Raw genomic sequence first — 60,948 nt, 5'->3', positions numbered from 1 at the left:
GCATCCAACAGCACAGGCAAGTGGCCAAAACATCCCAGCTGCTCCCCCCACCCTTCACATATAAAGGCTGTGAGTCACCCATTCACATTAAGTGCAACACAAACATCACTCAAGAACCACAGCAACACAATCCTCAGGCCCCTGCCAGAAATCCTCAGCAGGGTACCACAATCCAAGGAAATGATGTATTTAACCTCCTATTTAAGTAAAAGGCAGAAAATTAATCAAGTCACTCAAATTCTGGTGTTTCCCAGCTTTCTTCATTTGTCACTTCAGTCATGTTGTTCCATGCAGGTTTCAGGGGGGACTTGTACAGCCCAGCAGTGCTCCAGCAAGAACAAGAGAAATTTCCAGGCTTAGCAGAGCAGGGAGGGAATTCTCCTCTGCCTCCCTTGTCCAGCTTTGTGGCCACCAGGAGCCTCAGGTCTCTCTACCTGCTCTTGCCCAGACTCCTACAGCAACCCCAGTGAGTCAGGCAGGTCCCTTTGGCCACCAGAGCAAGGGCTCTCTAGGGCAAAACAGCTTTTGAGCCAGGTGCTGGCACAGCCAAAATTGTTCAGGAGCCTCATCCAGAAATTTTCAGCCCAAACCTTCCTGCAGTGAGGAGATGAGTGTTTTTTCTGCCTGGCTTCACCCCTTGCTCTGGGTAGACATTAGAGGGTGACAAATCCCCACTGTCCTTTTGGAAAATCCCCATCGACCTGCTCACTGCCTTCAGCTGCCCTGTTTGATGGTGCTCCAAGCACTGTGCTGCTGCTGGGTTCCAGGCACACATCCCGGGGGAACAGCCCATTTCCAAGGTCCAAACAGACCTTGGCTGTGGGCTCAGAGAGGGCACTGCACCCAAACATCTCGACACAGCAAAGGGGAACCCAGCTCTCCTCCCTCCCAGGGCAGGCAGAAGGCTGGAGTTTGTAAAGTGGCGTCCAGCTGTCATCGCTGGCATTTGTCAAATGAAGTGACCACTCTCGGGACAGGTACTATTTCAAAAGTGGACATCACTTTAAAAACGTGCTAATGTACAAGGCTGTCAGGTCCTGGCCTCAGGAGCAAGATCAGCTCTCTGATGTTCGGGGTAGAGATAAGGCGACGGCGCGATGGCCGAGCGGCCGCAGCCCGGGCTGTTTCTGGGAGTCACTCAGCAAAGTGCACACGATCCTGGGTCCTCCAGAAACGTTTGACCAACGGCCTCCTCCTCAGGTTGCTGCTACAAGCAGCTCCCTGTGCTGGGAGGTGAGCTCCAGCCTGCTCAGCTGGTCCCCAGCATCTCCCAGAGCCGTCCCCTCCGTCGGCAGGGTGAGCAGCACGGGGTGGAAACTGAGGAGCAGAGGCAGCAAACCCTCAGTCAAATGCAGAGAGTTAAAGTGCAGAGCAAAAACCTTTGGGGAAAACCTGCACAAGGAGCTTTGTTGGACCTGTGGGCTTGAATCACAGAGAAACGTCGTGTATTTCACAGGGGGGTTTATGGAAATAGTTAATATTTATTGTGATACAGAAGCAAAAGTTTCAACTGGATAGACTGGGAGAGAGGAGATGGCAAAACAGAATTGCAAGGGGTTTTTTTTGTTTGTTTGTTTGTTTTTTTAATGGACCTTTCAATACATTTGAAGTAACTTGCCAAGAAATCTGCAGCAGGGGACTTATTTTTATAGAACAGGCAGCATTTTTCCCTCCTGTTGCTCACTCCAAGTGTTCTGCTCACCAAGGACTGCTCCATCCAAACCATTTGAGGGCTTTCCCCAAAACCAATAGGGCTCTGAAGGCTGGGAGGGAATGCACAAGCCTTAAGCCTGGTGTTCATCACCCCTTCTCCCCAGCAGGGCTTGGACACCCCTCAATCAGAGCATGACCTACACCAGGCTCATGTGAGAGCCCTCACCTCTCCTTAGTTAACTCCAGTCCAGCAGAGAAGTGGCCTTATTTCTCCAGTAAGACCACCTGGAAGCTGTTTATCCACCTCATTTTAGGACAAAGAGAGAATAAATTCCCCAGACCAAGAACTCGACACCTCCATGTCCCCTTCCTACTTTCACTTCTGGAAACAGCCAAGCCCCGAGCTTGAGGCTCTGGAGATTTTTAAAGATCATCCACCTGATGTTGTGTGTTAGCTCCAAAACTGCCCCCACTGGAAGAAGAGCCTTTAAAAAGAACAAAATAGTCTCTGTCTGATGCAGGTACTCAATGGAATTATTTTTAGAGGACAGGGAATGACTTAACCCTGTCCCTTGGTCCACACCAGAGCATTTGCCTGCAGCCACATCTGCACAGCAGGATGGCCCCCCAAACTCTGCTCCCCAAACACCAGCAGCACTTGGGGCAGAACATTTTCCACCTCCAAAATAACACAAACAAGCAAACATCACCTTCCCACCCTTCTCCCTAGTTAAAAAAATTCCACCTACCCCAGGGAAATCCTCATTTTGCCACCTCCCAAACACCACCAGCATCACAGCAGGTCTTCCTGTGCCGGGGCTTATGTAGGATTTACCACCCCAGGGAGGGAAAGTCCTGCCCTTTCTCTAATTATTGGCAGGTTGTCCAGCTAATTAACCTTCTCTCCTTCCCTCCTGGGTGTTTACCAGCTGTGCTGATCAGGACATCCCATTCTTTTTTAAAATCAGAGTGAAGGTTGTCTTACTTGTTCCTCTGCTGTGTGGAGCCCTACACTTGGTCTGTGGTGCCTGGTTGGAAATAAAATCATATTTAAAAAGTATTTTCCTTAAATGATGTAGTATTTATCATCTCTAATACAGAATAATACATGGCAGCAGCACAGACAAATGAAACCCAAAGAACAAAAAGATGTTACAGAAACACAAGGGCCCCTTACTGATCAATGACTGTTGGTTGTTCTTTGCAAATGATCATTTTAGGGAAATCTAGAGGGGAAAAAAAAATCTATTTAAATCAGAACATTGTTTTGAAAGTGTAAAAATTCCTATCCATGCATGAGGAAATATATCTATTTGTTTATAACAGAAACACAATTGTTTATTCCTTATTAATAAAAGGAGATGATTACGGGAGAACAGAGTTTCTTATTGAGTACAGAAAAAACCTGAATTAATAAACGCCCCAGAAAGGCTGGCTGAGCCCTTCACCAGGGTGTCAGGCCAGGGAGGGGTCTGTGCTTCTGCAAGGAAAACTGCAGGACAAATGAAAAGCTGAAGCCCTGCAAATTCCAAGCAGAACCGAGCCCCGGGTGTTTAAGGGAGGGAGATTAACGCTGGCACAGCTCCCCGTGGGAAGTGATGGATTTGCCATCTCTGGATGTCTTCAAACCACATCTGGATGATCCCTGGGAGCTGCCTGTCCTGCAGCCCAGCCCAGGGGCTGGGGGTGACCTCCCCTGGCGCTGTGTTTGCTACTGTTCATCCTGCAGCCCCCCAAAGCCCCTCTGGGATGTGGGGCAGCTCCTGATTTGTTCCATACACAAAGGTAAAATTAGTGACACAAAATGGGCACCAAAATGGGTTAGGAGAAGAAACACAGGCTTGGAAAGACCCAATTTTCCCTCCCAGCTCTGCCTCTGACCCGCTCTGAGACTTTATCAGGGTTATTTCTTCTCTCTGTGCTTTTTGCTGCCAGTTCTTCATCCTTGCTGGGAGTGTTGAGGGCAGGAACGCCCTGCATGGTGGGTTGCACCATGCTCAGCGTGATGGATGGGGCTGATTTTAGGGATTTAAGACACTGTTTATACAGAACTTTTCAAGGGTTGTGCACATTTTAGTGAGGATAAGAAGTCTGGAGGTATTTCCTTGCCAGCAGGTTCTCACGAGCTTGTTGACTGTACAAAACCCCTTAAAATTCTTACATGCAAAAACTGAGTTTCACTTGGAACAAAAAAAGGAAATTACATCAAGAAAATGATTAGAGGACAGAGGATTTTGAAGAAGGAAGTGGATCAGTGAACAGGTTACAGGAGAAACCAGGACTCTCTATCAATGTAAACAGCTTCAAATATGACTCATCAATTTTTAAGTTAAGGAAAAGAATAAGTTCACTCAGGGCCAAGGAGCCCAGAGGTGGAAGCTGCCATTATTTAGACATCTCCAGGGGATGGAAAATAAGAATGATCAACCAGAACAGCACTGCAGGCATAAAGAAATAGAGAGGAAGGGAAAATCTACTCAAGGAGCTGGGCTGGATCTGTGAGCTTGAATCAGACAGAAATATCACGTATTTCACAGGGATTTTTATGGAAATTGTTAATATTAAATGTGATATAGAAGTAAGAGTTTGAGCCAGCTGGGCTGGGAGACAGGAGATGTCAAAGCAGAATTATGAGGCTTTTTTTTAATGGACTTTTTAAGAATTTAATGGTCAAGCTACTGTGTGAATTTTGGCTTCAAGTCATAGGAAACAGTTGATGCATCAAGCCAGGGGTCTGTCCACTGCCAGCAGAGGAGTGGGACAGGGGAGAACAGCTGGAGCAGGAGGGATGGCTCCAGGAGGGTTGTTACACACCATCTTCTGGTATCTTCTTCCAGCTTGAGCAACAAAATTCTGTAGGCTTTGTAGGTGCAGAGAAAGGCTGGTGGTTTACAAAAGGCCCCTGGTGTGGTTTTGATGGATTTTTATGGTGTTATCGAGCATGGAGAGACAAAAAAGGCAGGTTTTTAAAAAGACATCACCTGGGCACTGACAGTTCCCTGAGTCACTCACTTGGGCTGACTTTTGCCATGGCTTGGGCTTTTCTAGGACCTGAATATCAAAGCTGAGCTAAGCTGCAGACAAACAAACGTTTTGGTGTTACTCTTCTCTCCTCTCCTTGCAAGGGTCACCCCAGAGGCTCAGCAAGCCCAGAGGAGGAGGAGGAAACCCACCACAGCTCCCTGTTCATCCCCCTCAACGGGCTGTTCCCCCTCCTTTGCCACTGTCCCAACTCAGACCACTTCCACCACACTCTGCTCTGCTTCCAAAAATCCACCTTCATTATTTTTTTTCTGTTGGCAACGCTGCAGGGAAATATCAGAGGCACCCATGTGGCCTCCCCTGGCTCAGCGAGGAGGTACTGGCTGTGGAAGAAACACCCAATTATTTAGCAGCTGTCAAGGTTAAGCTAAATAACCCCGGGATGGGGCAGGCTGGGCTTTGTGTGTGTGTGTGTGTGTGCGTGGGGAGGCAGGGAAGCATCTTCCCCAGGCAGCCGAGGAAAGCACAACCCGCGAAGCAAATATATTGCCCGAGGCTGCCCGGCGGGACACCGGGTTTCCAGGAATGAAAAGAAGCCGGGGATGTCCTGGCAGACGCCGGGGCAGGGCTACGGGCAGACGAGCTCTGCCCATTCATCAGCGCCCGTCAGGCTCCGTGGGATAAATCAAACGGCGAGAGAGAGGGGAAGGGGGGAAAAAAGTGTCCGAGGGGGAGCTGGGGAGGGGAGGAGGGAGCTACGAGTAAGGGGGGGGAGAAGAGGGAACGAAAAGGCAGCACGAGGGAGAGGAAAAACTAGATCAAAGGCAGAAATTCATCAGAGATAACGGAATTATTTATTTTTCCTGCTGCTAGTGGGGATTTTTTTTTTTTCCCCTTTGAGGCCCCCCAGGCCTTCTGGGCTCCTACGTCTCCAGCCAGTCTGTTATTCTCAGGCGTCCCATCACCCCACCCCAGCCACAAAGCAACATGTTCACTTCATCACACGGCTCTGCTCTGCACAGCGAGACCTTTTGATCTCCGTCTCTCCAGTGTTTATATGTGACAGTGCAAGAAATGTATTTACAGTACACGAGGCTCTGTTAGACACTGCCTGCCTTCATTTGAACATTAATATTGGGAGCAGGGGAGGGGTGGGGGGAGCAGCTCTCCTTTAATTCACCCATCATTTATTAAAGTGTTTATTTGGAAATCCGCAGGCCCATTTATCTGGTTATTACTCAGAGCAGGATCAAATAATAACTCAGGTTCTCTGTGTCACACAAGACAAACCAAATATACTCTGGATGAGGTCTTTCCATGGCCTGTGTATCCATCCTCATGCCTGGTGCTTGGCCGGCTGTAGGGCCCTGGGTGGGCTCCCCAGACCTGCAATCCAGCTTTTTATCCCTTATTTCACAGGCTCAGATCCAGCCTGGGCCAGTTGCTACCGCTGGAGGTGCCCTCAAAAGCCCCCCAATAGCAGGGGGGACCTGGCTGGTCAAGGATATTTCACCAGAGCTTTTCAGCAGCTCTGACTCAAGCTCTGCTTTTAAAACTGCCTTCCACCTTTGCCACCTTTCCCAGAAGTAGGTGGATGTGTGCAGGAGCACCAAGCCCTGGAGGACCACACCAGCACAGACAGTTCTCTATCTCTTGCTGGTAGCAGTCAGAGAAAGTGGAGTCACCACAAAGCTCCTCTTCTCAGACTCTGACCCCAGGAGAACACCCTTAACTCTGGGATGGTCTGGGATAAACAGCTGGTATTTCTGGAGATGAAGGCAGTCAATGGCTTCCTACTTCTCTGTCTGCCCCACCATCTCCTTCCAACCTTCACTCCCCACCTCACACCTTCTACTCTGCTTTGGGTTGCCCAACACAACCACTTGATGAACGATGAGGTTTATGGAAGTGCTGATTTCGAGCTCTCAACTGCTCTAGGCCACATTCAGATGGTGTAAGAGCCCCTGACACATGTTTCTGGTGACCAGCTGTTGGTCTTCAGAGGCTGAGAAAACACTGAAGCCACTTTCAAGTGGAGCTTGGTGTTAAACAAGTTCTGAGCAAACAGCCTTTGGCACTGAAACGACGAAGGGAAGATGGATGTGGCCCATTTCACAAGGTAATGCTGGGCTGAAGACCCAGCAGAGCTGGTCAGGAGACCCAGCAGAGCTGGTAACACTTCCCAGACTGATCCAGAAGAGAGGCTGGAAGCACCAGTTTGCAAAATGCTTGGGAAAACATTGTGCTTGAGGAAAAGAACAGTTGCAGATGCTGGCTGGTGCAAGGAAAAGTAAATTCAGTAGATGAGATTGGACACACGTGGGCTCTGTTCTCTGGGCACTTCATTGCCCTCCCACTCTTGACTACAAGGGTTGAACAACCATCAAATCCCAGTTCTTCTTCAGTGTTTGACATCATGTTTTCCATCAGTAGCTGCTTGCAAATTTTGGTTTAAGACTGTGGTGTGTTCCAGCTGATGTTGCAACAGAGATCACACCAAGCCCAGCTTGCTTGGGATCACCAGGTAAGTGCCAAGATTATCCACAGTTGGACATGATGGTCTTAGAGGTCTTTTCCAACCTTATGAAGGAATGAAGCACCAAGCCTGGAGACAGAATGATAGAAAATATACTTGATCAGCTCACTGGGAAGTAACATGAGCTCCTCCCAGGCTCCCCTACAGCACAGGCAGAAGTGTTGTAAAGCTGCAAAGGTAACTTGTGCTCTGAGAGCTTCTGTGACCCACTCACCTCCTGGCACACAGCTCCACCACAGCTCTGCTGCCCCATGCAGCCTCTCTGGGGTCTTTGGGGGTGTTATAGGTGTTTTGTCCCATCCCTGGAACTGTTCAAGGCCAGGTTGGATGGGGCTCTGAGCAACCTGGTCTAGTGGAAGGTGCCCCTGCCCACAGAAGGAGAGGGTGTAATGAGATGGACTTTAAGGTCCTTTCCAACCCAAACCATTCAAAAATTCTGTGATTTAACCATGAGATGACTCTGACTTGGTGGGTTCTATGTGCTCCCAGTGGCAGCACCTTAACACACTGGATGCATGGACATCCACAGGACCCACACCACCCACTCACCAGCAGCATCACCCCATCTCCACCTCCCAAAGCCTGCAGGGAGTTGGGCTCACCCCAGCCTGGACTGGGATGTTTTAGAATAAGTTGGGGCAGAAACTGGCACTGTCACCTACAGCATGACAAGCCCTGCTGGACTCAGAGCAGGAACTGCCCTTAGGAAACACCCTGGCCACGGGCAGCACCTGCCACTGACCCCGAGACAGCACAGCGCTCCTCAGGCAGCCACAGACGTTCATTTTTAATGCCTGCTCTCTCTACACGTGGATTTAAGGTGCACATGATAAGGTGTCATAAAAATATCTGACAACAGAGGAAACACTGAGCTGCTGCACCCGTTTTCCTTCGACACTATTTGTAGAGTTGTCTCGCTTAAAGCCTGGGATCCTGTAACAGAAGCCTCCGGTGGCAGGAGCACAGAGCCCTGTCACCCCCTGGGCTTCAGAGGGTGATCACCCCTGGTCTGGGTGATCAGGCCCAGAAGACACACCCTGGTTCCCACTTGGGTGCTAAGTCAGGCTGGGATCACGCTGCTAAAAACGGCATTGGGATGAAATGATCTTTTTGGTGAAATTACACAAAGCGGGGGGAAATTTTGCTTAAAAGGAAAAGGCATATTCACGTTTTCAGAGGAAATCGCTGTTTTTCTGCTCAGCAGATCTGTCTGGAAGGGGAGTTGTTTTAGCTGTTTATATGACATGCATGGAGGGAAAAGGCAGTTCCAGTTCCAAGCATTTGCTACGTGAATATATCTACATTATACATACGTGCAATGTTTTGACTATGTATAAAATCATTCCCCTTTCCTGCCTTACCCTTTTTTTAAAAAAAATAAATTGCATTTTGGCCTTCCAACTTCATTTACAATCATTTCATTTCTCCCAACCTACTCTTTCCAGGGACAACCATTCATTTTTGTAGTCCTCACTGCTGAAATCCCGCAGTGCTTTTAATCCTTCCTGATACAGAGCCCTCAAAAATAAAACTCAGCAATTAACCACTTGAAAAATGTGTATTTTAATTTTTTTATAATTTTTTTTTTTTAATTTTACCTTCCCTTTCACTGCTAACTCTGCAAGAAGGGGTGAGTCACAGCTTTGAAATCTGCACTGGATGCCAGCTGAAAACAGAGGCTTTACACGATCAAATTGACAGATGATTCCAAGGCAGCCCTGCTACGCACAGACCCATCCATATTCTAAGTTAAAAGAAATATTGCATTTTTAAGGGTAAAGAAACATATTTAAGAGATAAAGGAAAAGAAAAGTTTGCTGGTCATCAATTATCATAATAAAACAGAGGGGGGGGGGGGAGAAATTCACTTTAAAGACATGTTAAAGCCCCCTAATCTTCAAAGAGATAAAGGCTGCCCCTGAGCGAGCCACTTCGCCAGGAGGCGGCTGCGGCCCCGGCCTCGGGGGAGGCTGATCCAGCCCAAAAATAAGCCCAGGATAAACTTGAACTGAGTGTGGTCGGGTTCAGAGGGTGATAGGGAAGGAGGAAAAGGGGCACAGAAGGACACGGTGAGGGCAGTGGTGGGTGGTGGGAGAGCCCCACGTTTCAGGGTGGCACCACCGGACACAAAGGGAACCCTGCGTGTTGTTCTCCCTCCAAGCCCTGCTCCTCCTGCCAGGCAAGCAGATGCACAGTTTCAGCTCAAAGCAGCTTAGAAGATGGCAAAAAGTCCTGACTGGCAAAGCTCAGCTGCATTTGGAGCTGCAGGGACAGAGCTCATCCCCAGCCCTCTGCAGTGGTCACCACCCGAGTCTGGATCCACCCCTTGGGGCATTTTGCTGTCTGGGGATGACAGGCAAGGGATGGAGGAGAGAGGTGAACTGAGATGGGACATTCCTTATGCTTCTGGGTACAAAATGGGCATGCAAAGGCCAGAGTCATGTCATGGGTTGGGAGAGAACCTTCTTAGATCTTGTGATCGCTGCTGCAAAAGTCCGAGCTTGGACTCTTCACATGTGATCACTTGCAGAAGATGCAGCAGGGTGGAAAATTGTGTACAGATCTCCTCCCTCTGTACATTTTGTAGTTGGAATTCAGACAGAGGATGCCTTGAGATCAGCACTTTAAGCAGCCCTCCACAAAGCCTTCAAGCTGCCCAAGCAACACGTGCCAACAGGGAGGCTCCATCTGCAAATTGCATTTCATAGCTCACCAGACTTCTGTGCAACTCTTGAGTAATTTCCATGATGAAACCTCTCTCTTTTGACAATTTTAGAATGTAAAGTTCGAAAATAAAAACAAAAAACCCCAAAGAGATGAACAATGACAAGGCCAGGCGGGCTGGGATCCTCTACTGGATTCCTGCCCTTGGGGAGAAGAAAATCAACTGTTGAAGCAAAACTGAGACCATGAGCACTGCCAAGTTTTGGCCACTGGTAAAGCTGTGGGATCATTAAGATTTGGGTGTGTCTGGTTGGTGTTTGCTGGTAAAGGATTGTGACAGAAAGGTCCTAAATCTTGGTGAAAAGAGGGTCCCACTCTGAGTGAAGTAGCAGGAGTCACCAGAGGGCAAAAAGGACCACCAGGAAATGAAAACCTGGATTCAGCAAAGGGAGGCAATGCCCCTCAGAGGGGCTGCCTGGAGTGCTCAAGAAAAAAGGGAATTTGCTGCAGTTTGTCTGGATTCTGGATAATGCATTATAACTGCATTATTGGATTATTAATACTAACATAGATATGCTTCCCATCCATCCATTAAGCTGGACTGTGTCCCATTAACCAACCACTCATCAGGTTTTCCAGTCAGAGGAAAACTGGACTGGCTCCATCATGAACCATCCAAATCCACATTAAAGCTTGGAGAAAATCACAGCAAAGTTCACTCCAGTTCCTGCAGCCCTGGCAGATTCAGAGCACGAAGCCCATTTTACACAGATGAGCTCAACTAAGAGTATTGGAGAAAAGCTGGGAAAAAAAACCCACCAAGGACCGATGACGGGTAACCTGCCACAAGGTGTGGAGTCATCCCAAAGCATCCAAGTGAGGTATAAGTGAGCTAGTCAGAGCCTGGAAAGAGCTGGATACTTGCAGGCTTGGCTAACTCACTTTGCTCCTCAAGCATGTGGTGTGGAGGCCAACCCCAAGGAGAAGACTTCAGGTGTCCAAGCTTTGGAGAGACCCTCCAGCACCGAGGTCTTGTCCTGCCCCAAAACATGTCCATGCCTCTTATCTAAGCCCTGCTGTTCATTCAGCTTGTGCTGTGCCAGCCTCTCACCCTCGAGGCTCTAAAAAGTTGTTTCTCAACCTCGGAGCCCACTGGTGTGGAGAGTTTATCAGCAAGTTCAACACCAGGCTTTTCCTACAGCTCGCCAGCCAAAACTAACACAAACAGCCAGCTCCTCGTTCATTATTCTAATTCCGCCATAAAACACGCCAGAGCCAGTTCTGACTGGGGTTTTTGGTGATTTACTGCCTTTTCAGCAGGCAGTGTCCAATGAATTGGGTCAGATTTATGCTGGAGGAGCAGCTGGAAGGAGCTCCCCCAGCACAGCCTCTCTCGCTGTGCCTGGAGCAGCAGGAGCACTGCTCGGCTGCCCAAAAGGGACATTCCCAAAACTTCCTTATTTCCCACCACACAGGAGGGGCTGCCTCCAAAGTCTTTCTGTGAGCGCTGAAAAGAGAAAGGCAAAGGCAGAGCTGAGGGAGTTTGGGCCGTTGCTTGACTTGGGCTCAAGAGTCTGAGGGAGCAATTCCCACTGGCAGCTCATCTCATCCCTGGAAACATTCAAGCCAGGTTGGATGGGGCTCTGAGCAACAGGTCTAGTTGAAGGTGTCCTGCCTATGGCAGGGGGTTGGACTAGATAACCTTAAAGTGTCCCTTCTAACCCAAATTATTCCATCTGAGACACCACTCACAGAACAAGAGGCCCTGGCAGGGTCACACCACTGAGGACACACCAACAAGCAGCACATGGGGGGTCCTGGCACTGCATCAGGGGTCTTGCAAGGGTGGGCAAGGAGGTCCAACACCCCTGGTGTCAGTGGCTGCCATGCCTTGTGCTTCTGGCTGCTGCAGAAAGCTGAAGCCAACACTCAGCCCGGGCACACCTGCACAAAGCCCTTGCTCCTCCTGCATCCCCATTTTCTCTCACTGCTGATGAAGGAAACCATCCCCAGCTTCAGCTTTGGCAGGCACCACACACAGCTATGGGAAGTTTCATCTGACCAAGAAACTCCAACACATGCTTTATCAAAAAAAACTCCCAGCCAGCTCTGCTTTCAGTTGCTCTAAAATCCCCTTGCAAGATCTGCTCCAGTGAGCAGGACAGCAGTCCTGTCTGTAGAACATATCACAACCTGCTTTGCCTCCAGCTGTCCCCACCAGAATTCCCCTGAGGAATGCTGCTGGCTTTGGATGCTCCTGGCTGGGCTAATCCTGATCAAATTATAAAACCTGTGCCATTATTTAATTTCTTCTTTATCAGGTTGAAAAAGTTTCCCAGGGAGGCTGGTGCATGGAAAGAGGAGGAGTTCTGCTAAAACATTCACCTTCTGGCATCCCACAGCAGGTATTTTGGGGTTCCTTGAGGAATGCTTTTTATCCTTGAGATGTTCCTATTTTAACCACAGCCAAGCTCACATGTAAAGACTCCAGAGCAGAGTTTCCCAAGTTAATGAATCCAGCAGCTTTGCAAGGGTACCAATCAGCTCTTCTGCTTTCTAGTCTGCAAGAGGAAAGGATGAAACAGGCCAAAAAAAACCCCTCTTGCAGTTACAAACATCAGCCAGGGCTTCACTAATGCCAGGAGGGAAGTGTCTAGAAATGGACACGCAGATATCCATCTTCCTCTGGGAGCCTTGGGAGAGGTGGAATGCTTTTCCTTGCTGTCAGGCTGATGCACTCTTATGATCTTGGTCTGATGTTCCATAGCTCACTCCTGTCTCTGCAGGGATGCACTGAGGATGCAGGATGGGCATCTTCAAAACCCCGGGGTCAAGATGCAAAGGAGACAGAGGAGGGAGTGCCATGATCTCCTGTCATTCCCATCACCAGATCCTGAAGGACTTCCTTTGAATCCCTTCTCCTTGCCCAGCAGCAGTGGCTGGGAGATGTCCTGGGGGCACAGACCAAGAGCAAACAGACTCTGAAGGAGTCCAGGAGGTCCTGGCTGCAGCAGCTCGAGGTTCAGAGCACAGTGCAGTGATGCCTCGTTGCTCCATCAGCCACAAACAGCTCTGACACCAGCCAGATGCTTTTCCTTCCTCGAGCTGAGACAGCTGAGTGAGCCACATCCCTGGGGAGCTTGGAAATTGGATAAACCCCTCCTCAAGCTGCTGGGGATGAAGCTATTCAAGCAATGCTGCTAAGCAGGGCAACAATGCAACTCCCATCCAGGGCATCCCTCAAAGGCTTTCAAGCCACGCTGTGCATCCCAGCCTGCCTTCCTCCCCTGCCAAGCACCTGAGGCCTTTGCACCATGCTGTGCTGGAGACCATCTGGGAAGGCTTGTTGCTGCCTTGTTTTCTCCTGGAGGCACTGGAAGAAGCAGTGCTGCAGATGTGTGCAGGGGAGCCAACCTGGGTTTCACATCAGGGTTCCGAGAGGAGGGATTTTTGGTCCTTCACTTGCTTTGGCCCAGGGGAAAACCTATTTCCCTTCCTTCCATGGGCCCTTTAACAGCACAGACACTTCCATGTTTCAGTCTGGGTCTTTTTTGTTCCTGCTGCACAGAACAAAAGCAGTCTGGTCTATGGTTGGCTGCATAACATTAAGACAAGGAATTTGTGTCCTTCTCACCTCACTGGGTTACTGGAAGTTGTAGCTTTCTCCAAGTGCCTCCAGGCTGCTTGGGAGGAGATGCAAAGAAGAGAAAGAAAACAAAACCTTATCTACATGAAAACATTGCTCTGGCTTGGCTGAAATAGAGAGTAAAACCAGCTCAAGGCTCGGAGTGATGAGCTCCTTAGGATTTAGCTGTGTCAAAGAGGCCACCCTTTCTCCCCCTTCTTGCAGGTACTACATGTCTGCATGGTGGCTCTCCAGGGCTCTCCAGTTGTCCAAGCTACTTTCACATCAGCCAGCAAGAGCAGGAGAAAAGCCTGGGAAGCCCCTTCCTTCATCCTGCAGTGCTAAGCACCGCTGCTTCCCTGCAGCCAGCCAGGGAGGACCACCACTCACTGAATGCCAGCACCCCCAAATCTTACCCTGGCATCAAACAGCTTTAGGGTACCTTGCCCAGAAAGCCACACTTTTCACTAAGAAAAATATTGGGGGGTGATTCCCTGCACATCTGTAGCAACAGTGGGCCACATTAGACCAGGATTTGCATTTTTCTATGGGTTAAGCGGGAGGACACATCTCTCTGCCAGGAAGGGACTGGTCTGCATTGCTTGTACCACACAAAAAACCAGTCACTTGCCCTCAGCCCCTTCAGGATGAGACAAGCCCTGGGTTTTCTCTGCCTTCTTCCTTATCTGAGCTGAGAGTTGCCAGCAGCTCAGCACTGAGCTCCCCCGGGAGCTCGGGGAGAGCTGCAAGCCCCGTCTGCAAACGTCATCCCAGCTCCAGCAGCACAGCAGGTCTGTGTTATACCAGCCACAGCAGCTCTGCCAGAGGAATCAGCTTCTTCAGCCAGCTCTGCTGATCAAACCCCCTCCGTTCCCTGGCTTTTGCTGCCGATGCACCGGGGGAAAGGTATCACAGTGCGTTCATTAACCAGGTGACACTCAAACCCAGCAGCCTCCCCCACCTTCCTCGAGGCACAACCACTGCGAATTAAATTACATGGCGGGGCAGGATTTAGTGGGCTGCTGGGAGTGCACTTGGCGCCCAGATTCCCATATCTGGAAGAGGCCTGTCCTTTGTGTATTGTGTTATGAGACAGAGGCGGAAGAAAACACCTGGAACGCTGAGGCCGGGGTGGGGGGAAGAGACGTTGCCATGGCTGGTTATAAGATTTGGACCAGAATTTGTCTTTGGAGATTCTGGCCCCTTCCAGTGGGACTTGAGCACCATGACTAGGAGAAGTAACCTGATGCCCAGAGATCTGGATCAGGGCTTGCTGTGGATGGTCAGAAATCCTGGACCATCCTCCACTAAGCACCCATGGAGCAGATCTCTGCTATGTCTGCTGCGGGACTGCTGCGTCCTGGAGGCACTGACCCGCTCCGTGTGTCAGGCAGAGTCAGTCTCTGCCTGGGATGTGTTGGATTTGCTGTGTACACACAGACAGGACCACCTCCCTTCCCATGTGTTGACAGGACTGTATTCAAGCACCTAAAGATATGTAAAAATGCTCCTGGTGGGATGGAGTGTGGGGCCGAGCCCCGCTGAACTCACAGGCTTGCACCTTGCAGAGCTGCTTCCTCCACCTCTCAGCCACTACTTCATCCTCCAAAATCCATGGCACCCTTTTTGGCTGGGATAGGAAACTCCAGCAATGATCTATAACGAGCCCTCAGCTCTTCCCTACCCTCGGAACACTGCACAAATACCTTTTGCAGCCAAGAAGATGGATGGGACAGCCAAGGGCAGAGAGGGAGGGGAGGAAACGCAGATAAAGCCTCTCCCCCGGCTCTTCATGGGAAATCCCCCATCACAGGCGTGAAGAGAGAGGTGAGAGGTTTGTCAGACACCAGTAATGGTCTCCCCACCCTCCCTCCTGAGTCTGCTGCATCACAAATGATGAAGCAGAAAGCTGGAGGGCGGGTTGGAGTTACAGTGCAAAGACACCGAGTGCCAGCGCAGGGTCCCCCCGGTCCTCTCCTTGCCCCCTTACAGCATCACTGCCTGGTACCCCGACCTGGGAGCTCCTCAGAATGAGCTGCAGAGCACACACTTCACTGTGTGAGACACGGCACCTCCCTTCCTACCGGCAGGAAGGGAAAACCCCATAAATAAATGGCAGGAGGAAAGATATTACAGGTCCTCCAGCAAGCGCCTGGAAGCCGCCTCGGAGGCGAGGAGGGGGGAGGAAGGGAGGCTGACTGACAGCCTGATTTAAGACCTGCCTGAAAAGCAAACAAAAGCAATTGAAAACTGCATCATCTAGGAAAACTTAGTAGGTTGTATTTTCACAAGTGAGGACTGATGGTAAGACCAGCTTAATCCCCCAGCGGACTTTCCACACCTCCGCAGGCCGGCTGGCTGGCGGGGCCAGCTGTTTTGTCTTGCAGCTGATTGCTGAAACAACATTGTCGGGCTGGAGGGATTGAAACAGGATGGGCTGGAGGGAGCAACACACAACAGAGGCCTTAAAAGAAGTGTGCTTGACTCCCCAACCCCCCTTCTCCCCAAAGGAGCTGGGAGCACCTCCGGAACTGGCAAGGATGCTCAAGCCTGGGCAGAGTCTCTGCTCACAGGCAAGCAGGAAGAAATCCCTAGAGAAGTCTTCCTCAGTGTTTGCAGCTAGTTTGGGGTGAACAGGAAACACAACCAGGAGGTAAAGACATAACTTATGGCCTTATCTTTCCTTCTCAGGGACTGACCTGGGGACCCAACGAGCTGAACATGAGCTACAGCACAGTGCTGTGGCCACACCGGGCTGACTGACGGCAGACACGGCGCTCGACGCAGGCAAGTGTTAACAGATTACCTCATGGGCAGGCAGACAAAAAAACCCCAGCCCAAGACATTCTAAAGATAATATTTCCATTTGGTTTTGGCTCGAAGAGAACCGCAGAGTTCCCTCCTGCTAATTGCAGAATCCTGATAAATTCCAGAAGAGGAGAGTGAAAAATACCACTTTGCCCCAACCAGGGGATGTTCTGAGCTCCTGACTCCTTTCTATCCCCACCCTGAAATGATGAACCAGGATGACATTTCCTTTCCCAACATCAGACTTGTTAACAGAGCAAAAACCCACACATTTAAGCAGCTCAACACATCTCCTATAGGGATGAGACATGCAAGCAGCAGATGTACAACCCCCTGTTACTGAATCTGAACCTTTTTGTCTGCAAGTGGTTTAAAATCCCTGCCTGATGGTTAGAGAACAAAAGGCAAAGTAAACCCACTCTTCCATCCATTCCTTTCCAAGCCATCTATTTTATCCTACAAGCTGTGAGACTAGATATATATGCATGAGAATAGATATATAATTAAATGAAGATGGAAGGTGGTTCACCTGGGATATTTGAACATTTAGGGCTGACAGCCTAACAAGTTCCTGCAGGGTAATAAGCCTAAGCCTGGCATCTGGGAGCTCAGGGGATGTCCACACAATTAAAAGCAGCTGAGGCATCTCTTGGTAGCTGAGTCTGAATGACCATGGTGTGAAGTTCCCTCCATCACAGGAATCATTTCAATAATGCTGCATGTTTGCAACAGGTAAGGAACGTGTGTGGTTATGCCTGCTGGGCTGAGGGGTGGCAACTCCACCAGGAGCAAGGACTGATCCCTTCCATGATGCTCTGGAGGATGGGGCAGGTCTGTCTGTCCACACAGGTCTGTGCTGCTGCTGCCTCCTGTTATCAGGAGAGCCTGGTGCTCTCCAGATCTGAGGGCTCTGATAAGACTCAGCATCCCAGGTACTGCCACGACATCTGGAATCCAGACCGCAGAGAATTCGCTCCTTTCCTTCTCTGAGAGAGAAGATGGATGGACCTGCCTGGCTGACCCCGGATTGCTCAAAGGGACAGATGATATATCAAGGTCTCTCCCTCTGCCAGCCTCTAGGCAGTGATGTGGACCTGGTCTCGAGGAAATCTGTCCTCTGCTCGGTCCCCAGCAAGTGGCAGCACTGGCAGGACAGCATCCTCTGCTTCCTGCCCTCACAGCTTCATTTCCCTCCATGGTTATTTCTTAAATTACTGGGTTTGCTGACAATCAAGTGAGTGAAGTTGCTATTTAAGAGCAAATATTTTGATTCAAATGGTTTTTCCCTTATAAAAATGTGACATTAAAGCCCAGGCCACCACATATTCTGTTGTTTCTAAAGCAGAAAGCTTTCTGAAATTCAGTTTCGTGGTGATGTTTGATCTCTTTAATTCATCTCCATTTTTGCAAAGACAGTTACCCAACCAAGCAGCTCTGCCCTCCTTAGCCAAGCCAAAGCCATCTCTTCCTCCCATGCTCAAGTCTCTGTGCAACCAGCAGTGAAAAGGGTTGGGAAGTTTTGATTTTTGGGGAATTAAACGAGGAACAAGGCGAACATGTCACAAACCACCAAGAAAGACAAGTGACAAAGAGGACACCAACAAAGATTTGGTCTCAAATCTGAGTCACTCTCAACTCTGAGTTCCAAAACCCTGCCCAGGTCTTCTCCCAGATACCCACAAGCCCTGCTGAATCCATCAAGCCTGAGCCATCAAATATTTGGCTTTTCCTATCCTGACAAGGGAAAAAAAATCATCTAAATATTTATTCCACCTCCACAAACTGGATTTTATTTCCATTGTTAAAGGTCTGTCCCTGAAACCAGCACCTCTAACTGGAGCACCACCTGTAACTCCTCCTTAACCCAAACTAAATAAATCAACTCATCACTATTTCAACAAGTTAAAAATTTCTCAAAGACTTTGTAACTTCAGTAAAATCAGTAAAGTGTAAAGAATAAGTCAGGGAAGTGGAAGGAGCAAGGAAGAACTTCCAGTACCTGTTTGCCACGGTTCTGAATTCATCCCAGGCACAAGTGAATGCTCTCAGGGTGTGATGAACTCTGGGCTTTGGGTCTCTGTGACATCTGTAATGCCTGGAAAGAGAAAAAGGGAGCTATTTCAGACACCTCATGCTAATTGTAAAAGCTTCAGTCATGTCATTATAAGTAGGACCTGTTTGGGAATTTTAAGGCTGAGGGAGCTAAATAAATGCTCACCTTCCATGGGTTTGGGTGACTCTGCTGCAGACAGGGAGCAATTTGGGGGGATGCTGTAATTGCAGGAGGGAGAGACCCCACTGGGAGGGCAGGAACACCTGTAAACACGAGGTGAGGAGGGGAGAAGGGCCAGGGAAGGAGCACAGGGGGTTACAGCATCGCTCCCAAAATGCAGCTGGATTGCCTTTTCCTGGGAAAGGATGGGAGCTGAGGTCCCAAGTGCCATGGCTGCAAGGGGAATTCCCTGGGGAACCTGTAGCACCCAGGACTGGGCTGAAGGGCCATAAAGAAGCTTTGTTGTGTCAAGGGGAGACCTGCAGCTCCCCAGTCCCTGGCACATCTGACCCAAACTGTCTCCTGCTCCCAAACCCCTTGTGCTGCCCATTCAGCATAGTCCCAGAGGTTTTCCTTGACCAGAGATGAATTTAAACCCTTTCCCAGCCTTTTCTCATCTCTAAGCAAGCTCAAAAACTAGACTTAGAGCAAGTGCATCACAGCTCAGCCTTCCAAACCCTCCTCTGCTTCATCCTGAGCCCGAAAACCCCCAATGCCCCATTGTGGGTCCTGCTGGCTGGGATCAACTCCAAAGTTGATGCACCTCCTCTGGGATGCAGACAGCTCTAACAGGTGACCCCAGCAACCTCCCCAGCTCCAGCCCCAACTTCCCAGTGGATGGGGAAATGTCAAAGAAGCACAAAGCCCCAGAGCCATGGGCTTTGCTGCACTTTAGCTGTGAAGGGAGGGAAGAGCAAAGCAACTGCCTCGAGAAGCAATTGCTCCCACAACCCTCACCTTAGACACCTGCCTGGAAAATGGAGAAGAGGAGGGGAAGGGAGGAAGAAAAAACAAAGGGAAAAGCCAGCCCAAAGGCCCCACATCTAATTGATTTCCTGGTGGAGATGGCTGGTTTATCACTCGTTATTTATCGAGTGTACCTGCCCCAGAGAGCTGCAGCCTTTCTGCTCCCGGGGGTTCCTCCCTGTCTCCCCCCTCTCAGCCTGCAGTGAGGAGGATGACCCAGCCACTTCCATTTGTCCCCCCAGCCCTGATGGAGATGGATGAGTGGGTTAATGCTGCCTTTCCCCGTGTGGTGCTGCCCCGCTCCAGAGCTAAACACCAAAACAGGCTGGTTTTTCCCCAAGTGTGAGCTTTCCCCCTGCTATATCAGCTACACACTGAAAACCAAAAACTTCTCATCCAGAAGCCTAAAACTCTATTAATTTTCGGCTTTCCAGTTAGAGGGAAAAGGCAGAAATTTCCCCTGTGATGAAAACAGGGAAAGGGAATTGTTTTTCCCCCAGCAGCTTTAGCTGCAACACATTTGTCCGTGTTTTCCTGATGTTGTAATTCCCCAAAGCTTTTATTTTGCTGTCCCTTGTCTCCCAGTGCCACCAAGGGGACAGAATAGCCATCAGGTCCCCAGCCTCTGGCAGCAGCACCTCTGACTCAGCATTTTGAGAAAGGAATTATCCACACAGCCACTGACTCTCCCATTTTCTTCCAGCACGCATCCTGCTTCCCTAGATTCGTGCTAGGAAACCCAGAGCACCAATTTTAAGCTGAGATGGTCCTCAAGGACCACCATCCCATGAAAAGGGTGTATTTGAGCTGAACTCATCCTGTAGCTGCTCCTGAAGTCATTCAGACAGGCCCCAGGCTCATGAAACCACATCCCCACAGCAGAGGAGTGCAAAAAGCATCCTCTGTGTGATCCATGGGGCAGGAATTCGTTTCCTTCCCCATCCCCTTTCACAGGGATGTTATAAGCTGTTCCAGCACACAAAAAGCCAGCAAGAAAATTCACTGCAATCCACTTTCACACCCTGGGATCAGCGTTACACGGCTCAGTGCCCTCTCCCCACCATCCCTCTCCACCTCCAGAGCCCCAGCAATTCCCCTGGCACCCCAGTAAATGGATTTCCTGGTCGTGTCCCACTGCCCAGCCTGGCTCAGCACAGGGAGCTCTGGCATCCAGCCACAATGCAAAGGGTTCAGCAAACCCCCCCTTTGTTTGGGCTCACAGGCCATCTCCCCCTCCAAGGCAGCATTTCTGGGGGCAGAGTGGGGAAGAGCCGCCTGCAGCACTTCAAAAGAAGAGTTCACGCATGGGTAAAGGGCCTTTAAAATGGGATTAAAAATTCACATTTTTGTCCCGCATTTTTTTGACGTTTCTAATCAAACCTATCCTGAGACAGACAGGAGGATTGGGTTAGCTCCCTATTTTGCAGTGATAAGACATGGGGAGCCTTTGGTGGGTGTTTCTAACAAGCGATTTTTTTTTTTTATAATTTCTAAAAAAACAACCAAAAAAAAAAATCCCTTATCTGAAGTCAAAACCATCCCATTGAAAACTCAGAGCTCAAAGCTTTTCATTAGATGTACACAAGCATCATTTTCCCCACAAAGTTTTTCATTAGATATACACAAGCATCATTTTCCCCACAAAGCTTTTCATTAGATATACACAAGCATCATTTTCCCCACAAAACTTTTCATTAGATATACACAAGCATCATTTTCTCCACAGCGTTTCACTCTCTGCCTTTTCACCACGTTCCCCTGAAGGGAACCAGCAGTTTTCCCACCGACGACATTTTTTTTCCTGGCCACCAAAGTTCCTAAACCAAAACCTGGGCGGGTCTAGCACCCCAAAAAAAAAAAAACATTTTAGGAGATATGGCTACGATGACCATGAGCCCCACGGGGTCCTCTCTGCCTCCTCACCCCAGGGAAGCAAAATCCTGCCCCTCGAGGTCGTTCTTGCCAGCGTGGTGTCCCGGGGGATTTTGTGCTCAGCAGCAGGTAAGTGGCCTTTGATCCCACGCACCACCCGGGGGCAGAAGGGCCGATGGATAAGACCCCAGGGAGACAGAATCCGCAGCCATCCCTCCTTCCCTAATTCCCTTCTGAAGTGCTGGAGCCACTGTCACCTCTCATTTAAAAGAAGCGAATGCCCTTGTTTTAAATTTCCAACCAGAGCGAACTGGATAATAACATTAACCCCGGCAGGGGGTGGCAGGAGAAGGCACCTCCTCGCTTCAAATGTTTGGACAAAAAATTTGCTCTCATTAGGGCAGAAGCCCAGGAGATGTCGCCTTTGTGGGGCGGCGACGGGGCTTTGTTGCCTTTGAATGTCTCCTCCGAGAGCGCCCGGGGCTGTAATTGGGGCCGGGGGAAGAGAGGCAGAGACAAAAAGAGGGAGGAAAGCTTGAAATCTCCTCTGTAACGCCGTGTCCTGCTGCAAAACGTGCTCCTGGAGAGCTGGCTCCCTGAAATCGGGAGCGTGGGGATGCTCTCGGTGGGAAAGGCAGGGTCACATCCTGGTGGTGCCCTCTGCTCTGGGAGAAGGGTTTGAGGTCACACCAGGAAAGCCTTGTGAGCCACCAAGGGGGGAAAAGACTAATTCAGCTGAAAAGTTCGGAGATGGAAGGGGAGACCCACAGGAGAGACCCAGAGGTGTCCATGGGTCCTTCCTACCAAGAATTGGGAAGAAAAGGGGAGGACAAAACAGCGCCCAAGCCGACCACACTATGTTCCTATTTCTGCTTGGACAAATAAACATTATTCCCATCCTTTTCAGGAGGTTTCCCACATTTTCCTCTGGGTTCCTCCCTAGTATGCAGCTGACAAAGATGCTGCAGAGCCAGGCAGGAACAGGGCTCTGATGCTGAGGGATTCTCAGGGACACCAAGAGGGAAGAAAACACTTCTTTTTCCACAGCAGCAGCAATTTTTCCCCCCGGGGAAGGAGCTTAACTTGCAATTTACCTACTGCCAAGTTCAGGGATCACAGCATCTCTCTGAAGTCACAGCAAGGTCCAGATCAGGACTGGGCAAAGCTGAAAGCAGGGATGTGATGGGAAACATGGGAGAGCCAACACTCCTAAAATGCAGGTTAAGATGGTCTCCAGGTAGTGCACAGGGTGTGGAGAACTGATAACAAGGGTCGACTTAGAGAAGCTGTGGCTGCCCCAGCCCTGGAAGTGTCCAAGGCCAGGTTGGATGGGGTTTGGAGCAACCTGGGATAGTGGAAGTTGTTCCTGCCCATGGCAGGGGATGGAACAAGATGACCCAAACAATTCTGGGATTTTATGACTGACTAAACTTTGCCCACTAACTGATCCCATGAACAAAACATCTTTTAGACAGACACCACTGCTAAAGGCAGCGTCCCACATCTCCCTCCTGCTTCTGCCATGCTCTGAAAAGGAGCACTGAGAAGCAAGAGCTGGTGTGAAAGGAGCAAAGAACAGGCACAAAACGGCCAAAATCGAGGACAAAGTGATGGCAACACCAACCAACAGAGAAAAAAACAGTCCCCACACACTTTTCCTCCACCAGGACGCACATTGTCAGCCAACGAGATGTAAGTTTGGTTCAGCCTCAGTTAAGGGGGGGGGGAATTAAAAGAAAGTGTTCAATTAATTCCTCATTTATGGCCAAGTAGCCAGTATATTGCCTCTCTCTTTCCCCAAATCACCCACTGTCAGTATGTTCAGAAACAAGTTGGAAATTAATGTCCTTGCTGCGTGTGGCTGTCAGAGGAGATAAGGGATTTCTTTGGAGGCTCACTTTTTCATTAGTGTGTTTTAATTACTGCTGGGTGAAACCATAGAGCTGCTCTGGATATGCACCTTTTTGGAAGCTGTTGAGTCAGATCCATCTAAGCACAGCACTGGGCTGATGAAGATTTGGGAATGGGCAGGATCCCACCCATCACTGCAGTGGCAACACAGCTCAGACTGGAAAGCTAGCAGTGGGACTGGTGCCTTGGAAAAGGACAAAAAAACCCCAGAAATATAAGATTTCACCTTGGAAAAGGACAAAAAAAAAAGCAGAAATACATTAATTCACCTGAGATTTTGGAGACCTCTTCATGTTAGCTCCTCCAAGGAGAGAAACTTCCAGAAGGTGGGACACCTTATCCTGCTCCAGATACCTAAACCCTCAGAACTCATCTCACAAAACTCCACCCAAGTTTTAGGTCCAAGGACCTTCTGTACCAAAGTCAATGCTGCTGTGATTGACTGTAAGACTGGGAGAGGTATCTGCAGTCAGGCACTGGAGAGGATATTCCATCAATATCTTGGTTATTAAAAGCTTCTTCTCCACGTAAAGAAATAAAGAGGTGCCATTCTATAAGGTTATTTCTTTGGTTTCCTTATAACTTGGGAGAAAAAAATAAAAAAGAAGTTAATCATGTTCCAAATATTCCCTTTCAGCTTGAACTAGTTTTTAATGTTACTACACACAAAAAGACAGGTTAGTCAGTCACTCTTGAGTCTTCCCAAGAACCACAGAGATTCCCCCCCAGGTAAAACCAGGCACTTGGAAAACACAGAAGAAACACATGTTTTAACTCTCAGAAAAAGGAGAAAATCCAACCACAACCCCCTGCAGATCTGTCGAGGGCGGCTTGATGGGACAGACCCTGACTGTGATGGGACAAAGCACAGCTGTCACGTCGTTCTCAGGGAGCTTCTCCTGACATCAGGATCAAGGAGAGCCCGAGGAAACTGGGCATGACCTTCCCTCAACCCTGAGCTTTCTCCCCTCGCCCATCCCCGCTCCCAGTTTGACAGCAAATATAGAGAAAATTGAGCACTGGTGAACATGGAGTGCAACGTGGGGGCTGCAGGACCTTGGCAGGGTGATTGGACCGGGAAAGGGCAAAATTAGTCTGGAAAGGGCAAAATTCAACCAGGAAAAGGCAAAATTCAACTGGGAAATGGTAAAATTCAACTGGGAAATAGTAAAATTCAACTAGGAAAGGGCAAAATTCGACCGGGAAATGGTAAAATTCAGCTGGGAAAGGGCAAGATTCGACCGGGAAAGGGCAAGATTCGACCGGGAAAGGGCAAAATTCGACCGGGAAAGGGCAAAATTCGACCGGGAAAGGGCAAAATTCGACCGGGAAAGGGCAAAATTCGACCGGGAAAGGGCAAAATTCGACCGGGAAAGGGCAAAATTCGACCGGGAAAGGGCAAAATTCGACCGGGAAAGGGCAAAATTCGACCGGGAAAGGGCAAAATTCAACCGGGAAAGGGCAAAATTCAACCGGGAAAGGGCAAAATTCAACCGGGAAAGGGCAAAATTCAACAGGGAAAGGGCAAAATTCAACAGGGAAAGGGCAAAATTCAACAGGGAAAGGGCAAAATTCAACTAGGAAAGGGCAAAATTCAACTAGGAAAGGGCAAAATTCAACTGGGAAAGGGCAAAATTCGACCGGGAAAGGGCAAACTCCACCCAGGAAATGGTAAATTTCAACTAGGAAATGGAAAATGAAACCAGAAAATGGCAAAGTTCAACCAGGAAAGGGCAAAATTCAACTAGGAAAGGGCAAAATTCAACTAGGAAATGGAAAATGAAACCAGAAAATGGCAAAATTCAACCAGGAAAGGGCAAAATTCAACCAGGAAAGGGCAAAATTCAACAGGAAATGGAAAATTAAACTGGAAAATGGCAAAATTCAACCAGGAAGTGGCAATGCTTTGAAGGAACAAGCCAAACTGCAAGCAAGGACCAACTTTAGTGCATAAACCCCTCGGGTTTTTTGGGGTGCTGTACCTCCAAGTGGGTTTAATGGAGAGGTGACTTCCCCCAGTCCCTCTCCCAGTCCATCAAGGCCATCACAGGGTTTGTTTGGTCCTGGAGGAGCTGTGGGAAGGACAAAGTTGGCCCCTTGGCTTCCCCTTCAGCTCTCCCTCCCAGGCTCTCTCCCTCCAACTTGGCTTCCTTGACAGCGAAATGAGGAGAATGAATGATTTTGCCTTTCTTTCCGAGGGATTGGGATAATTTGATTTAAGAAAATTACCAAGAAAGAAAAAAAAGAGAGCATTTTTAGGAGTTCCAAGTGGAACTAGAAAACCACGGATCAAAAGAGTTGGTCAAAATGTTCTAAGATGGTTGTCCTTCCAAACCCACATTTGGATTAAATCAGGACATTTTTCAAGAACTTGTTGATTTCTATGAAATTTTTGAAGAGGGACAAAGCACTTGCCTCAGCTTTCCAGAGGTAGTGCTGGAATATTTAGTTTCATTTTGGATATTATTTTGTTGGAGCACGAATTTTTATTTCAGGCATTATTCTGTTGGAGCGTTTTCTCTAAAATATATTAAAATATATCACGACACATCATGATATATTAAATGCCATAATGCATTTTTATGATGTTAAATTTCAAATATGTATACAAAAGGCCAAACAAAATATTTTCTCATATTAAAATGTCGTGTTTTTATTGAAACAAATGATTTAAAAAAAAATAAATCCCGCAATCAGGAAGCATTTCAGACTTCCTACACACTTATTGCTTTTGTCCAGTTTTACTGCATGAAAAATGCTGGTTTCTAATTGCTTTGCAGAATGGGAAAATTTCATTTTGCTGTTTTCAAACTCAAAATTGCAGTTCTCCATCAGCTCTCAAGGCACTGGAATTCCTCAGGCTGTATTTTTCCCACGGAATGAAAGGAGGAGGAAAAGACACCCGTTCCCACCAACATTTTTGAGTCATCAGTTAAACCAACTGAGGCAGCTGAAAAGGTTTCACTTCTGGCAAACCGAGAAAACTAAGCCAGTGACAAATATTTTTGCCTAAAAAGCCAAGAAATCTGCCAACACACATTGGATCCCGTGGAACATCCAAGCCTTTTTACCTTTCTGGGATGGTGGACAGTACACCTTGGTCCTCAGTCAGAGATGAATCTAACAGGCAACTCCTGTTGTTACTGTGGGAAGTAAAAAGAGTAAAAGTTTTCTTTCTGGAGCATTTTCCTTAAGCTTGGGAAAAATAAGAAGGGGAAGAAGAGGAAAGAAATACCTTTGTGCTGTAGTTTCTCGGCACCTTCTTCTGTTAAGGACCTTTTCTGTGGGGAGCAGAAGGCAGGTGAGAGTCCTCAGGGCATCACAGATGGATGGAACTGTCTGCCCAGCTGCAGAAATCCTGCCTGGGGGCTTGGAGAGTGTGGATTTACAGCTTGTACATGGGGGAAAACCACGTATTAACATCATACTTTTGATGGTGAAAGCCCTCCCACAAACCTCTGGCTGCCAGATCCTAGTGCTGGTTTCAATCCCTTATCTAATGCAAATGAAGCTGAGAGAAGAGATTGAGAAAAAAAACCACAATCATGTAACAACTGTTCCCTTGTCCTAGAGAGTGCTCTGCTCGTGGATAAGGTTTCACAGAAGTGAGAGGCAAACTGTGCCCTAAACATCCCCAAAATGCACAGAATTTCTTCTGAACAGAGAAAATATCAGCTCAGAAAGAACCTTGGGAGGTCTCTAGTTCAACCCACTGCTCAAGCAAGGCCTACACTGAATTCAAACTGGGTCACTCAGGGCTTTGTCCAGTTGGTCCTTGAACATCTCCAAGGATGGAGATCCCACGACCTCCCTGGAGCCTCTACCCAGCCAAAAAATACAAAAAGCCTTGTCCATTTTCCTCTCATTATCACATTAGTAGACGGGCTTCCTTCATGACTAATATTTGTGTGTGTGTGTGTTCTTTGGTCTGGTTGAGATTGCCAGATCCCAGGAGCACCAAGTCCTCCCTGACACCACTTTCTACATCTTTCATGCCCATTCCCACCAAGCAGGACTAATGCTGGCATCACCACTCTGCTTCTGCTTCTCATCACGCCTCTCTTGTTCTCTGGGACAGACCTCTGGTGCTCATCCAGCACCAAGAACCTCCAGAAATTGTGACATCCTAATGTTATTGTTAAAAAGAAAAATTATATATATATATAAAGACATGCATAAAAGGTGAGATAGTCATATCCCTGTGCTTTCAGGCAAGTCCCCTAATTGTTGTTCCTGATCTTCTCTGGAAAAAATCTTGCTACTACCTGGAAAAGGAGACCAAGCTGATGCAGTGAGTGGAGGCCAGGAGGAGAACCAGGGAAAGATCCAGTGCCAGCTTCTCAGCCACTCCATTCTGAGATTCCAAATGTCTCTCAGGCTCCACTGCCCAGTTAAGTTGAGCCTAGTTAAAACAGGAGAGATATTATCAGCCCAAACAAGCTGTTAAATGCAGGGAACAGAAAAAGAATCACTATATGATCAAAATATCCTGAGCTGGAAGGGACTCACTGTGACCATCAAAGTCCAGCTCATCCAATAGGAAGCTTTCCATTGAGTGAGTTTAAAGTGGAGACCTCTTCCATGTTTCCAAGGACATAAAACAAGGACAAGCAGCCCCAGGTGACGAGCTGGGTGTGAGCAGAGTGCAGGTGAACCCCTCGCACCACCAAGGAAAAGCTGCTTCTCCCAGAGTCCTGGCTGCAGGAATAGCAGCATCCAGGGCCAGGCTGTCAGCAACACGTGTGGGGGTGGGTGAGTGGGTGTTTACAGTGGCTATAAATGATCCTCACAGTTTTGGGCTGGAGGCTGGGTTGCCTGACAGTCCCACCATACCCACGGCTCGGGCGCACACGCTCCTGAATGTTTTCATTATTTTTTCATTTGTAATTTTATTTCGTAATGGTAACAAGACACCCCGGGGCAATGTGTTTCCAGGGGATTATTGCTTTTTTTTTTTTTTTTTTTGCTTTATGACACATGCCATAATCACCCAGAAACGTACAGCCTGTCACATCTCATTACTGAGGCGTGGCTGAGACATCCACGAACGAGGCGCGATGGATAGAGCGGGGCCATAAAATTATATGGACATTTGGTGGCAGAAGTTAGTCTGTGCAAGCAGTTCCCTGAGAATGGCTTGCAGCTGGGCTAGCTCAGCTTGGAGCCATCCTCAGCTTCAGAGCTCTCACAAGTTGTTTTTGCTCCTACTCTGCCCACAGAGCCGTTGCAGAGGGTTCACAAACCAACTCTGCTTCCCCCTTCAGCTTGGCAAGGTTCACCCCACCTGCAGACACTGTCAAGAAACACCTTCCAGGCAAGCTCAGCCCTGGGGTGACTCACAAGAGTCCCCTGAGGACTTGCAAAAAGCAAGTCCAAAGTCAGGCTCCTTCTACCTTTTACTACCCCACTGCCTATAAATAACCACTCACAAGGTTTCCTGGAGACCCGTGATGGGCATGGGGGAAAAGGAGAGAGCACAGAACTTGGGGCACGAGCTGCTTTCTTCCCAGGAATGCTGTCATTCTGGATTTATTTTATAGTTTCAGTCAGTCTGGGCACCTGGCACAGGAAGCCAAATGTCTGAAAACAGGGGTCAAGTGTAGACACCCTGGCTTTTGGTGACTGCCAGGGGACAGGAGAGAGGGAGGTGACCCGCAGGTGTGCTCTGCAGGTAATGTTCTCCTTGGCCAGCAAGGCTGGGGAGGTGGGCAGGGCCCACATTCAGAACCCCAGGATGCTCTAAGCAGAGCTGCTGCACCACAGCCAAGAAGGTTGGTGCTTACAAGCTCCTCTCTGGTGCTCCCAGGGACTCGAACAGGAGGCCATTCATGGGCATCCAGTGATTCCCAGCAGCTGCACTGGCTCTGGCTCCCAGCACCGCCCTGCCCTCGGCGTGTTGGGAAGTTCTGTCACCCCCAGGGCTGAGGCAATGGACAGGCTGGAAGGCCTCCTCTCCACAGAGCTGGAGGCTGAGGTTAGGGCTGGAGAACATCAGCCCTCAGCTCAGCGCAGGGTGAAACCCAAGATGAAGAGAACTTTTGTCCAGCTCCAACACACAAACACTCCTCAGATCAGGGGTTCCTGACCTACCACCCGGGAGAAGAACCAGGATCAAGCTGAAGACTAACTATGGAGAGACAGCAGGCTAGAGGGGCCTTCATTATGAGGGGCCCAAACGCTTTCCTGGTTGGACTTCAAGATCATGGAATCACAGAAAGGCTTGAGTCAAAAGGGATCTTAAAGAAAATATCATTCCAACATGCCTTCATGGGCAGGGACACCTTACACTAGCCCAGGTTGCTCTAATCCCTGTCCAACCTGGCCTTGGGCACTTCCAGGGATGGGGCAGCCACAGCTTCTCTGGGCAACCTGTGCCAGGGCCTCCCCACCCTCACAGGGCAGAATTTCTACCCAACATCCAATCTAAATCTCTCCTCTTTCAGTTTAAAACCATTCCCCCTTGTCCTATCACTGTCTGCCCATGTAAAAAGCCACTCTCCCACTTTTTTACAATCCCCCTTTAAGTACTGGAAGGTTGTAATAAGTTCTCCCTGGAGCCTTCTCTTCTCCAGACTGAACAACCCCAGCTCTCTCAGCCTGTCTCTGTAGCAGAGATTCTCCAGCTCTCTGGGCATCTTTGTGACCTCTGGACCTGCTCCAACAGGTCCACACCTTCTCTGTGCTGAGGACTCCAGACCTGGAAACAGTCCTCCAGGTGAGGTTACACAAGGGCAGAATAGAGGGGAAGAATCACCTCCCTCGAGGTGATTCCTGAGGGTCTTTTCCAACCTAAAGGACTCTTAAGATGCTGGTGGATTTAGAGACAGAATAAGCAAGCAGGAGAAACCCCTCACATGTATCTGACTAAAGGAGTTATGAGATGCTGTAGAAGACACTCCTAAGCCTTTTCTGTACGACTGCAAGTGCCTTTCTCTGCCTGGGAACACTCACAAAAAGGCTCTGAGAGCTGGACCACCAGGACGAGCCTTGCCCTGAGGTAAATGGAGATTTTTGCCTGGCAGGCTCGTGGCAGCACAAACCTCGCACTGGGCTCTGAATGACAGGTCTGTACTAGCCTGGGTGGCACAACCACCAGCTGGTCTTCCAGCCCAGTCTCTCCTGGAGATCTCCCAGGACCACAGGAGGCTCAGTCCCTGCTCAGTTAGGCGAGGATGGAGATGGGTTTTTTTGTTTGGCTGCAGGGAGCCTGCCCTTAACCACAAAGCCAACAAGAATCCCCGACCCGGCCCTTCAGAAACACAGGCACGAAATAAATTCACAACAAGGCTTTTCATCTCCAGGGAAGTTCATCTTACCTGAGTCCTGGAACAATGTCACAGGGATAGAGCCTTTCTTTCTCCTGGTGATGGGGTTTGCAGCAGGTTTTTCCATGTTCTGTGCCTTTAAGCTTTTTATAATTCTGCCTCCCTTTCTGAACAGCAACCTTTTTGTTCTCCACTCTGCTGCAGCTCACAGATATGTGCACCATGCCCTCTTTCACAGAGAGGTATTTTTTTTTAATCCTTCTTGCTGTTCTCCACAATCTAAAGTTAAAAACATTCAGGTTAAAAATACATGGCTGAGGTGGGTTTTTTTCCAGGACACCCTCCTCCCCCACTCAGAAACCAAAGGTGTTTTCTCAGTTGAGCAGGATCAGCCTCCTGCAGGTGGAAAAGGCAATTTATGAAGACATAAACTACAATTATGCACAGTCAAATGCTACTCTTGGATAGATGGGGCAAATCCCCTTTGCCTACACCACTCCTGTTATACCTGCTCACACTCAAGCTTCCTTTTATTCTTCAGAGCAGCTTCACATAAATCTCAGCCATCCCAGTAACTTCTGAAAGTTTTTTTTCCCTCCTTGCCAAGTTTCCTCCTGGCTCTAGGAGGGCAAACAGCAGCCACACAGCCTCTTTTGTGCTCCAGGGCTTGGCCAATGCCCCTCCCCGAGGCTGGTGGGCAGGAGAGGTGCCCTCAGCCACGCTCGGAGGGCTGGCACAGCATCACAGCGGGCTTTGAGCAGCAGCAGCTGCTGGGTGTCCATGGCAAGGGCACCTCCCAGCCCCAGAGGAGGAGGGGGTCTGCAGGGCAGGGCCTTGGGCAGCCAGGGGGGGACCTGGAAGCTCCTGTGGGGATGCTGCTTGCAGGTGGGAGCCAGGGAACAGGAGATCAGCCTGGCAGGGGGAAGCTGGGAAAAGCACAAAATACAGCACCAAATGTCACTGAGTTCACAGGGGCGAAAATCAGACCCTACAAATGGGACTTTCTCCCCCTGACCCTTCCTAGGAAGGAAAAATTCAGAAGCAGGCAGAGGGTGTGGACAGGACTCAGCTGGAGATGTCCCTGTCCCATCTTCTCAGCACATAACCAATTCCTTTACCATCATTCCCTCTGCTCTGCCCGTGGAAGGGGACACCTGAGTGGCCCCTGCAAAAATCATTTAAGGGCTGCTCTTGTGCTCTGTTCCATTCCTAAAGGGCAGCTCTTGGGCTCAGGCAAGGCTTACCATGGTGAACAACACAGAATCCCCTGTGCTGGCAGGGCCTGGGCACATCTGGGGGCTCTTGGGCCAGTGGTTCTGGAGGGTGACAGCCACTGGAGTCTGTCCTGAGCCAGGAAACTCTTCTGGGGGTTCACAGAGTGAGTTGGTGAGATCCTGTAGTCACCCAGGCACAGGTTCAGCTGATGGAGAAAACAAAAATCCTTCAGGTGAAAACAATAAACCCTTTGCAATGGCTTCACTTCCTCTTGCTCTCTCTCAGCTACTTTTCCTCCCCATTATTGTACTGGTTCTTTTTATTTTTTTTCCCCACATGGTCTTCTGACTTTTCTATTCGACTTTTTCCATCTCCCTTTCTTTTTTTTCCTCCTTTTTATGCACTTGTGTTGTTTTTTTCTGTGCAAGCCACAGCCCACATTTCAATTGCACCTTACCTGGCACGTGTGTCTACACTTTGTGGACAGTATCACAGTCTAGGTTGTGATTTACATGCATTGGTGATGTGCTCCCATTTCTTCTCTCCCTTTTTTTTGGAGAAAAAATAAATTTATATCTAGTTTTTCTTAGTGGCACCTTCATATTAAAAGATTCCACACAGCTTAAAGTGTTACCTAATGTGTTTTCTTTCTCCTATATTAAACAGTGGCCACTGCAAAGGGACACACAGGGAAAATGGTACCAGCAGTGCTGCCCATCCCTGTCCTACATGAGCCAGTGCTGGAGGAGGAGCCCAAGATCAAAAACCTCTCCAGACAAGGCTGACAACACATTTCATCCTCTCTGCAGCACCTTCTCCCCCTGCCCAGCCCTTTGGGACCACCACAGATCACACCAAGGAGGTGGCATTCCAGGAAGGAAGCCTTCACTTATACTTCCATCATGTTTCCAGCCCTGACAGGAATGTATTTATTTAGAAATGAGAAATGAGACTGTGATCTCATGTCTGGGGTGAAGCAGGTCCTGACAAGTCACGTAAAACTGTTCCTGTTACTGCAGGGACCAGAATAGCAACACCCAGCCCTGGGCTCTGCTAGTGCATGGATTAGCTTCAGAACAACACTTTGGGAACATACCCTGGGAAGAGCAGGGTATTTTTCGTTCCCAAAAGGTCCTTATGTATTAAGATAAAGGGGGGGGGGAGTGAAGAGGAAGATGGGCAAAACATGCTGTGCACAGTTCTTCCAGCACCCTTGAACATTCCTGGTGATTTTCCAGCCCCTTGCCTCTCTCCATGGAAGGAAGGCCCTGCATCAGTCCCAGGAGTTTCACAAAATCTCTCTCTTTTACAAACATCTCTCCATACCTTGAATTTACCTCCCAGTTTCCTCTGGTTCTTGTGTTGGGAGACTCTCACGCAGAGGTGCTGGATCCCAGCTCCCAGGGAGTCTCCCCCTCTCCCTCTTGGCCACACTGGCAGGAGCAACAGCAGGTTTCTTGGATGTGCACCCCCAAAACACAGAGCTTCTCATCTTCAGTGGGTTAAAAAGTCACTCTCTCCTCCCAGGTAACAAGTGACAGGACACGAGGAAACAACCTCAAGCTGTGCCAGGGGAGATTTAAATTGGATATTAGGAAATATTTCTTCACCAAAAGGGTCGTCAAGCACTGGAACAGGCTGCCCAGGGCAGTGGTGGAGTCACCATTCCTGGAGGGATTTAATAGACATGTAGATGTGGCACTCAGGGACAAATACACTAAACCATCAAAGGGTTTAGTGGTGCCCTTGGCAGTGCTGGGGGAATGGTTGGACCCAACGATCTTAAAGATTTTTTTCCCCACCTGAATGACTCTGTGAAAATACATTTAAAATAAAGCCAGGGAGTATCCTGAAACAAACTCCCTGTTCCCATTTATCCTCCTAAACCTCGAGCCTGACATCCCTTGCCTGGGGAAAACCTTCTCCCAGGCGGTGTAGGGGCTGCAGCCCGGTGTGCTGCACACCAAACCCTGATGGAAAAAAAAAAACCCAAATCCCCAAAAGCGGCTGTTCCTGGCACAGCCCGGGCGCGGGGGGACGGGGACCGGGCGCTGCCCGAGCAGCCCCTGGGCGAGGTTGGGCTGAGCCGGGCGGGGGTCCCGGGTGCGGGGCGAGGGTGGGACGGGAGCGGGACCCCGCAGCCCCGGGGCCGGGGGCCACTAGAGGGCAATCGCGGCGTGTCCCACGCCCCGAGCGGGCCGGGACCGGGGGGATGCCGGGGGACAGCGAGGGATGCGCAGGGACCGCTCGGTGCCCGCAGGGACACGTCAGGGCGCCTCTGTATCCTGAAGACTTTAAAAAAAAAAAAAAAAGTATTTTTTAACTGTTCTGCTCTGCTCGAGCGCTGCAGGCGGGTAAAGAGGACATACCTTCAGGATCTGTGCGGCATCCAGGGCATTGCAGACGCTCCCGGGCTGTTGCAGGTCAGCACCACCACTGCAAGACAAAGCAGAGGGGCAGAGCCCCAGGTGAGCTGCTTTTTATGCCCTGCTGATTAGGCTAATTCAAGGAAAACCTGCTCCTGCCTAAGGTAGGCAGGTGTCAGCTGTTGGTTTCCATCGTGATAGAAACACTGAAGCCACTCTTTCTGGTGAGGTTGGTCTCTTCTCCCAAGGGACAAACGACAGGACAAGAGGAAACAGCCTCCAGCTGCACTAGGAGAGGTTTAGATTGGATATCAGGAAATATTTCTTCACCAAAGGGCTGTCCAGCCCTGGCACAGGCTGCCCAGGGCAGTGGTGGAGTCACCAATCCCAGAGGGATTTAAAAGACCTGTGGATGTGGCACTTGGGGACATGGGTTAGTGGTGGCCTTGGCAGTGCTGTGTTAACAGTTGGACTCGGTGATCTCAGAAGGCTTTTCCAGCCTAAATGATCCTATGATCTGCCTCTAATTTTCACGGGGATGCATTTCCTTGTTCCCACGACATACCCCATCACCCCTCCATGGGATACTCCCTTTGCCCCAGACCTGGATGCCGCTGGTCCCAAGGACAACCCTTTGCTCCCAGCAATCCTTTGGGAAGGGATCTGCCCTGCTGCTTCCCTCCAGCACCCCCTCGGCGACACGGAGGGGCTCCCGGGGGCAGCCCCCCAGCCCTGCCAGCTGTGTGCTTGGCCGGTCCCCAGCTCCATCCCCTTCTCCCGGGTGCCACCAGCCCCTCCGTTTATCAGGCTGGAGCGGTGGGAGATAGGCAGGGAGGCCGATAAGCCCTCAAGTGGCAGCGTGCTGTAAACATTCCCACTGGTGCTGTTAGATTAGAGCGCTGGGAAAATGCCTCCAGCCCCCCGGCCCACCAGCACAGCGGGCCGGGGCCGGGGGGCTGCACAGCTGTTGAAAAGCACAGAAGGAGGAGCTGTGTAAGGGCTGAAGTGCTTCATGGCAGGCTGCAGGGCTGGATGCTGCCTCCCAGGGTACCAGGGCTTGGCAGGAGCCTTCCCAGAATTCCTAGGAGAGATGTTTTGGCATCCAACACCGCAGCCAGTCTCAATCTGCATCCACAGGCGGTTTTTTCCCCAGCTGGGAAGAAAACTCACTTCTCCCTCTCTCCATCTCCCAGGCTACTGGTGGACAGAGGTCTCAGCTGGCTGGAAGCTCTGACTGTGTGTTTTAGGTCTTGTGCAGGAGTTCTGCTCTGCACACAGACCTCTCTTCACACATACCTGGAGGACTGGCACAGAGGGAAAGGCTGTGCTTCTCCTTTCATCATCACCTGCACCCATTTTAAACCCATTTTCTACCAGTAAAAACAACTGATCACAAGCAGCTTTAGCAGATTGCACCCTGCTTACTCTAATTTGAAGTGGAGTGAGGAGGGAAAACTCTTCAAGCAACGTGGGGCTCTTTCCTTGCAGCACCTCCTGTGTATGAGCTCAGCTGGAGCTGAGACCCTGCCACCCCCCTAAATTTGTCTAGATTTGGGTCTGGAAATGCTGGTGGTCATCAGGGTTCCTGGTATTGGGTTTGTCAAAATGAGATTTATCAGCAGAAACGTCCTCAGCCAGGGCACACCATCAGCAGTGCCACTGCTGGACAGGCACAGGAGTGCCCAAACTGAAAATCCCCCTCCAGCTGGCACCCCAAGACCAGGCAACTTGCAGGTATCAAAGCCAGGTGGTTGCAGGGTTCACAGAAACCTGACACAACTCCTAAATGCCCCAAAACAAAGCCTTGGTGGGCGTTGGATGGAAGACATTACCTGGCACCAGAACAGCACTGTCCTCTCCCAAACACCCAGGGAGTGGAGGCTGGTCCATGGATCACAGGGAACCTGCCCTGGCTGTATTTTCCTCTTCAAAGTGAAAAGTTTTGAATGTTTCCTCTGATTTCTCTTCCTCCTTGTCAGGGGTTGAATCCAGCTGCCCTGAAGGACAGTGTTGGGATGGATGGAAGCAATGCTACTGCAAATGGGAGCAGAGCAGATCCAGCCCTTGCAGGCAGGGACAGAGCTACAGCAGCACACAGGACGTACAGGGTGTTATGTGTCACCAGAGGTGCGCTGTGCTGGCAGGGCAGTGGTACCTGGAGGAAGAGCACAGCCTCCCCTGCCAGCAGTGGGCAGGGGGGCACAGCCTCGGGATGCCCTTCCCAAGCAGACAGAAAACAGAAAGCTGAGAAACAGCTCCAGGTGGAGCTGGAAGGACAAAAAGCCAAATTCAAATCTACCCGTGGAGGCAGCAGCACAAAAGGCAGGAGAAAAGGGTGCTCCCAAAGCAGCAGGGGAAGGAGAGGGGATGTACCCCTGCAGAGCCCATGGTACCTGTGGCCTCTGTGGGATCCCCAGGTATCCTCAAGCACTGGGTCTGACATCCCTGTGCTGGGGAAGGGAGGTGGGAAAACACCTCCTGCTCTCCCTCCCATCCTCATGCACCTTCCCAGGGACCGATCCTGACACAGTGTCACCTTTTCTTGTGCAGCAAACCAGCCTGAGGAGGTGACAACGTGGCCAGGTGACAACTGTGGGATACAGGAGCAGCACTGGCTCTGCTGGCAAGAGTCACTTGGAAGGAGGGGACAAGGTCTCAGAATTCCCATGGGAATGGGCACTGTTCACCCTGTCTGGCAGCAAGCAGCATCCCTCTCTCCTCCCCCCGTTGCTGTGCATCCCTCCTGACCCGCCGAGGATCAGCATCACCCTGGACCTCCCTCTCCAAGGGGTGAACAAGGAGCAGATCTGTCTCACCAAAGTTCTCTATCCCCTTATTCCTTTTACTCTTTAGCCTGAGAAGGACCCTGAAACTCTCCTTGTCTCAGGAATATCCTCCAGCAGTGGGTCAGGGCTCAGCAGGGCAGTCGCAGCTGCCTTTCCGAGCCGCTCGGAGGCAACCTCACCTCCCATTCCCATTCCCAGCATCTCCTTGGCCTTCAGGCAGCTCTCAAAGCTCCCAGACAGGCAGCACTGAGCCATGGGAACCTCCCACTCCCACTTTCTCCCTAATATTTCCACAGTGAGTAAATCTCCATCCTTTTAGGGCTCTCAAATCTATTATTTTTACATTTGCAGTGGATTCCCTGGCCCTGTTATTAATGAAAACCTCCAGGAAAGCTCCTCAAATACAGCTTTGACTTTCTGCCCAGGACCTGTGGACAAGGGGAAAAAAAAAATAAGGCAACATTAATAAAGCAGGAGGTTTCTATTAAGTCTGAGGGACTGGACTCTCTGGCTTTCTTGGATGCTGAAATCCTCTAGTGCAGGATAAATCTTATACACTTCATTTTCCCAATCTCTCCTTCAATATATTTTAAGAGAACGCTGCAAGTATCAGGGTAAATAATGTCCTAACTGCAAACGTGGGGTCTGCAGTGGTGTGGGGTCAGGCTGTGGGCTGTGGCATCCTCCACAGTGGGCTGCCTGTGGTCTCAGCCCTCTCTCCCTGATCGGGGGGTTGAGCTCAGAGAGGTTTTAATTAGCTGTGAATACAAATAACAAGCGATCCCACCGAGGCCGGGGGAGGAAGCGGGGGAGCGAACACGGGGACGTGCATGAGGTCACCAAATATGCAAATCCACGAGCTCTGCGAGCAGCACCACCTTGGTGTGAGCAAAGCTCCCCCAGCCCTCCTCTCTTCCAGGCTGTGAGGGAATTCTCCATTTGCTGGGCTCTGCTGTTGCCTTTGCACAGCACCTGCTCCTCGGACCTCTCTGCTCCTCCTGAAGACGCCGGGTTTCCTCGGAGAAAGCTTTTGCTGCAGAAGGAAAGGGAGCAAGTCCAGGGGGTCCTGCGAGCCCAGGGTCAGGCTGGGAGATGACTTCCCTCCGCTTTTATGCCTTTTAGTGCCCTGCAGAGCACACTGAGCGGGAGCTAAACCCAGCAGCTGCAGCACAGGCAGGGCAGGGAGAGCCTTTGTGGCTTCTCCTGGCACCAAGAGCTCCCACGAAGCCACCGGGTCACATTTTACCTGGATCCTGGCACCTCCCTCCCCTTGGATTGCTGTGCATTGCTGGGGATGGGACTGCTCTGCTTGCAGAAGACATGAGGAACAGACTGTTGCCTCAGGCCACTTCAGAGAGTAAATACAAAGGACTTGGCTCGCTAGAAAGACGTGACCTTCCTCGGAAGCAGGAGCTTGCATGTCCTGCAGAGTCGCTGGTGCTGATGGGTTTAACCCAGCTGGACTCTTGGGTGTTGCTATAACACAAATGCTGATGCTTTTGATAGTGCCAGAGTAGTAGAACTGTGTTATTCCTGCCTGGAAAATGCCAGGCCAGTCCCAATTTGCAGAGGCAGCAGAGTTCAGCCAGCACGAGGCAGGAGCCTTGAACTCGCAGCATCCCTGTGCTGACACACCCCCCCCAGCCAAAGGCCCTGCAGTGAGTGGTAACTGAGAGCAGGGGATGGCACAGAGTCAAATCAATAAGATCCAGTGTAGTTTATAAGGCAGATCTGGGGCTTGAGAAACCAGCTGTGAAAGGCTCTGGCCCAAAGTCGGGAATGCAGGGCTGGAAAGCACCATTTGGATGAAAACACCAATCCACTGGCAGTTCTGAGTAGCCAAAACAGGGATAGTTTGGACTATCTATCCAGTTCAGAGGCCACCTAGTCTGCAAGCACAGCCCAACCCTCTCAGCAAAATCAAAGTACATAATTCACAAACCAGCTTTAAACCTCTCTTGGAAAGCCAGAGCAGCCCTGCCCTGTGACAGGCTGCATTTGTCCTACAGAACACCCAGGAATCAAGGTGTAATTGCACCATTTTTAGATACAGAAGTTAGGAAGACCACCTTCTCTAGCTGAAGTTTCCTCTAGTGGAAAGATGCATCCAGGAACAGCACTGGGATGGGCAGTTGTAACTCTTGGATGGAGATGAGGCATTCTAGGGCTGGAGCAGCATGGATCCAATCCGTCCCTAGGACTGCTAAAATTGCAGTAGGTTCTGGCTGTTCCCATCTGGATGGTAGGAAAAAAATTCTCCCCTGGGAGGGTGGGGAGGCCCTGGCACAGGTTGCCCAGAGAAGCTGTGGCTGCCCCATCCCTGGAAGTGTCCAAGGCCAGATTGGATGGGGCTTGGAGCAACCTGGGCTAGTGCAAGGTGTCCCTGCCCAAAGGGATTGAAACTAGAAGATCTTTAAGGTCCCTTCCAAGCCAAACCATTCCACGATGCTGTGAACAACTCACATCCTCGGTAGGTGAGGCTTGAAAGAGGTCCCTGAAGAGATGACGGAGCTTCAGTGCTGGGAAATCATCACCCCACATCCCTGAGGTGGCTCAGCCAGGTAGGACCAACAGCGTGGAGAGGCATTTCCTCTCTGTGGGAAGCTCTGGGAGGAGCTGGGTACTGGATCACTCTGGCTCCATCCCCCCCCCCATGGTTTTACAGGTCCCAGCAGCGCTCACACTCAGGGCGAGCACGTGAGTTTAGGGGAGGGGGCAGAGAGAACAACTCCCTGCCAGTGGCCAAGGGTAATAAACACACTCACTAACCACTTTTCAGAATACACACATAATAATGTGTGGTATTTATACTTTTACCAGCCCAGTGGGACCTTGGCAAGTAAATCAGATTTTCCCACCCTGACCCAAATAAATGTTCAGCAGTAGAAATAACAGATTGCCTTTGCCTGAAATCACCATGTGCTCATTCCAGGGGGATGTCAGCTGAGCAATCCTCCCTCCTCTGGACCACTTACACCTTGCAAAGCTTCCCCTCTTCTTCCCAAGCTCTATAAGGACCCACTCACGTTGGGCCTGATTCAAATTCCACCAAAGCTGGTGGAAAGTCTTCAACTGGCTCAAGCAGATTTTCAACAATCCCTTGGACATTAAAATACTGAAAAGGATGGGTAGGAAGAGTCCAAACTATTCTGATCCTCCTTAGAAAAATCCTCGACCACATTTCAGACCCAATCCCTGAAATGTCCCTCCATTAGAAGTGGACACAGGAGAGTGATCCCCAGGAAACAAATCCTCACCCCCCACACTAACCCCCAACCTCTTCCTCCCACGGCAGGGTACCCTTAAGGCTGCATTCTCATCAAGACTTTCCCTCTTGCTCCTTCCCATGTCGTCTGGAGCCACCAAGCCACAAAGTCACAGCAGAACTATTTCTCACCTTTTCCTATTACCACAACCAAGCTTCTCCCTGGTGCTTCTGGAGCAGACATTTCTATTCTCTACAGGGTATGGGCTTGGTAGGATGACAAATGGCAACTGTAGGTGGTCTAAGAGGTCCCACATAAAAGTTTCCTCCTGTTGTTGCCTCCCAAAACCTGTCCCATACCTGAGATAGGCATCCTTTAAAACCCTCAGGAGCTCTGCAGGCTTCAAGGCCCTTGGCCTGGCCAGAGCCTAAGGATGAAACAACTAAAATGGTTTCCTCTGCGATGTGTGGAGACCTCAGATGGTCCATCTCAGGCTGGTGGTCCCCTGCCACTCCCAGCCTGAAGGATCATCATCTCAGTTCAGGGTCCATAACGCTGACAACAGGAACAGCTGTCGGCCCCTCCCGGGCCCTGGATCAATACTTGTCCCAATCTCGGCGTTCGATGCCATCAATTATTTATCTCTAATTGGATTGGATTCTTCCTTGGTCCCACTGAATCAATTAATGAGCATTTGCCATCAGAGTTCTTGGTGTCCTCCAGAGAGACTTGTCACAGCAGCACCAGGGGAAACTGGAGCGGGAAAGGTTGGGAGGAGCAGAAAGGAAATCTCGTGGGGGCTCTTTCTTTGCAGGACAGGCTCAGTGGAAATGGCTGCCAGGCATCTGTTTTGGAAGAGGAGTTCCATAAAACCTGTGTTCTCATTACAAGACCTCTGCTTGAAAACCAAAGCTCCTTGAGATCCATGTGAGATGTGGAGAAGACTGAAGTCACAGAATCAGAATCACAGAATGATTTGAGTTGAAAGGGGCCTTAAAGATCACCTCATTGCACCCCCTGCCATGGGCAGGGACACCTTCCACTAGCCCAGGTTGCTCCAGGCCCCATCCAACCTGGCCTTGAGCACTTCCAGGGATGGGGCAGCCACAGTTTCTCTGGCAACCTGTGCCAGGGCCTCACCACCCTCACAGGGAAGAATTTCTTCCTAAAATCTAATCTAAACCCCTTTCACTTTAAAGCCATTCCCCCTTGTCCTGTCACTCTTGTAAGAATTCCCTCTCCACGTCTCTCATAGGCTCCCTCCAGGTACTGTTAGTCAGCACTGTCCACTCTGCATCTCCATCACTTTCCTCTTCTGCCTGTAAATAATTCCCCACCCCACCCCTGCTGTTATCATCTCCTACTGCTTTCCAAGGCTCCTTTCCAAGGGCAGCAGCCATCCCTCCTGTAACCCTCCCAGTGGGCTCGGGGTGGAGGATCACTGCGAGGACACGCAGTCGGGGAGCAGCGACCCACTGCACACCAGCAGCTGCCTTTGATAATGAAGGATCTCCGAGAATTTCAACGTTCTCATTCTAAGCTCTGACAATATTTAAGCATGTGTTAACAGTTTAAAGAAGCAACCCACTAGAGGAAGTCTCATTTGTCAGGAGCAGTTGCTCTAAATTTCATCATAACTGAATCAAGGCAACCCAGAATGGAGCCGGTTAGAGCGAAGACAGGAGCACTGATGGATGGTTCACACCAGCTGCTAAAATGGTCCTCTGAAAGCTCCTCGAGCTGAGGTTCTGCAGACCAGAGCCAGTGACTCCTGAGGAGAAGCAGGGCAGCTTGAGGAAGGCTGAACTGCGTTTCTGAGCTGCTGTGCAGAGCCACACATCAACACAAAGCCTGACAGCGACGCTCCTCATCCCCCAAATCATCCTCAGGAAATCAAACCGTGGGCTGCCACGGACTGTGATGGCTGCAGAGGCTCAGATATCACCTTCAGAAATGCAGCACAGCTTCTGGACCTGCATACTTCAGATAGAAGAAAATCCTCCACCGTTGCAGGTCCAGGAGATCTCCACAGTTCAGAGCCTGCTCTGCATTTTTAGCAACAAGACCATGAAATACCCTTGGAGCCCCTCTGTTCCTGATGCCTTGTACTATGGATAACTTAAATCCTAAAAAAAAAATAAATTTTTTAAATTGTAAAAGTCAGACCAGTGGTCCTAAAGAATTGTTTAATGCTGCTGTACCTGCTAAACAGGAGAATCAGCAAATACACCACAATGAGTTATTCCTACATGCTGAAAACAAGAAGGGCCATGGAGCTTAGCTACTAACCAGGCCAGGCAGGGAACTAAGTCAGCAAGTCACTCCTGGAGTTATTCACAAGTTTAGTTCATCTGTCAGAGGAAAATGAGAAAGTTGAGGCTCTTTTGGGGCAGCCAGCTCCCAGTGAGAGGCAGGAGAAATGGCAGAAAGTTCCTTCACCAGTCTGGGTTTGCCATAAATCAAAGTATTTCGGTATGACTGCATTGAGACTGGCCAGCTTGGAAATATTTTAGAACTTCATGATATAGGACATGGGATCTTCCTCCTATGGCATGGCAAGTGCAGCAGGGACAGGGATTAAACTTGATGTTCCATGTAAAGAGCTGTGTCCATGATAGGAAGAGATGGCTGGGAATAGAGAAGACACTCACCTGAGACCGTCACAGGGTTGAGCAGAGCTGGGACCTGCTGCTCTCAGTGCCCCAGTTCCTCACTGGCTCAAGCCTGCACTGTGTGTTTAGGGTTTCCACGGAGCTTCAGCGCCGAGCAACACCCAGGAGGGCACAGACATTATTCTCCCTGTGGGGGAGTGTTTCCTCTGTCCCATCATAAAGCTTTTAAGCACCCTCAGCAGCCTTCTCCACGCTGATTTTCAGCAGATGTTGTGCTAATGAATAACACTGTAATCTCAGTGCCTTAATATAGTGCTGGGGTGTGATAAGTCTGAAATTGCTGTCATCATCGGGGCGAGGACGCTCTGGTCATTGTTCAGAACTGTCCTCTCATGATGATTACATGAAGGGGAATGTAGTTTCTTCCACCTACTCCCACTCTGCTTCCAAATTTAAAGCTGTTCAGGCATCAGATACTTCTGTTTTTCTAAGGGTTTAATAAGAGGCCAGGATGCAGATGTTCTGATAAAGCCGTGACAAATTGCAAGGGGAGAAGTCATATTAAACCTGACTGGTTACAGGATGAGGGGCAGAAAAGGGCCCCAGTAGTTCTGCTGAACCAGCTGCTACCTCCAGTGTGGGCAGAGAAGATGGCTCACAACTCCAAGCTGAAAGCCAGAGGTTAAACACTGGATTTGAGGGGCAAACACACGGGTGAGGGGATGGCTCGGTTCCCACGTTGGCATCTGGGGATCTAATCAGCAGAGAGATTAGAACCAGAGTAGGGAAAACCCCGGGAGAACCTGCCTAGTGTGGAGGGTGGCTGAGCAGGGTGGGCATCCCAATGGGGCTGTGCAGCTTCCCCCTTTGGAAGGGTTGGGAACAGATGCTCTGGGCAGCTCTCACTGTTGATGGTGCCAGGATGGTTTGGCAGCTCCCTGGACATCTCCCACCAGGCCCAGCTGAAGATTGTAAACCACATCCTGCTTTTAAAGGGTCTAATAAGCATCTCCACATGGCCCATAGAATCATTTAGGTTACAAAAGCCCCCTAAGACCATCAAGCCTAAGACCATCTCCCCCAGGCCTGCCAGGGCCACCACTGACCCATGTCCCCAAGTGCCACATCTACACGGCTTTTAAACTCCTTCAAGGACGTGGCAGCTGTGCCAGGGCTTGACAACCCTTTTGGTGAAGAAATTTTTCCTCATATCCAATCTAAACGTGCTCAGGAAGGAAACTGTGGTGCACAAGAGGAATTGAAATGTTAGAGTAAAAGAGAGTTCAAGTGTGGAGAGGGGGAAAATGATGAGACACAAGAGGAAGTTCTTTCCTAGGGTAGAGGATAAGGGAGGGGAAGGCAGCCTGGGAGCAACAAAACTTGCAGCAACTCTGCTTTGGAAGAGGAGCAGACAACCTGGGGGCAGAGCAGGAGAGAGGGCAGGGGTGAAGTGCCATGTGTGAAATCATTGAAGCAAAAGGAAACATCACAACACCAGCCTTTGCTCCACTGGGAAAGGGATGACTACGGGCAGCTGCATCTATCAGTCAATTTAATTCCAAGGTCTAGAGAAGCCTGTAGGTTAGGAGGGACCTCTGGAGGTCTCTAGTGCCTGGCAGCTTGTCCTGGCAGCTTCCAACATCCCCAACTCATCCTCCCAGAGGGCCCTGGGGGGAGGCACATCCACCTGCAAGTAGTTCTAGGGTACATTCTCCCTCTTCTGCATCTTCATTTGTACATCACTGCACTGAGTCCTGAGCCCAAATTAGTTCTTCTTCCAAATTCCAGAGTCATCACAGTTATTCTGGAAACCAGATCTTAAAATTTTGCTGTCCAGGCTGGCTTTGGAAGAGGCTCCCCAGGGCAGAGGCTGCCAGACTTCAAGAAGTATGTGGACAATGCTCTCAGGCACATGGTGGGATTGTTGGGGTGTCCTGTGCAGGGCCAGGAGTTGGACTTCAATGATCCTTGTCGGTCCTCCTTCCAACTCAGGATATTCTGTGATTCCCAGCTGCCAGCTTTGCCATTCTGCACTGGCAGAGGCAGGATGGCAGAGGAGGCAGCAAACACAGCTCAGAAATGCCTCTATTACCTGGGGACAACGGAGAAGTGGAGATTCATCTCACTCACACAGTCCTGGGGACTGGGGAAATGCTGGCTGTGCTCCTTTTCTTCCGGCCCCTGCTGGACAGCTAAATCCCATTGTAAGCTGATGAAATATCGCCTGCTCTTTATTCACATATCTGATGTATTTGCTGACGGCCAGAACCAGCATCTCTGTGGCTCCTCTTTCCAACCCCGTGGTCTTTGGATCTAAGAGCAGCCCTGATGGAGCAGATGAAAAAATGGTAACTCAATCTAACTCACTCGGTGTAAAATGTAATAAAAAGGGGGCCCAGAGCCCAAGGCTGAGGCTGTAAATTTTCCACCAGCACCGTGCCTGTCGTCCAGCTCAGACATTTCTCCTGCTTCTCTTCCCTGCCCTGCCTGGTCCTGGGACTCTGTGCTGTCACTTTGCCCTTGCTGATCCAGGCATTTCAAAGGAGCTGATCTAATGGGCTTAAATTCCACATATACTCTGGCAAGGGCACGGTGGCTTAAGGGAAAGGCAGAAAAATAGGACAGCCTTTGCTTTTGCCAAAGCCCAGGTGACTGGAGTTTGGGATGTTTGATGCAGAGAACAGGGGAGAGGTGGAGGGAAGAGCCTGGCAGCCCTCATCCCTGGCTTGTGAACAGCATGGGGAACACTACCACAAGAAGGTAATTATTTCAACTTAACTAATGGCTTCATTAGGGAACAAAGAGCCAGATGTATCACACACTGCCCCAACTTCTGCCTCGCCCCCAGGTCTGCTCTCCAGCAGCCTGTAAACAAAGGGATGGGAATTCCCAGCCTTACCTGCTGCCAGCTCCACAGCTCTCATGCTCTTCTTTTGTTAGCCATTTTCATCTCCCTTGTCCAGAAACAAATCAATACCACATCAGTTCACACCTTGTCCCCACTGTGTGTTGTCCTCAGAAATCGCCGGTGGTCAGTGGGGAGGGAGCACAGGCTGGTGCATGGAGTGCTCAGTCAGGGCATGGGATATGACAGCTCGATTCCCTGGGCTCCCACAAACAACTGCTGTGACCTTCTGGCAGGTTGGAAGGGCCAGAGCTGCTCCAGCAGCTCCAGGATGTTGATGGCATCAGTGGTGTGACACCCCAGACCCTTGGCAAGGGGCTCAGTGCCATTGGGATGGGAGAAAAAGGGTCCTCCAGGAACTCAGCAGTGTGGAATAGAGACTGCAGCTCCAGGTGGGGTGTGGGCTTTGCAGAACACTCCCCCCAAATGAGTTTCTGCAGCAAAGGCATCCATCTCCAACTGGAAAAAAAAGAATCCAGTGGAACCCCCCACGATTTTTATCCAGGACAGAATTTTTTTGCGTGTTTGAAATCTTCCTGGTAGATGAACACAGGAGAAGAGGGATGACTCTGCCCAGTTTAGTCATTTTAGTTACACAGCAGAGGAGTTAAGGCTGGGGGACCCTGGATAGATGGAGAGGGGAGAGACAGAGAATCCATTTTGGAGCTCCACTGTGAGCGCTCCTTTCTCAGCTACCTGATGTTCCCTTCTAATCCTTGTGCTGCCTGAAATTCCATAGGCAGAGCATTCCAGCCAGAACCCCCCCTCCCAGGGCAGAGACAGGGAACCCATCCTGCATCCCTGGGAGCTGGAAGAGACAGAACCAACACCAACCTTACAGAGAAGGGGGGCACCTCTCCCTCCCCTCCATCCAGGGCTGGCTGCAGAGCCCAGTCCCTGTGAACAGCCAGCCCAGAATCCTGCCTTAGGTTCCCCAAATCCCACAAATCACTGGCTGCAAAAGGTGCTCAGAGCCAGGAGCTGCCCCATCTCCAGCCCAGCAAGCACCAGCAGTGAGGAATGCAAGGAAACACATCATTCCCTCCCTTTATAGGACCCCTTCACCCCATCTGAGCTCTCCTGCAGCCGTGGCAGAGATCCAGGGCTGGGATCTCCACATCTGCCTGCAGCATCCTCCCATTGTTAGCTGTGCCCAGGCACAGCTGTAATTAGGGAGGGAGCTGGGAGATTGAATGTCCCAAATCACATCATCTCCATTGCTCTGTATTAAAACATCCCATGACTCTTGCAGCAATAAAGAGGCAGACAAATAGCTGTTTTAAAATGTGATCCCCACAAGCTGTTTTGAGACGGAATTATCTCAGCGGAGCGTTAGGTAGAGTTACCCCTGTCACTCCTCCTCTGCCTCCCTCCCTGGAAAAGCCCTGAGCCAGCACCTCCTGATTTATGGGGCTCAAAGACAGAGATCAGAGTCATTAGGGGAGCTGTTTTTAAAACTCTTGGTTTATAGAGACACCGATGGCAAAGTGGGTTCAGCCCCAAATTTGACCCTCAGAGCCAGAAAAATGGGTACAACGTGTCTTCCAGAGCCTAAATATCTGTTAGACCTGGAGGAACACAGGTTAAACATGAAGTGGGATAAAGAGGTAACTGCAGGCACTGGTGAGGGAACACATTCCCCATAAATAAACCCCTGCCCTCAGGTATTAGCCCAGCTCTGACTTCCTAAAGATGATGCTGCACTGTGCACCAAAGAGCTGGAAAAAATAGGAGTTTGACTTGATAGCTGTTGTTCCTCAGTCAAGTCCTTGAAGCCTCAATTAATCAATTTAAATGAGGATTATTTCTGAAATGTTTAAACCTTCATGTTGTAACATCATAATGTCGAGTAGCCCTTTTGTAGCCAAGAGCTGAACACCATTCTGGTTCAAAACCAATGTATACAAAGCATAAAAAAATCAAAGCATTTTCCTCACCATCTCTCTTATTCTTCCCACCACATAGAAACTCATCTCTAGAGTTAAAACACTGCCCTGTGTGCACTGGTGAAGAGTGAGTATACTCACAGGATACTGATCTTCAGGACTTTAATTTCATGGCATTAAATTCTATTTAAAAGGCACTTTTGGGGTTTTCAGTTGGCCATATGACTTCACACTGTTTGAAACACATGAACTCACCCTGAGCTCTCTGTCTGGACTTGAGGATCATCCCATGTAGGAAGCTGTGGCTGACCTGGAGCTCCTCTCCCTTCATCCCTCCAGGATGCAGAGCTTCATCTCACACCAAGGTGTCCAGCTCTTCCAAGGTAGATTCCCACACATGAACCTAAAGGGTATTAGGAAAATAACATCCTACAGCACATTCTTCAAAGAATTCCACTTATTTCTCAGCACACCCTTTTTCCTCTCTTTTCCTGCTGCCTCACAGCACTATACTCAGGCAGGGGCTTTCAAACTGCACATGCTCCAAATGTTTTCCTGGGTTTTTTCAATGGAAACAAAGAAAACAAAGACAACGGAAATTAAATGGAAATGAAGGAAACAAACCTTCCTCTTCCTTCTAAAACACCTCCCTCTAAAATCCCACCGAGGTTTATTCATGGGGATTGAAGGTTTCCCTGCAGCAGCAGGAGATGCTGGGGCAGGAATGAACCCCCACGTGCTTCCTTCCCTCCCTGCCCACAATCCAGGCCACCAGCAGCGACGAGGCCGATGTTTTTGGGACTCCTTCCACCGCCCTTGGCCATTCCCAACATCCAAGGAGCGGGGCAGTGGGTGCAGAGCGCGCCGGGCCCGCGCCGGCCCGGCCTCTGGAAGCCCATTACTGTTTTATGGAGGTCACCCTCACCTAATTATGCCACTGTTCCTCCCAGCCCCGGCCTGACCCCGCCTGATCCTGAAACGGATTAACATGTCTTGGGCACTTGAGCGTGTGGTGTGTGTCTGCTCCGGGAGGGCAGCGGCTCGAGGGCTGCCCCGTATCTCAATGTTATTTTGACCCCGGCCGTTTTTTCCCGTGCCGAGCCCTCGGCAGACCTGTTGAATGGGGCTTTCATTTCGCTGACCCCCGGGGTCAGCTGTTTTCGGAGCATGAAATATGGCTGCCGGTGGGCAGGAGGGAAGAGATAAACTTCACTGAGGAGCCTTAACAGGCCAATGAGCCGTGACTAATGATGATTGTGGTTTGTCTTTCCAGGGGCATAATTTATTGGGCTGCTGACCACTTAGTGCACCGGGCGGGGGATTAACTCCTTCGGGTGCAGCCCCTTGCCCGTGGTTCTCCCCTTTCGCAGACATTTCTCCCTGCATCTTTCCCCCTCCGTGATGCCTCCTGGCTGTTTTTATCACCTGTGTCCTCCCAAAAAAATGTTTCTTCAGGCTCTTCTCTGAGCATATCTCCTGTTGTCCCAGCCTTTTCTTGCCTCACGAGCCACGGTGACCCTTTCAGGCAGGCCCGTGGTGCTCCTGGCTGGCAGGCGGCCGACGCGAGCCACCGCCGCCCCAACAAAAGAGCTGGCGTGTCAAACACAGCTCTTACATCTTCATCAGGGGCTCCCAAGGCCTCCAGCTTTCTCCTGGGAGGAAAGCCCCAGCCTGAGAGCACGTTCCTGGCAGCACCACCATCCATCTCTGTCACTCCCGGGCCGATGGAGACGGACAGGGATTCTCCGGGATGGCTGCGGTGAGGGCAGTCTGGGGAATGGTGGCAGCCAGGAAAAAGGAGGGGCAGCACCAGGACCCAACCCCCAGTCTCACCCTTCACTCTTTCTTACCTTAAAATGCAACTTTTAGAGGGGTTTATTACCACAAGTTGGGTTTCTCGTGGTCAGTAGCTGGAGGAGAGGTTGGCACCGCAAGGAGCTCGTCGGCAAGAAATCATTTCATTTTGTGTCTTCTCCAGCATCCTAAAAGCTTAGAAAAGAAATCAGAGGTTGAAGAGTGTCCTACAGCCTTTAACTTATTTTGATGGGTAAATTCTGCCTTTGCTGCAATGCTGCATTGCCCTGGGTGTGATTAAGGAGGCTCATTAATTTGCAAGTGCCTCACTTGCAAATGAAAACATGATTCAGGAGGAGGATGGTGATACTGACTTTTCATATGATGGGTGTGGAGATCAGAGGGGTAAAAAAAGATCCAAGAGGTGCTGAGGGAGAGATCTGGAGCAGGGAAAGCAGCTCACCTTCCCTCCTGCCAAAGGATGCTGTCACCCTGCCCTTGCCTGCCTCTGATGGGAGCCAGCCCTGGGTTGGTGGTGGGATCCTGTGTTTTGGGGTGCTCAGTGCAGAGCCAGAAAGGACTGTGATTCTGGATATCACAGGTTTGGGGAGAGTCCTGAAAGAGCCATTTTCAACCCAGCCATAAATTGAATCAATTAATTGAATTATCAGTCAAGCTGTATTTACACACTGATCCCATAAATCAAAATGAGAGTGGTCTCCTTTGGGTAATTCCCCTTAATAACACAGAAGAAAAAAGACATCAGAAGGCCTGAGGGGAGAGTTCCCCAAGGGCTTCCATGGGTCTAGATCTATTTCTCCTTTAAAAACCTGTAATTATTCACACATTAAGAGCCATCCTGCCAGAGCAGATCCCTGCCTTGGAAGGCACAGGAGTTATTCCTGTAGCAGGAGTGCCCAGCAGTGGGTGTTCTTCATGATACAGGGATTTCAGCAGGGCCAAGGATCACAGACAAGAAGCCACAAGGTCTCCCTAAGATCCAAATTTCCCCCAACAGGTGCAGCACAAGGTGTCCACAGTGGCTAGCAGGGAGATGGGACGGGAACACAACCACAGGTGCCTCTCCATGCATTAGACATTCCTGCCCTCCAGAGCAAGGTCTGAGAAGGGCTCTGGACATTTGGGACTGGTTTCCTGCTGATTTACAAGCCATAAACCTCAGCCCTCTAATTGCAGTGGCACAGCCCAGGTCTGAGCTCCAGTGCTTGTGCATTAATACACCACAGTGACCTGGCACTCCGAGTTCAATCACCCTGTGACTCATTACTGCAAATTAAAGGAGAGACTCTCATCCTACCCAGGCTCGCTGAGGATTTCTGGGAAGGCACAGGAAGCCTGTAGCTCCTCTGGTAATCACCTGGGAGAAGATTTCACTGGAAATGGGGAGGTAATTTGGCAAATTAGCTAAATATTTACCAAATCCAGGGTGAGTTACAAGCAGCTCCTAATTCAGGTGAGGGGTTTGTGTGGGGCTCTGCAGCAGCTCAAGCTAGTTCTGTAAATAAATAGGTTTAACTGAAGGACTTCTGTAGGAAAATACATTTTTTACATTAATATTTCTGGGAGAAACAAATAAAAAGAAGCTGTAGGTAGAGCCCAGGAGCTTCTCTGTGTGCATGCCTTCAGGCTTTCAGATTTATTTCTTTTTAATTGCTTTTCAAAAAACTAAAAAGGTACCAGTGTCATTTATTTCTCTGCATTTTTCTTGCAGGAAGAAGAGATGTTTGGAAAGAAAGTAAAAAAAAAAAATTACCTATTTCCCTGCCCATGCAACATACTGGCACCTCCTGGGCTGCTCTCCCAGCATGTCCAACCCAACATTCCACCTCCTGTTTGATCTCCCCTCGCAAGAGACCTTCCTCTGACTGTTATTGTTATCACTGAGTAGTGCCCAGGCAGGAGAGACAAAAAAAAATCACCCCCTGTTCCTCCCAGGTGGACCACACACGAGCACAGGCAGTGGTGTGGGATCAACCTGCACCCTGGGAGATGGGGCAGAGGGAAAGGATGCCCCAGATGGGGGAGAGGTGGCAGCCAGGGTGGAAATAAAGATGTGAGAAACGTGAGACTGAGTCAGCAGAGAGGAAAAAACCAGCAGAAAGGGGGGAGAGGGGAAAAAAAAGAAAAAGCCAAGGCAGGCTGAGAAAGTGAGCTCACACATGCCAGGGTGGATGCAGCCCTTCAGGGCTCGGCAGCCACGGTGATTAGCCAAGACATGATCCAGCCTTTGCTGGCCTGATGCAGGGTAAGAGGTCAGCAGCAGGCTGATAAAGCAGAGTATCTTCAGCTCCTCTTGGGGGGTGAGATGGCTGAAACTCGACTGTGAAGGTCTCTGAGCAAGCAGCCTTGCAGTGCCCAAAAAGCATCCCTGCCCATTGGGCTCAGCTCTGCCTTTATCCCCCAAAATAAGCCCAACTGGGGTATGGATAAATCTTGCAAAGAAATAGGGCAGCTGCTTCTTCCTGTGCTGTGCTCAGCTGCTGTTGGCAGAGTTTAATTTGGGAGGGGGTGGAACGGTGCAACGTGGTCCTTTTGAAGTGATATTGTTACCTGCTGTCACCCAGCCCTAATGGATGGGGAGATGGCTCTTGGCTGCGCTGAAATTCCCAAGCCCAGCCTTGTAAAAGAGGATCTGAACGTAAAAGAGAGGGGGAGATGTTTAACAGAGACAAGACCTGGGGATCAAGAGGAGAGAGGAACATCCCAGCACATCAGTTAACCCTCACAGTACCAATCCCTGCAGCTCTGACAGCTGATCTGGGCAAATCACAGCTAAGAAGCAACGCAGAGAAAATGTGGGACTCTTAAAAAAAATACCCTTCAAAAACATCCCAGCTTAGGGTTTGGAAGAGGAAATGTAGTTTCTCTTACCCTGAAACCTCTGCTTTCCCTCTGCCATGCTCTGGGTAGCAGCACAGCTCCCAGCCCACACTCAGTGTGTGACCAGTGCTGCTGCAAAATCATTAACTCTGCTACAGATGCTTTCAGGAGTTTGGATAAACAGCCTGCTGTTGTTTCTGCACATGTGAGTTACTGTAGGAGTTGGTGAAAGGTTCTGGATTTATAGCCTTGGAAAATGATTTATTTTTTTTAAGCCCACAGCTGATAAAGCTGGGGAAACGCCAGGGTGTGATCTCCCTCTCCTGCTTCTTGCTTGAGAGCTGCATTTCAGAGCTGCCAGACATAAGGGAGGAGAGAAATGCTGGAAAAAGGGGAAAAAAAGCCACAAAATCTGCTGCTCACTACAGGAGTAAATATTGTTTGTGCAAATCTGTGTCCACACCCATCCCTGGAAATGTTCAAGGCCAGGTTGGACAGGACTTGGAGCAACCTGGGCTAGTGGAAGGTGTCCCTGCCCATGGCAGAGTTTGGAACTAGATGATCTTTAAAGATCCCTTCCAACCCAAACCATTCTAGGATTCTATGATGATTCTGTGATACATTTGGGCACAAAACCAGCCTATCTTTCCTGTTTCTAGTACTGAGCCATCTCAGGAACACAAGCAGCCTGGGGATGGGTGAATTAAAGACCTCTTATTCCAAAAAGCAGATCTTCAACAGACAACCAACAGCCACTTTCTGGCTCCCAAAGCTGTTCCAAATGCTTAAGGATCATTCTTTTGATCCTCTTTGACCTGGGCACTGGTTTAGGGTCAGTTTGGCTCTCCCCTCTCACAAGCAATGCAGAACATGCAGCATCCCCCAGTGCTTTCATACAGTCCCCCATCCCACCAGAGAAATCCTGCTTTCAATATTGCTGACAAGGAGCAGGATCACGCTGGAGAAGCTCCTCAGTGTCCTCTTGGTGTGCACATGGAAAGAAACCCTCACACCTGACAGCAGCCCACCACAGGGGGGTTACTGCTTTAGCCACAGCATCATTTTGGGGGTCCTGAACTCTTGGAACTAAGGTTCAGCCTCCCCTAATCCAGCCATAGCTAGAGATAATCTTGCCAAAGGATCCCCATTAGAGGTCACAGCTATGCAAAATGTTAATGAACACCAAAGTTACCTTCTCTGCCCCTGGGGAGTTCTGGGAGGTGTCAGTCATTAGTGCCAAGTCATTTCAAACATTATTAATGTGAGAAGCTGCTGCTACCTCTGTTTTTCTGTCTAACTCGTGGGATTTGCTGCACTAAACCAGCACATGGGTTGACATGCCCTGGATGTAGCTCTGTCCTGTCCAGCCATCCCCTGTATGACAGAGAAACACTTCCTAGAGAAGTGTTTCTCTCCCTCCACCCTTTCTTTATCAGAGATCTGGCAGAGAGAGTTAAAAAGTGAAGAAAGTAGATCTGTGAAGCCCTTGAAGGAGGAATTTGCACTGAGCACACGCTCAGCCCTGCACAGTAAGAACTGGTGGGGTAAGATCTGTGTCCCCTCAGGACAGACACCCTGGGATGGGCTGTGACAACCTCCCTGCCTAATTTACTTGAGGCATGAGAGGGGCTCCCTCTCACTGCTGTGGCCACTTCTGCCCCTGCCCTCCAGCCTGCAGCACTCTGGGAGCCAGGTTGTTGCATTTTGAAGGATGAGACTCAGTTTTCTGAAGTTTGAGAAGTAGAGTGAGATTTTCAGATGAGAGCAGGGCCTTAGGGGGATGGGCTGCAATAAGGGAGCAGGGCATGGACCTGCTAATCACTCTGATGTCCCAGCCAGCACTGATGGAAAATAATTGCAAACTGCTTTGTTGACCCATCCACCCATCACTCCCCAGCCTCATGTGCCCATCAGAGATGCTGGGCATTACCAGTTTGCTGTGGCCACCTCAAAAAATTCACCTCTTTTGTCCTAGCTGGGGTAAAAACTGGCAAAAAGGCTGTGGGACTCACTGAGATGGAGCTGATAATAACACATGAATAATCAGAGGTTACCAAAGTCCTCATTAAGCAAAGCAGGGTTGGTTTTCCAAAGGATGGGCTGAAAGGCAAATGTCTCCTGTTACAACTGCAGCGTCCAGAAAAAGAATAATCCTTGCCTGTTCTAGATAAGGGGAAAGAGTAGGTATGCCTTAAATATTTCTATTACTTCAAAGTTCATAAATCTATTGGTTTAAAACTGTCAACAAGAAAGAGGAAATATGAGCTAGAGACACAGTTATCACCAGGAAAGGAATTTCCTCCAAAGGGAGAGCAAGACAGTAAGGCCAGGAAGGAGGGACAGATAGGGAAATACCTCTATGAGATGTCAGGAATCTGGATGAGCCTCATCTATGAATATCTTTTCATTGACTCCAGCAGATTTTGTCTCTGCCCCAGCACAAGAGAAGGATGGTCAGGGAAGTCTTGTTTTCAACTCACCAGGAAAAAAAAAAAAGGTAATAGAAACTTTATGGGTTTATTGGTATTAAATTCTTGGGTTGTTTTGGAGGGTTTTTTTATTATTTTTTAAGTCTTTGAAATATTTCAGGATTCTGTCAAAAGAAATCCCTTTGCTTAGCTGGCCTGATCCTGCTTTTTTGGTAGACTGAGCTGGTGCTCCCAGGGAGAAAAGTCATGTGGCAAAGAGGTTGAGAGGTCTGCAGGACATGAGGAAATGGTGGAAACCTATGGGAAAGAGGAAGGAGACTCTAAGGAAGGACCTTTTGGCCTCAGACAGAGAGGGCTTCAATGCAAAAGGGAGGAGGAAAAAGGGAAAGCAAGGACTGAAGAAACGAGTGCTGGAGCCTGTGCCTGATTTTGGTTTGCAGAGGATGAAACAGAATTGGTATCAACCCTCAGAAGCAGCTTTTGCACCCAGAAGCATCCAAACCACCAACAATACTCAGCTTTGCTGCCATCACATCAGTATCTCCCCAGACAGACCCCATTTAAGACCATCCAACCTCTGAACCCACTGATGCTGTTCATCCTCTCCCTGTCACTGAACACACCTGGGACATTGCTGCTCGTAGCAAAGGAGGCCTGAAGAGCTGATACATCCCCAAATTGGGATGGGAAAGGGCAGAGCTGATGTCAGGAGTGCTCAGCACTGATCCAGGAGGTGCCTGCTGGAGGCTGGAGCAATGGGAGCTGCACATGTCCCATGATGGGGTGCCCTGTGGAGACGTCAGGGACCAAAATATGGAAATAGGTGTTTCCCTACAGGTGTATCAACAAACCCTCCAAAGATGGAAAGAATCTCTTAGTCAGAACTGTCTGTGCATCCTCCCAGTGCTGAAAACTGGGCACTTGAGGTATTACCTTTATTGGACCCATAAGGCTTGGATGGTCATGGCCTGGGCTGAGCAGCACCCCTGGCTCTGGACACTGCCTGGTGCATCCATCCTGGGAAAACACCGAGCATTTCGGTTCCCAGAGCTGTCAGAGCAGCCCTAAATCTGCCCAGAACACGTTCAAACAAACACATCACAGCAGATAAAGCATCAGATAGTTGGGTATCTCTGACTCCCACCTGAGAGCAACATGGCAGGACCGTCTTACCCCGCCCGAATTTCATCCTCTCCCCGTGTGCCTGAAAATGGTCCTTTAATAAGCCCCATCCTTCCCCCACCTTTTCCCTTCTCCTTTTATCTCATTCTGCCTGCAGTCACCATCCTGTCTTAGGGCAAAGTTCCCACTGCTGCCAACCCCTCCCCTCTCCCTCGATAACCCAAGCCCCGCCAGCCCAGCACTCTGCTCCGTGGGTAAAGCAGTAACTTGCTCATATAAGAGTGTTTACATTTGAATATAAGTACAATTACACCAGCCCATCTAATAGTCCTCTCTGTATATGTTACCAAGTACTTAGGGCCATTTTTCTGAAAGCCATTATGCTCATGTGATTTTCCTCAAAGCTTTTCCGAGGGATTTTGTTTTGACAGGAGGGCATTAAGGGGGTGAAACTGATAGCATAAGTACCACTTACAGACTTTGATCAGCTTGGGTCATAATTCTCTTGGAGAAAGTCTTGTATATATTAGAGAAGGAAATTAATTTTATTGCCTCTGTGGCTTTTTTTTTCCCCCCTGCCTGTAACATCCAAGCACTTGTGCTCGGATTTTTTTTTCTTTTAATTTTTCCTTTTTTTTTTGTTGTTTCCCTTTTTTTTTTTTTTTTTTTGCAAGCCCCTCGTGTTGAGAAATGAAGCACAAATTGGGCTGCTCTCCTCCCAGGAGGAGGGATTGGATTGAGCCTGCATGGCTTGGGTCCTCACCTCCACCCCCAGGAAGATGGTTCCCATTGACACGATGCCAACCTCTTCCTTCCCGTGCACTGGATTTAAGTCTTGCACGGATAAATTGCAGCAAAAATATATATGTTTTGGTCTGTAAATATCCAAAAATGAGCAGGTAACTGGACTACACAAATAACTACAATTATTTGGGCTGCCCAACTCCCAGACTAATAGTTTGAGAAGAGCTACATGAGAACAGGCTGAATATGTCAGAGGTTTCTGCAGCCATGACACAGAGATGATCAACTTTTGCCTCCAAGCCAGCTGGCACACCAAGGAGAGGAGAAGCAGAACTGACTGGCACCACAGATTTTGGGGTGAATAGATGTTTTCTCACAGCTGGCCATAAGTCAAATTCCTTACTCAGAATTGTATGATGGTCACAAGCTCAGGGGTGTGTTTAAAGCTGGGTGAAGAGATGGGGAGAAGCAGCTGAATTCTGCAGGAAGAGTGAAACCTGGTCATTGGAGCTTTTGGCCCAAGAAATAACACCAAGGAACAGCTCAGCCAGTGGGAGAGTGGTGTGGTATCAAAGCTGCCACAAACCTGAGCAGGTAAGAAACAAAGAAAAAAGAATGCTGAGAATCTCCCTTTCCATTTTCACTGGTATTTCTGTTGGTCAGGTGAGGTTCCAGCTGCCACTTTCCCTCGGTGCCACTCAGTGAAAGGAAGGGACAGGAGAGCAGGGGCAGAGTGATTTCTGGGAGCTGATAGCCACTGGAATTGTCACACACCTCAGCAGCACCTTGTCAGCAGGTGGGAGCTGCCTGGGATCTGTAACCTGCAGACACCAAGGAGGTTCCCTCCTTAAAGACAAGCTGATGATGTTGCCCAGAAGTGCAGAGTTGTGTGAATCCTGTTCCCTCCTTCCCAAAGATCTTCCATCAGCCCATGTCTTGGTCTCCTCCAAGACAGAAGAGCAAACTGCACCTGCTCACCCCCCTGTATTCCCTGTAACAAGATGCTTGGAGTGGGGTTAATCCTGCTTAAAATTGGCAGTTTAAAAGTGATGTCAAGCCCAAGCTAATGCTTAATCTAACCATACTGAGGAGATGGATTGACTCCTCAAGAAGAGTTTTTCCACCTCCTCAGCCATCTCTAGATGGACAAGCCTTTTGCCAAGAAAAAGCACAAACAGCTGAAGCAAACCTTGCCTTTGACTAGAGCCAGAAATGTTCTATTTAATCTTCATGAAATATCATTTTAATTGAAAGGGACCTTGGAGTTCATCTCATTCTGCCCCCTGCCATGGGCAGGGACACTTTCCACTCAACCATGATGCTCAGAGCTCCATCCAACCTGCCCTTGGACACTTCCAGGGATGGGGCAGCCACAGCTTCTCTGGGTAACCTGTGCCAGGGCCCCACCACCCTCACAGGGAAGAATTTCTTCCTAAAATCCAATCCAAACCTACTCTCTACCAGTTTGAAGCCATTCTCCCTTGTCCTGTTACTAGATGCTCTTGTAAATTTATCTCTCTCCAAACAGTGATTCAGGAACTGCATCATAAAGAAAAAAAAAAAAACCACAAAAAACTGCAAGAAAGACCTGTAATTTAGCAGAACAACCCCACAAAAGGCACAAAAAGTGATGTGCATTACTTATATTGGCCATTCAGGTGAGCTACAACTGCACCTCAGACCAGGTGAACAGAAAGCTTTGAGGATTTTCCTCCTAGTGCTATCCCAGTCCATGCTGCCAAACAGAAGATGCTTGTGGGCCACAGATTGAATCAACTTCCAAACATCCAACAGATCCTCTATTGACAGGGGCAGTAGCAAACAGATGCAGCAAAAAATACTGGAATCCCATCCCACTTGAAGCCCACCCAGGACCCAACTCCGGATCAGCAGCTCTCCAGCCCAAATTCAACTCACACGTGAGAATTCCACATCAAGGGAAGTGTTTTAATCCCTGGCCAGGTGGGCCAGCCTTGCTCTGAGATCCCCCTGGAAGCAGGATGCTTTTAGGAGTGTTGGGTCCTTTGACAGGTACTGAAAAGAAATAGCCCCTCTCCATCCTTCCCCCCGTTCCTGCCAAATCCCGATTGGAAGCGAGAGCGGAAATGTTTGTGTGCAGCTGGTAAAGGCTGCTTGGAACATTTTTTGTCAAAACAGATTTCCATCAAAAAGTGACACCTTGTTGGCTTTGGCAAATTTTTGTTCAGGAACAAAGTGGAGGGAGAAAAAAAAAAATGTAAATGTCAGCGTGCCCTTTTGACATTTTCCCCAACGAAAAGGATGGACTTGCTTGCTTGGAAATGACTTTCCCTTGACATTCATTTTTTACATTCAACTCAAAACAAATCAGCTTTTCTACCAAAATGGAATTTGTTGACTACTCTACGAGGTTTGTTTTTGTTTTTTTTTTTTTTTTTAACTTTTGGAGTTGAATATGCAGAATTTTATAGAACCATAGAATGGTTTGGGTTGGAAGGGACCTTACAGATCATCTCATTCCAACCTCCTGCCATGGACAGGGACACCTTTCACTAGACCAGGTAGCTCCAAGCCCCATCCAACCTGAGACTGGCTTTTTCCCAGTTCAGGATGGGCTTGGAGGGGAAAAAAAAAATAAACACCAACCCTTCATTTTTTCTCTTGAGTTAAAGAGAAAGTCTTCTTACCAGCCATGCCCCTGACATCCTCACACCTGAATTTCTCTTTTTTTTTTCTTGCTCGTGCTGAAGTGACATTTATCTTTGGCTTAACTGTTCCCTGAATTTTCAGCTCTGGCACTATCTTTATTCCAGGTTTTCTTCACCTGATCCTGAGTTGACATCACACTCCTCAGAAAAAAAACAAAACCAAAAGCAACTTGGGTACCACATGTACAGCTGGACTCCAGCAGATATGAAGGGCTTACCCTGGAGATCACTGGTTTTCTCCCAGAGTTCAGCTGTGGCTTTCAGGCTGGGACAAGCAGCAGCAGTTCTCAGTGCCAGACATAGGAGTGACCATCTTCTCTCATCCTGCCTTCACTCACATTCCTTTACTCCATCAAGGACTCCAGTCTGCAAGGATTTCTCTCCCCCTCTCCTGTAAAAAAAAGCAGAACATTGGGAGAAAAATCGACTGCGTCTTCTATAAAACCAGCTCCAGTTGTTCAGCCCAGGCATTGTCTGGTGAAACATGATCTACTTTTTCCTCCATGCAATAGGCTCCCAAAGCAATTGGGAATTTAGTTCAGGAGACTGTAATATAGATGCATTTTGCTTAAGCTTAACCATCTGCAGCGAAGTGTCTCATCTCCGCTGACTGTGTGGCCGCGTCCTGCCGGGGAGAGATCCCCACCACATCTCTCTGCTGGCTATAAAGGGCACTTGGATATCTATCTTAGAGAGCTACAGCTTGCTAAGACACATGGCACATCATTTCTTTCCTTGGAGTGCAGTTCTGGCCCCGCACCAGCTCTGGCAAACGGGGAACCGGGACTCAGCTCCGTCACCGCAATCCTTCCCAGCAGAAGAATGAAAAGGTCTCAAATACACTCTTGTCTGAGCTCAGCAAATGCAACTCCCAGTTACTGAGTGTTGGCATTGCAAGCAGATTCTGTAATGAGCCTGGAAAACCAGCAGCCCTCAGCACAACGTCCCCAGCTCCAGCCTGTTTGGGCACACACAGTGAAGGTCACGAGGGCCCGTCAGCAGCCTCAGGGCATCGTGGCACAGACAGAGCAGAGGGCTGGCCTTTACTGTGCCATCCTGCCCAGCAAAGTCCTCAGTCAACGATTATCAGACACTCTCAGAGCTGTGGCTACAAAGGGATCCATGAGAAACACCCAGGGAAAGCCAGGCTTGAAACCCCCGTGCAGGGCTCACGAGGAATTCAGAGGGGAATCAGCAACTCAGAAAAGGATTGAGAACAGCTAAACCCCTATTTTTTCACTCAGCCAAAGCTGATGAAATGTCTGCCTCCTCATCCCCACATCTCTCCCACGTGCACTACATTTATCTTGCTTGAAACTCCCTAAATATTCCCAGAGGGACTTTCCAGTGCAGGTTTGCTCTCCAGCAAAGCCAAGCTGTGCTCAGGTCCTGCCTTGCCCAGAAGCACGGGAGGTTTTGAAGCTGGTGCCAAGGATTTCCCTTGAGTTTGCAGCCGATTCCAAGGTAGGGCCAAACTCCAACTGTCTTTCACCACAGGCAAGACCAAGCACCTCAGAAAGCATCATTCCCTCCCCGCCTTGGTAGCCCTGGGATAATTGCACCATGAAGTAGCATCTCAACAAAATTCAGCCACAATATACGTCCCCCAAGCTTTGGGGACAAGAACTCAAAACCCAGAACCAAAAAGTGACATTTTGTGGTCACCCAGATGTGCTCTGGGGGCAGTGGGTTTTACCAAGGGGTTGCAGGCTGCTGGACCTCCCTGGTGTGACGAAACTCAGCTGCTGAGGGCAGGAGAAAGCACTTTAGATAAGAGGTCAGCAGAGTGGGGAGAAAAAGGAGCAGGCACGCTGGATATTTGATGCTGTCAATAAAAATCCCACAGGTCCCTGTGGAAGAGGCCCCCAAGCATGACCCCTCTGTCCCTCCAGGCAGCACAGACAGTGCTCCTGGCTCAGGTGCTGCAGGGGCAGGACCCTCCCTGGCTGCTCCACACCCTCCCTGGGAGAGGTGCCTCCAACACCACAGCCACTGACCCCTTTTCACGCAGAGAAACTCA

General features: G+C 49.6%; 2 long non-coding RNA genes across 2 annotated transcripts; both read right to left on the bottom strand.

Annotated features, from left to right (window-relative positions):
- Positions 1-7,125: 7,125 nt before the first annotated feature.
- On the bottom strand, positions 7,126-26,202 carry LOC127478961 (uncharacterized). The gene is made up of 3 exons (XR_007907428.1): positions 26,142-26,202; positions 18,268-18,363; positions 7,126-7,240 (listed from the first exon to the last, which is right to left on the bottom strand). It is a non-coding gene; the product is annotated as an uncharacterized LOC127478961 (long non-coding RNA).
- Positions 26,203-26,347: 145 nt separating this feature from the next.
- On the bottom strand, positions 26,348-30,471 carry LOC127478960 (uncharacterized). The gene is made up of 3 exons (XR_007907427.1): positions 30,387-30,471; positions 27,336-27,472; positions 26,348-26,461 (listed from the first exon to the last, which is right to left on the bottom strand). It is a non-coding gene; the product is annotated as an uncharacterized LOC127478960 (long non-coding RNA).
- Positions 30,472-60,948: the final 30,477 nt, after the last annotated feature.

The sequence above is a fragment of the Manacus candei genome, unplaced genomic scaffold, assembly GCF_025592945.1.
Source record: "Manacus candei isolate 608988 ecotype Guabito, Panama unplaced genomic scaffold, ASM2559294v1 h1tg000064l, whole genome shotgun sequence".
Taxonomy (NCBI): Eukaryota; Metazoa; Chordata; class Aves; order Passeriformes; family Pipridae; genus Manacus; species Manacus candei.
This window is presented reverse-complemented; position numbering and strand designations above follow the sequence as displayed.